Genomic DNA, 72,089 nt, shown 5'->3' with positions numbered 1-72,089 from the left:
AGCTGGATGTAGACTAGGGCTGAGATACAGTGCTTGCCGTGAGGGGTAGGAAAAGAGAGAGCGGACAAGGAAAACTACAAAAGTGTAGTTGTTTCAGACACGCTGCAATTAAAGGAATTTAAGAAAAAGCATTGTAACAGGGTTTACTCACCACCCTGCACGGCCTCATGGCCAGGCATGGCATCACAGTATCCTTGTGGGGTAGCAGCCCTTGTCAACAGTCACTCTGGGGCTGTGGTGGTTTCTTTTAGATAACTCACCCCTCCAGCCAGGGCACAGTCTTTAGTGCGGATGGCTGACCCTGGAAGGAACAGACTAAAGTTCTAAACTCTCTTAATAGAAATCAGAAGCTTCCAGCCTCTCCACAGCTCTTCTTCAGCGAGGTCACATTCAGACTGCAGCCCCCTTCCTGGGCTCAGCTACCCTTGTACACCACTTGCTGAGGGCTAGTAGGGGAATCCAGTCCCAATCTCAATTCTGGGTTACAGCCCAGGGCCCTGGACTGCACAACCAAGTCAAATCCTCTACCCATAGTGCAGTTTTCCCTGCACCATTTCCTTCCTCACCTCTTTCCTTCCCTTCTCGGTCTCCCAATCTGTCCCCTGGGTGCTCACTCAAGCCCCTGCAGGCACCTTTTGACTCTCTGCATTCTCTTTCCTCCAGCCCTTCCTCAGCTGGGCCCACTCAGTAGTTAAACCTGGAATCACCTAATTTCTCTCAGGTGGGGCCCATTCTGTAATCAGGGCTGGCTTAGTCAGAGGCTCTCTATTATTATCTCAGAGCTCTGGATGAGCTCTGAGAGTTGATCTCTCTCTTTCCATATATATATAAAAAAATTATTGTCAGGCTTTGGCTCTGATCCTCTTACACCAATCACTGTAACTGACTTCTACTCTGGGTTATCTGGTTTCTTTTCATGATATTGGTCTCATGTTGGGCCAGATTCTCTCCCCCTTATGTTGACTAGTACAATACCCCACAAGCAAGCCCCATTGAAATCAGTGTTAGTAGAGTGAGGTATTACTCAGTGTGAGTAGGGGTGACAGAATCTTGCCTATTATGTCTAACTAGTCTTTCTACACGTAGCAATACCAATTAAAGGCTGTTTTCTAAAGATTACACTTTTAAAAGTAGATTTTTCTCCCTGCCTAATGCAGCTGCCATCTTGTCCTTAAGATGCAGCATGTTCCAGTCACTCTGTTTTCTCGGTCATGGAAAATTTCTCTTTGTTCAGTCTTTGGGCCCAATTCTGAGAAGTGCTCAGCACCCACTAGTTCAGTGGGAGTTCAGGGTGATCAGGACCTTGCAGGAAGTGGTTAGTGTCTCTTAGGGTTAAGCCCTTTCTTTGATGTTTTTCCTTGACCTGAAATGAAAACAAATCTAGACCGAAGAGTATGTTTTACTCTGTGAGTATGAGCATGAAAAACATCCTTCCTGAGACGTGGAATCACCTTTCCCATAGCTTGGCGGTTCTTCACCTTGTGTAAGATTTTGTGTTTAGGTAACAACTATAGCACCTCTGTCTTGTCTATTTATGTCCTTCTGCTTGTACGTCAGTCTGTGTTGTGATTAGGGTGACCAGCTGTCCCGATTTTGGGGTCTTTTTCTTATATAGGTTCCTATTACCCCCCCACTCCCTGTCCCGATTTTTCACATTTGCTGTCTGGTCACCCTAGTTGTGATCCTGTGTGTCATATCAGTGCACTTGCATTTCCTCATACATTATACAAAGAAGTATCAGACAGATGTTCAAGGAGCAGATTTATACCACACAGATTTATACCTGGGGAGGATTGATGCATTCTGACTTGCATATTTAGTCTATGTTTTTGAAAGTCAGAAAATGTCAACATAAAAGCTAGTTTAACATTTGATTATTTTCCAAATGTCAGTTGCATTGATGCTGCAATTATCTGCGCATTTGACCATCACCAGCGTGAACCCACAGTCAAGTAACCGAAAACAATCACCCCACTAAATATGAAATTGGTCTTTTGTGAAAGGAGTTGTGCTGAAGGGTTGCCACGTTGTCAGAAGTTCAGACGAATATAGGCCGAGATGAGCTTTTCTTTTAGCCAAAAAGTTCCCCGAGGTTGGAAAGCCCCTCAAGAGAAATTAGGATTAAAGGGGTTTAGTTGATGGCCCTTACTGGTTATCTAACACAGTTTTGGTCTAACAGGGAGATGAAGCTATCCATAAAAGGAAAAGTACAGGCAAGCTTGACAGAGACCGAGAGAGAGAGGAAAAGGAGGAGAAATGATGTGGGAAATAGGCCATGACATTTGTTACGGTGCCATAATTGTTAGATGAACAGTAGGAGTAAGGGAAATATAGAAGATAATTATACAGACCTAGTGGGAAGATCTGTTATTTTCTAAAAGGTATTTCTAGACTGGACAGCCCAACAGCGTTTGGCATTTTATAAAACCTCTAGCTTGGTGAAACAGTTTTTATGATGGTGTCAGGACAATAAAGATAACAGTGTCTAGTAGAATGGAGAAAACATCCTCCCCAAAACAGAAATGGTGGAACAGTAAACTGGGTGCCTTGTATAAATATACAGGGATGAACGCGAAGAAAAAAGACACTAAAAATTGTGAAAAGAAACCACCACAGGAAAAATCCGTCTCTCGCTTAGCAAGAAAATGAGGCGAGAAACACAGAACACATGGGACCAAATGGGGCCACCTCTCATCAAAGCTCAAAAATCTGGCTTTGGGTGGACTGTTTTGCCCCTGAGCCTGCTGGGTTGCCAAGGAATAGCTGCAGTGGTGCTCTAGTGGTAGAGACAAATGGGGTTCCTATACACCTCATCCATTGGTTGTCACCTACTACAGCACAGAGCTGTCTAGTGGCTACACCCGCAGCCCTCCATTCTGTTGCAAAGAAAGGCACCACAAGAGTTCAAGGGCATAGAGACTTCCCAGCACACACCCTGCTCTCAGCACAGTACCGCTATTCTGCTTGTATTCTGGTCTGGTATATAAACAGAGGATAGGGCAGCATGTGTGACTTAATATAGTGGTTGACTAGTTTCTAAAATGTTTGGGAGGTTTCCTACTCTAGGAGGTGCCGGCTTTCATTCTTTTCCACAGCAAAACTGAGCAAAACGGAAGGATGTGTAATCTGATTTCATGAGGTCTTGCCCAAGAAAAGCAAGTATGTCTTAGACCACTTCACCTTTTTACATTGTAGAGACAGTCTCCCTTTGTACAGCTTATAGCCGGTCTAGAGTATCTTCTATCCTGAGATGCAGGACTGAAGGGGATAGGCCTGGGAAATACTTCAGTAACCGCAACACATTTTCAGTGTGTATATTTTCCTCACATAATGCGCTTGAACTGTTTTAAGCATTTTGCTCAATTTTACATAAGGTGGTTACATCTTTACAAAAGGAAATATGATTGTATGTATAATGTACACGTACAATGTAGCATGTGCAATATAAAGTGATGCTCCCTGGCCAATGCAATGTTATAACAAATATGTACACGTGGGACTCAGTTATGGCTCTAAGAGTGGGACGGGGGAGCTGCACTGCCTGAGTGGTGGAGGTACAGAACATCACACCATGAAAATGTTACATTTCTATGGGAGGATTAGACCCTCAATAGCTGAACACATCTTTATGAAACTTGCGGCCACCGTCGATACCGCCTCTGGCCTTGCAGCCAAGCAAGTCAGTATGTACAGCTTTCCTCTGGGTGTCTTCTTAGGGAAACGACCCAGACTATCTACACCTACATGCTGAAATGGAACCTCAATTATGGGGAGTGGCTGGAGAGGGGCCTTGACCTGGTCCTATTGCACCTGGGAGCCATACAAACTCTTCCTCAAAGTCTAACTTCTTCATTACGCCTATAGTGCAGAGGAGAACCTCCTGACAATCATTCCATCACACCGTTTTTAAGCTGTGCTATGTGGAAGAATCTTTTCATCTACTTAAGAGCCATTTGAGGTTATCCATCATCTATGACTTTAGGTCTTCCTGTGGGAAAGCCAGCCACAGGTAGATAAAAGGGGAGGAAAACTCCACCTATACATCCCCACTTAAGCTCACCTTTATCATCCCACTAGCAGACTTTCATCATAGAAATAGATGACCCGATGACTTCTGCACGGAACACAAAATCTTTCCACACAAAGCGCCTGAGTGTCCGCATCACTTCTAGGGCTTTGTGAGACCTGCCTTCTGGTCCCGATCAGCGTGGTTCCATTACAGCCACCCTGCCAGGGCTGCCCCAGGCTGGAACAATGGGTGCTGGGGGTGTGAAGTTTTAAGTAATAAGAGCCACCAAACCATGGTCTCATCGTATACTGGGTTTGCAGTTTTGTTCATTTGCTTTCAGTACCCCGCAACATCTTCCCCTGGGATTTCACCCTGGGGTGGAATACAGATGCCCAACACCGCTGGAAAATCATGGGAGAATGGGGAGCATAGCCCAGGACAGTCTGGGGGCTCTGCTAAGTCTGCTTTCTCTGCTTTGCAGTGTGTCTTTCAAAAATTTGAAGCAAAAGTCTCAAATTTCTTATAAAAGTGCAGGAAAACTTGGGAGACTCGAACCAAATTAATGTGCATAAAAATGTTTTCATGGTTTCTTCGTGTGATTTTTCTTTTCTTGTTGAATTAAAACACATTTCTCTGCAATGATGGAAACTCCAGCACAACAGTCTGCGCTAGGGCTTGAGATCCAGAAAATGAAACGTGACCACAGGAAGGGAAGAGAATTAAACAAACCAGAAGAATTCCCCTGCCCAAGCAAAGGGGAAGGCAAATGTTAAAAGAGAAGGAACCAGCAAAAGTGGTGAACACTGAATTTCAATTTTAAAAAAAATATTTGAATTCTTTCATCCCAGGGACACACTTGGTAAAAAAATACCTAATGTGACTTCTCTGCATAACCTCCTTCTGACCACATTGGAAATCATAGTCATCTATGTGGGTACCTCTCTAGCATGTTTTATTATCCTAATTGCTCATCCTGTTTTGTGATTTATTCTCAATTTTTCACTACTGTCTGCTACTTGGAGTGATCAACAGGACATGATATTCACACCTTTCAACTACATCTATTCCTCAGCTCCGGTATGAATATTAAGATCGGGAAATAACAATTAGTTAAGGTTTCATTTTCTCAGAGCACACTCTCTCCTATAGTTTCACAGAAGGAAGAGACCGACGGTTTGTGCTGTCTACATTTTAAATGTGCCGTCTAAATTGGTGGAAATGGTTAAAGTTGAGATTTGACAATATTTTTGAGGGGCCTAAACCTTTCCTCCAGAGACCCCCCCTGTCCCTAATCACCCCTAGGCCTCCCACGGCCTATCCAACGCCCCCATTCCCCATCCCCCGACTGTCCCGCCCCTCAGAGCCTCTGAACCATCCAAACCCCCCACTCCCTGTCCCCTGACCATCCCCCACGAGACCCTCTGCCCCTTATCCAACCCCTCGGCCCCGGCCCAGCACCTTTAACACACCGCTCAGAGGAGCGTGTCGAAGCCAGACACGCTGATGCGCCGATCCCCGCAGCCCCGCCCCCCAGAGCGCTGCTTTACCGTGTTATAGCCGAATTCCTGTTATAACGGGCCGCCTTATAGCGGGGTAGAGGTGTACTTCCCCTCCACCCCTAAAGTACTCTGACTTCTACATATGTAGTGTGTTTCTATTATGATCAGGGTTGCTATTCATTCATCTGTCCTCATGAGAACTATTTCTAGTATTTCAAGGTTTGAGAAGCTTCCTAGAGACTTTTAAAAAAAATATGAACACACTAAATGACTTGCGAGTTTATGTGTGGAAGAGATATTTTCATTTAATTTATTGAGATCAATTCAATGAAAATTATATTTTTTCCCTTTGTATTTCAACCATTCCCTATTTCCTTTCAGCTCCGGCTGCTGCAACTACTGAGGTTAAAACAGAAGGATGCAGTGGAATCCCTCCTCTCTGCCGATTCTTCCCACAGTGACTTCTAACACTCCAGAACGCTTGACGTGTTATGCGATACATTCACTCTGTCCTCATCATATAGCGGAGCTTGAGAAGTTTCCTAGAGACATTTATAAAATATGTGAACTGAGCATAAGACTTGTAAGATGATGAGGTGTAGAAAGATATTTTCATTTCATGTATTGACGTTAATAAAGGGAAACATTTATTTTTCCCTTTGTGTTTCAACCAACTCTCATTTCATTCCAGCTGAGGATGCAGTGACTACAGAGCTTAAAACAGTTGGAGGAAATTGTATCGTGCAGTGGATTCCCTCCTTTCTACTGATTTTTCCCACAGTGATTTCTAAGGCTCCAAAATGCTTGACCTTGTATTATGCAATACACTCACTCCACAATGACAGGTTTCAGAGTAGCAGCCGTGTTAGTCTGTATCCGCAAAAAGAACAGGAGTACTTGTGGCACCTTAGAGACTAACAAATTTATTAGAGCATTCTTAGTCTCTAAGGTGCCACAAGTACTCCTGTTCTTTTCACTCCATAATGAAATTCCAACTGTCCATATTACAATTTATGTGATAATACTCTGTTGATTTACTCAAAGTTTAAATTGCAAAATGAAGGATATCTATGCAAAAAAGTTACAAGAAAATTAAGAAAGGGTTAAACCTTAAACATTGTTGACATAATGCGTTTGCTATATATTTCTGTGGTTCAACTCTTCTCTGATCAAAATCTCATGTCTGAACTGTAACAGGCAGCTTAAGCACAGTATAACAGCATAACAAATATGAACTGGAAAAACTTTGCAAGAAAAAAAGATGTGCATAATTTTCCTCTAATGTCAGAACGAAGGGAGAGATTTCAGGTGGCCCCAAGGGGTTTTCAAGCCTCGAGTGTCTCTGAAGGGGAACGGCAAGGTGGCAATCTGGGAAATCTTCCTGCTGCTTTTGCAAAAATCTCTCTGAAACGACCTGAGGTGAGAGTTCCATTCAGATATTCCAACACAGACTCACCAGCAAGTTGGGCATGTGGAGACATGTTTGGTTGCAGTGATGGAAAATGGGACTCTCTGACCAGGAGGTAAGGACCATAGGCGTGCGCAGCACATTGCATTAGGGTGTGCACCCAGGGATTTTTTTTTTTTAAGGCGAACGTCATAAACGTCTGGGTGTGGGAGGGGGTGCTGTGTGCGGGAAGGGGCTCAGGGCAAGGGATTGGGGGGCTGAGGAGGGGGTGTGGGATGTATGAGGAGGCTCAGGGAAGGGGGTTGAGGTGCAAGAGGGGGCGGAGTGCAGCAGGGGGCTCAGGGCAGGGGTTCAGGGGGGGTGCAGTGTGCAGGAAGGGGCTCAGGGCAAGGGACTGGGACAGAGGAGGGTGTGGGATGTATGAGGGGGCTCAGGGAAGGGGCTTGGGGTACAGGAGGAGTGCGGAGTGCAGGAGGGGGCTCAGGGCAAGGGATTGGGATCCAGGGTGTGGCAGGGGTCTTAGGACAGGGAGTTGGGGTGCAGGAGAGGTGCGGCAGGGGGCTCAGGACAGGGAGTTGGGGTGCAGGAGGGGTACAGGGTGCAGGCAGGGGGCTCAGGGCAGGGGGTTGCGGGGCAAGGTGCAGGCAGGGGGCTCAGGGCAGGGGGTTGGGGACTCAGGGCAGGGGGTTGGGGTGAGAGGTGCAGTCAGGGGGCTCAGGGCAGGGAGTTGGGATGCAGAAGGGGTGCAGGCAGGGGGTTCAGGGCAGGGGGTTGGGGGCAGGAGGGGGCTCAGGGCAGGGGGTTGCGGGGCAAGGTGCAGGTCGGGGGCTCAGGGCAGGGAGTTGTGGGGCAGGGGTTGGGGTGAGAGGTGCAGGCCGGGGGCTCAGGGCAGGGAGTTGTGGGGCAGGGGTTGGGGGACAAGGTGCAGGAAGGGGGCTCAGGACAGGGGGTTGGGGTGAGAGGTGCAGGCAGGGAGCTCAGGGCAGGGAGTTGGGATGCAGGAGGGGTACAGGGTGCAGGCAGGGGGTTCAGGGCAGGGGGCTGGGGTGAGAGGTGCAGGCAGGGGGCTCAGGGTAGGGAGTTGGGATGCAGGAGGGGTACAGGGTGCAGGCAGGGGGTTCAGGGCAGGTAGTTGGGGTGAGAGGTGCAGGCAAGGGGCTCAGGGCAGGGGGTTGGGAGCTCAGGGCAGGGGGTTGGGGTGAGAGGTGCAGTCAGGGGGCTCAGGAAAGAGAGTTGGGATGCAGAAGGGGTACAGGCAGGGGGTTCAGGGCAGGGGGTTGGGGGCAGGAGGGGGCTCAGGGCAGGGGGTTGCGGGGCAAGGTGCAGGTCGGGGGCTCAGGGCAGGGAGTTGTGGGGCAGGGGTTGGGGTGAGAGGTGCAGGCCGGGGGCTCAGGGCAGGGAGTTGTGGGGCAGGGGTTGGGGGACAAGCTGCAGGAAGGGGACTCAGGACAGGGGGTTGGGGTGAGAGGTGCAGGCCGGGGGCTCAGGGCAGGGAGTTGTGGGGCAGGGGTTGGGGGACAAGCTGCAGGAAGGGGACTCAGGACAGGGGGTTGGGGTGAGAGGTGCAGGCCGGGGGCTCAGGGCAGGGAGTTGTGGGGCAGGGGTTGGGGGACAAGGTGCAGGAAGGGGGCTCAGGACAGGGGGTTGGGGTGAGAGGTGCAGGCAGGGGGCTCAGGAGAGGGAGTTGGGGTGCAGGAGGGTAGGCTGTTTGCAGGCAGGCCCGGGGCTGGGGATCTGGGCTCCCCCGCCCTGGCAGGCAGGCTCGGGGGCCGGGCTGGGCGCTTGGGGCCAGGCCGGGAAGAGGCAGCCAGGGTGGATCGCAGGGCGCCGAGCTGCTCCCAGGGCTGGACTCAAGCCCGAGGGTGCCGGGCCGGAGTCCCCGAACAGCGCCGGGGAGCAGAGCTCGCAGCCGGGCTGCGGGAGGGGGCCTGTGGGCCGGGCTCGCCCCCTGCCCCGGGCCTGCTGGGCTCAGGGGCGGCCTGACCCCCCGGGTGGTGCCCGGGCCCCTGGCCAGCGCGGGGAGCCGCAGGCGGGTTTGGGGCGCTGGAGGGGGGCAGCTGCCTTGGGGCGGGGAGCTGGGGCAGCACCCGCGCGGGCCACCTTAAGCGGCTGTGTTGGTGCTGCCGGGTGGGAGGCTGCTAGGGAGCACATGGGGCTGTTAAAGCAGCCAGCCCAGCCCTGGGGAGGGGGAGCCCGGCTGAACGGGGTGCAGGCCGGGGGCTCAGGGCAGGGAGAGGGGGTGCAGGAGAGGTTCAGGCTTACCCGCAGCGGCGCGCTCCCCGCCTGCCAGGGCCCCATGCCGGGCCGCTCCCCGCAGCCCCGGGGGAGGGGCGGGGCAGCACAGGGCTCTGCACGCTGCCCTTGCCACGCCTCCAGGTACCTCCCCTGAAGCTCCCATTGGCCGCAGTTCCCCGTTCCCGGCCAATGGGAGCTTCGGGAGGCGGTGCCTAGAGCAACCCCTTAGCCCCAGAGACCTGCTGCCCTGATGGCTGCTTCGGAAAGCAGCGCGGGGCCTGCGGCACCACGGGGGGCAAATCCCGCGGGCCGGATGCAAAGCCCCGAGGGGCCAGATCCGGATCCGGCCCATGGGCATGAGGGTGTGTGCCCGGGCCCACCCCGTGCGCACGCCCATGGTAAGGACCTATAGTTTCCCAGGGTGAAAGGGAAGAGAGACCAATTTCTTTCATCAGAGACAAGCAGTTCAGCCTCAGTGCTAGCAGGAGAATCCATGTGGAATTATGGGGGTTTCAAATCTAGGACAAACTCACAAAGAAGTTTAGAAATTTAAATACCAACATTTTTAGAAGTACTAATCAAAATCAAGTAATATTTTATACAGGATTTAAAATGAGATGCGGTGGAATTTTAAAAGCTGTTACTATTTAGTCTATCTGTGCACTGTGACAATAGTTTCAGATCATTTTACGCCATTTGTAACAGGATCTTTATGTCAGTCATTTATTTATTGTTCCTATTTATGTAATTATCATAGGCATTTGTTTCTGATCAATAAATAATTATTTTATATAAAATGGCAACCTATAGCAATAATGATTTGAATTAAATACCTATTGAACCAAAACGAAAAAAGGAGAAGAGAAAAGCCCTGTAATTGTTCAGCCTTAAAACCCCAATTCCAGAGAGTACTTATGCACGTGACTAACTTAAAGTACGTGAGCCATCCCACTGCTGTTAGTGCTCCAATCAGGAACATGCTTAAATACATTGATGAATCAGTGTCCCAGTTCACAATAATTCCATATTAAAAATAATAGTTACTGAATGATAATTAGCCTTTCCATTCAAACAGACCCCACACCACACCTGAACTCTGCCACCTTTTCCTATTCTACTTTTTACCAGGTTATTTTTCCCCAGAAAACCTTGGCCATTTGGATGTTTGGTGTAGTAGACGGTTGTATTGGAAGAGGCTAGATTGGTGCCCTTTCCCCCACTAAGCAAGAGTGCATGCATCCCTTAATACATATCAATTGTTAGTTTGTAATTAGCCTGTCCATACCCCATCCATCAGGTTTATGTGCATTCACATACCCTCTCCCCCCACCCAAATCAAATCAGGTTTGTATGTATCCAACACCTACGCACAATACACTTACTAGCACTGCCCCCACTATTAAGTTTGTGCTCGCATGCACTCTTATCAGGTTTGTGCCCCCACCGCCTGATCCCATTACCTTTGTGTGCACCAGATCCAATTCATTCTTGGGCATACACCACAAACAAAATTACATGTGAATAATGAGAGCAGGAAGAGGCCATTTTGTATTAGGATTATCAAAGTTTCTCTTTGTCACCTCTAAAATGCAGCTCCCCATTTGGTGGAATACATCAATCAGTTACTACTGGAATGGGGATGGGAGAGGCGGAGCAAGGGTGGAGTCGGGCCAGGGCTGGGGGTAGAGGGGGCTTGAGCACCCATCAGCGCCACTAGGGTCTGCGCCTCTGGGGGCTACCCCTTTTGCCCTCCCCCTACCGGCCTAAAATCAAGCTTGTGTGCTCATGGACTGCATGTTCCACCAACAGCCAGTTTTATGAGCACAGTGCGTCAAAATTTCAGTTGTAATGTGAATAATGACTAAAAGTTACGCTAAATCCAATAATTTAAAACTATTTGAAAAACAAAACAAAACTAGCCCTTAGACTGGACCTAGTGAGGATCTACCTCTCTACCAAATCTGGGTACGTAGACAGTATTCTGAAGAGTTGCTACTCAACCCTAGCACTGCCTAGGACAAATTTAAGCCAGACACTAAAACTGGAGATTTCTTATTGAAAAGTTTTTAAAAGAAGTCAAACAGCCACTACATTAAATGTTCCAATAGTATAAAAACAACTTGGGTGTGAGTTCTCACAATGATTGTCAATCTCCCTTTAGAGAAAAACCAGGAACATATTCCCCACAGGCAATCCCTTTTATAATGCAACCGAAAATACGGAGTTGCTAATAGGAGCCTCTGTACATTCAAAGTCAACAGATGGCGCCACTGCAGAAGCCTTTGCTTGTCTTTCCTCTGGGGTTCTAAAACAGTTTTGATGTGGGCCTAATCTTATAAAAATTGTTCTATGGACCCTTTCCTCACCTCTTCGAGATCAGGTAACACCTTCGTGGCAGGTACAGCAAATGCTTCCAAAGAAAAGTAGTACTAGGAACATATTGACAGTAATTTCAGTACTAGGAACGTGAGATCTGCCTGCTCACTGAAGACCACCATCAGGTCCTCCATGTGCCACCACCGATACATAAACCTCAACTTGGGACCTGCTGGTTTAGAGGCACGTACAAGGAGTTAACTCTGACAACAAATGCCTATCCTTTCTTATGGTGCAGGTTTTTTTCAGTAGCTGTGCCTATCGGTAGTAGTAGTTCTTTCCTGCTCAAGTCTCTCTGCCTTCTTTCATTCCTTGGTGGAGTGGAAACCTACAGGTTATATTGACAAAACACAATTACATTAAAATGAGAGCAAAAAACAAAAACAATAGACTGTATAAACAAGTCAAGGATTATAAACAGATTGGTTCACAACCTCCAAGATGTATCCCCCTCTCTGGTGGTACATGGCAGTAACAGAGCATGTGGGAGCCATACACATTCTTCTTCAAAGTCTAACTAAATCATTACCCCTATGGTGCAGAGGGGAACCTCCCGCCAATCATTCCATCACACTGTTTTTAAGCTGGGCTACATATAACAAATGAATTCGTTTCCTTAAGAAGCCATTGGGCGATTTCTATCATCTAGGATTTTAGGCCTTCCTGTGAGAAAGCCAACCTTAGGGGGATAAAAAGGGAGGAATACGCTACCACTAGATCCCCACTTAAGCTCGCCTTTATCCTACCATTGGTAGGTAGGAGGAAATAGTGACAGGTTTGTCTCCAGCTTTCATCCTAGAAAGAGATGAGGCTCTGGTTTCTGTACAGAACACAAGGTGTTTCCACACAACGTAATTTTTGTGCCACTGATATTGCAAGCTACGCCCACTAGAGCTGTGCTAGCACTGCCCCAGCCCAATGTGTGCATGCTCGCTAAAGGCCCCCCACGTGGATCATAACTGTACGAAGAACAATCCAAGAGAGAAGTATGTGCAAAAGCATCTTACTCCATGGCACCTCATCTCACTTCCATGTGGCACAAGTAAGAGTCCCGTGCAGATGGCTCTATCCCTGCACGAATCCTCTGCAGCAGGCTCTGAGCAATTTGTAACTAACTTTCCTCAAGCAAGAGACTAGCCGTTTGCATATATGCTGCAGGGGAGCTGGAACTAGGGGCACTGGGGAGCCCAGCATGAAGTGATATTAGCAAGCGAATGCACGGTTTCCATCATACATGGGGTTTACAGTGTTGTTCAATGGCTTTCAGCATCCCCACTATAAAAATTGTTCCAGACCCCTGAATTGCTGTTACCATAGGTGCCAACCCCTTGGGGGCTCCAGGGCTGGAGCGCCCACTGAAAAAAATTAGTGGGTGCTTAGCACCCACCGGCAGCCAGCTCCCTCCCTCCTTCCCTCCCAGAGCCTCCCACCCGCCACAATCAGCTGTTCCACGGCGTGCAGGAGGCGCTGGGAGGCAGAAAGAGGAGCAGGGATGAGGCACACTCGGAGGAGGGGACAGAAGGGGGTCAGACGAGGTGAGGAGGGGGTGGGGTGGGATGGGAAAAGGCAGGGCGGGGGTTGGGGAAGGGGTGAGGGCAGGACCTGGGGAGCAGCAGGGGGGCGGCAAGAGGCGGAGCGGGGGTGGGAGCTTAGGGGATGGGGGCGGGTGGGGCCGTGGGCAGAGTGAGGGGGGTTGAGTAGCCCTGGAACCCAGAGGAATCCGGCACCTGTGGCTGTTACTGTACAGATTTCCTGAAAAAGGTGATTTGGCTCCGCTCCCATTACCCTGTGTTTATTTTGTCACCTTAGCCTGTCCTAGTATTCACACTACTTATTTCCCTCTCTCCTCAACAGCTTCCCCTGAACTTCACCCTGGTGGGGAATACACATCTCCAACACCCCCAGAAAGTAACCGGAGAATGGGAAACATTGCAGCCATGGCTATCTGGGGGGTCTGGTAAGTCGGCCAGAGTGGTGGAGGTACAGAACGTCACAGCATGAAAATGTTATGTTTCTTCGGGCAGAATTAGACCCTCGCTAGCTGAGCACCATCTTTCGGAAACCGGCCATCGGCGGGCGCCCCCCTCTGGCCTGGCGGCCATCGGCGGGCGCCCCCCTCTGGCCTGGCGGAAAGCCGACCAAAAGCCATATGGCTGCAGCTTTTTAAGGCCCAGCCGCCCTGGCCAGGCATTCCTTTTTTATGGCTGGAGAGTTCTGCTTCTGGGGCAGCAGCTTTCTGCTCACATACCCGATGGGATGTCTCTCCCCCTTTCCGTCAATCTGCATTGGCACCACACCCAGCCCTCTTCTGAAGCGTCAGTGAACACCGGAAAGAGCTTGTCAAAGTCCTGCTTTAACAGCACTGAGCCCTTGACCAGAGCCTCTTTCAGAGCACAGAGACCCCTCTGCCACTGCTTGGTCCAGACCACCTTATCTGGATTACCCTTCTTACATACATATCTCATCGCGGCGCTCCAGCCTCTGCTTTGCCCCTCCTGCCAACTCACAATCGGCCACCCGCTCCTCTTTCTCAGGCAGTGCCTGTCGCTGCTTCCCATCCGCCCTCCTCACGGTGCCTGCACCGCTTTTAGCCTCAGCCGCAGTCCCTCTCATGCCGCCATGTGGAAGCCTGGCCCGAGCCCCCCGCCTCTGAGGTGCTTGCTTCATCTGGTCCCAACCATTCTGATGTTCCCGGGGTAGCGGGGTTCTACTGGCTGTGGGCAGCTCCTAGTGCCGCTTCTCCCCATTGAGCCCCCCTTTCCCTGAGGGCCTGGAGCAGTGTCAGAATTTCAAAGACCAGGGCCCCCGCCTGGGCATGTGGCCCTCTGCTCCTAAGCCCCGCCCCCGGATCGTGCCACCTCAGAGGTTCTCTCGGGCCCACCTCACAGTCGGCGCTCGCCGTCCTCTAACCTGAAGTCTCGCCTCAGTCTCGAGCTGACTCAGCCTCTCTCTCACACCGAACGCCCTCCCTCTTGAACCAATTCCCGCCCAGTCTGAGCCCCGCCCCCTGGTGGAGCCCCCTGTGGGCTCCGTCCAGCCCTTGTGTCTGCGACTAAGTTTTGGAGTCCTGGTGCCATGGCGGCAGGGCAGCGATGCACAGAGCTGCCTCCAGAGGTGCGAGGGGCGGATCTCACCTGTCAGGCTTCCCATGGCAGCCCCCGCACTGAGCCTGCCCTGGCCTCTTCCTACGGGGCAGGGGGAACCAAACCATCCCCTGCTGTCCCTCAGCAGTGCACAGAGCCTGCCTGCCCCTGCTTCCCCACTGTGCCAAGCTTGGCCCCATCCCTGCTGCTCAGGCTTTAGCACCAAGCCCACCATGGCTTCCCTCGTCCCCAGCAGCGCGGAGCCATCCCAGACTCTTTGGCAGAGCCCACCACCAGCCCAGGGAGGAGTTGGGCCACTCCCAGCCTTAGGCAGTGACTTCCCATTTGCACAGCCCGACTCCATTGACAGGAAAGAGAAACCAGGAGATAGCGACCCACATCCTCAAAGATGTTTGGGCCCTTCACTCCCATAATGGCTATGTACCTTGGAGGAGCTGGGCCAATATAGCCAAAAGATACAGCAAAAGCTTCTAGTGTAAAGAGACATCCCCTGCACAGGCATCAGAAAGGAAATGACCCGCACACTGAAATGTGCTGAGGTGCTATCTACACATCAGTATATTGAGTCCTGGAGGTTCTTCTTTTTATCCATAGAGGTTTAAATTAATCTTCTAGGCAAAGCACTTTCAACCTTGATTTAATTATAGGGATGTGTTTTATAGTACACAAAAATAAAGAGCTTGTAATTTTACAATTCTATCTACAAGAGACCAAATGTCATAACCCAGTACCTTAAACTTTAAACCATTCTAGAGTTACATGGAAATTCTGTTCTTTATTCCCCCTGAAGAAACCGAATATATAGGGTTTGTATGTGTGTTTGAATCTTTAGCGATAATAATCCCAGTAGACAGGCACCTCTGACCAAGAAAAGGGCCGCTCAGGAATGCAGCAGGGAAAGATCCTTCTACCCCTGGGGCAACTGTTCCAAACCCCCCAGAGTGAACACACACACACACACATCCATATACCGGAAGAATATAGGAAAGGGAAATATTTCTTTCCACGGAGATGAAAGGAGAAAGATAACAGGGGGAAAGATGGGGGAAGCGGTAAAACAGGGTTGCGTTCATTACAAGGCCTCACTAGTACCACAGTCGGAAAGAGCTGGGGGGAGAACGGTAATTCTATTTTATAGAGGATTTTGCTATTTCAAAATCAGATTTCATTCTGATTTGGAATCATATTCAAAAATTTTGAAATTCTGTGTGAAATGGAATTGCTGATCTCCACTGAGCTCTAAAGCAGCCTTGTAGGCTGCCCCAAAGCTGGAGATCCTTGGAGCCTTACAAGACCTAGCTTCACTGTAGCACACCTGGTGGGCTGTGCTGGAGCCATGGACCCTAAGAGCCCTACCTAGCGAGGAGTCACGAGCCTGGCAGCTGGGGCTCCCGCAACTTTCAGGCTCCCAGCTTCCCATCAGCCCACCAGGCAGGCAGCTGAGGAGCTGGGAGCCTGGAAACCCAGGTTCCCCAGCAGCGTGCCACATGGTCTATCAAGGAGCCCGGCAGCTGAGCTGTCAGGAAGCCAAGCAAGTTTCTGATGGAATTCTGCCTGGCCGGCAAAGTTCCATTGGAAACATGCTTGGTTTCTGGTGGATTCTGTCAGAATTGACACAGTCCTGCAGTGTGTTTCAATTTCAACAAAAGAGCAAACTCTGGCAATTGTTTTTTTCTAACAAGCTCCGCTAATTAGCAATGGAGAGCAACACGACACAATAGTTTTAAACAATAAGACCATCATAGACAAATCAAACAGCAGGGAAGATAATTTTTAAATAGGCAGAAGGTATGGTAATTATTCAGTGGAAATGCAACCTGCACCAACGCAGTCTTTGAGAGGTTTAGCCAACTTTACATCAGGTTAACTAGCAGCAATCTATTCTATTGAATAGTCAGTCCTGACAGATCTTTTGTTTAGCTGTGGAAGCCCTTTCTTTTTCCAGGTACGCATGATGACTCTGGCTGAGGTATGCTAGAATGGTACTTTGCTGAATTAAAGCCCTCATCATCATACCATCGGGTTTCAGGTCTCTCATAGCGGGCCATTCATCCTCTAAGAAGGAAGAAGCCAGTGCACCTGCGACTCATCAGCTGCCTCTGAATTGGGTTTAAGTGAAGGGGGAAAGGGGCAAGTCAGAGTACCTGTAAACAGAGAAAAGACGACTATTGAATCTATTGAAGTCATGGAGTTCCCCTAGTGTAACTGCAGCTGCTGCACACTTCTTCACGGGCTTTTTCTACAGCAGGCAAACAATCACCTAATATTGAGTATTTGCTTTCCAAGTTGCCCACTTTTGAATAATAAATCATAGGGCAAGGGTAATAAATAAAAAGCACATCCCCATGCATATTTCAATGGAACAAAAAGCACCTGGTATAGGAGAAATGAATTAACAAATGCAAAGAGAGAGAGGCTGTTTCAATTCATTATGCACAAGAGAGTTTTCTTCACAGCATTAGCAAAATTAATGCCTCCATAGTGAATTATATCTTCATGCACCCTACCAAAGTTAATCTCTAGTTCTCTCCCACCCCTATAGAATCTCATTTTTAGTAAAAATTCTGTTTAGTGCTTGTAGATCTCAAAACACTTTACAAATGAGGTCAGTACAATCATCTCCCCTCCCCCACTTTTTTTTTTTTAAATGGAGGGGGACACTGGCACAGGGAGGCAAAGTGACCACCAAGTGACCCAGCAGCAGAGGCAGGAATAGAAACCAGGTCGCCTGAATCCCTGGCCAGTGCTCTAAACCACTAGACCACACTATCTCACATGTATTAGCATATTGAAAATTTAGTGCACCGTAAAAGTCAATTTCTGAGAAACTTGAGATTGAATTGAATATAAAAATATTACATTAATCTACTTTTTTAAAAATGTCTGAACGGGAAAGGTGCAGAAACCAGGGGACCTTGCTAGTTTTAGTCCAATCTTATCATAGCCACAATCATATATTGTGCTCAGGAAGTGAGCTTTAGGGCCTGCAGATCTCAAGCAATCTATAAGCCTGGGAACAGTGAAGGAACCAAACAAAGGCCTATTCTTGTGCACCTTAGAAGCTTTAGGAGGGCAACCTTATGCACCTAAGTGGCAGTGCGATCTCCATCCTCAAGATCACACTGCAGTCTGCCCAAAACGTGTGATCCAAGAGAAAAATCAAACTTGCACCACTAAAGGGTAGTTACTTCCAACGACCGCATTTAAAGGGTAAAAAGATGTTAATTAAATTAAACGTAACAATACCAAAATTCTTCACAAGTTTATCAGATTCCTTTTTGTTTAGCCAAAGAAAGAACTGAGACTATACTTGAATGTATACATTTTATTCATTGAATTACATAAGTAACAAATACATTCATAAATAAGGAGTTACAGAAAGCAAAGCAATGTGATATGACAATCAAAGTTCAATCCATGCATTTAACATGGGGTCGTTATCACACTTTTATCAAATAGGTATAATCAGAGCTAGATAATTCATTTCACACATCAGAAAGCGTCGATTTTAGCAAAATCATCTTAATACAGAACAGAATTAACTACCCAGTGTAAGTCCTTTAATACAGGTCATTGTTCAACACGGAATTGGCAGAAGTAGAAGTTTCCCACAATTATTACACTTTGAAAAGCTCAATAAGGTTTAAGGAATCCCCTAAAGCTGCAGAAATGCTACCCTCTTGAAAGTCTCTGGAGATATCTTTATTCTGCCTGGTCATCTTCATCCAAGATTTTGGAATTAGGAATGACAGTAAGAACTGAGGTAGCCAGGTGGGTCCTGCATCCTTGTTGAGCTAAAAATTCAAACCTCAGTGCTTTCAAACACCTACCCGAAATTAACTTTCACACCAATTAAATTGCACCAAACAGGCAACCTCAGCTTTGCCCTCTAAATACATCTACTAATGTACGGATACAAAAACATCTAGAATTGCCAACAATTCACACTAAACCAATACCAGAAAAACAGTCATAATCACAAAATACTGCACCTCCACCCAAATACCAAGACTTAACAGAAAAATACCTACCTAAAACATCCACATCATCATCCTTTGAATTCAATAAGCGTAAAGGACTACTAAAACACCACAACTGCCACTTCCACCAATGGACACAACTACTAAAAACACTCTCACTTCTGACACAATAGATGCAAAGTTAATTTTGAATGTGTGGTACACTTTGGTTGGTGTGACCGTTTAAGTAGAGCAGGTGTTTGAAAGTTGTGAAGTGCGGAGAGTAACTGCCAGTTGCCAAAACATTTAGTTTTGTTTGCTTCCTTTGAGAAATGTGTGAGAAATACACAAGTTAGGCGTTACCTGGAGTAAATGTTAATTTTCTGAACCTTAACTTTATTTGAAGAGTTTTGGGGGGAGAATTGGAGGGGAGGGGAGGATTCAAATGTATACCTTCCCTTAAGTGACATCTTTGCACTTCCAGTAGGAAATGATGATTTCTTAATAATAGGAAGTTATAATTCTATACAACTTGAGTGTTTAAGGTCCATGCATTTCAGATTCACAGTTATACCATGGTACTGACACTTCCTTCTTCTCCACTTCTGCTTCATGATGCCTGAATCAGAGAGAGGGAGCACAAGGAGTGTGTAAATGAGAACCGCTTTCGACAACGGTCCAAAACCGCCCCGGACACTCCCTTTCGGATCTTACCACCAATAGCATGTCAGGTCTCCAAGAGTCCAAGAAGTGAGTAGAAAGCAGGAGACTTGGCTGCAGAATTCCAGGCAAGTTGGAAGCGCTGTTGGAAGGGCCGGAACCCTTGACACAGTCTCATGGGGGCGCCAGAAATAGTAGCAGATGAGACCTGTACGCTGTTGACAGGGTGCTCATTCAGAGCAGTGGCTGCATTTGGCCAAGTGCCAAGAGACTAGAGGGCAAAGACCAGATCCCTGATTACAGGGCGGTTGTTGGCAGCAGGCTGTGAAGACAGCACGAGGCCAAGAGACCCAGAGGGCCTCGGAGACGCACACCCTAGTTACAGGGAGGTCAAGCTGCCCATGTTATGGTCATGATTCTAATCCCCCAGATTTCAAAAGCGAGATGCAACCTGTACCCTGACTACAGGGTGGTCGCTGGCATTAGCCAAAGAGGAGAGACCATAACCTGAATTACAGGAAGGTCAAGCTGTCAAAGTACCAAAGAGCTCGATATGTCCCATCCTAGAGAGGCTTGTGACATGGACCCTAATTACAGGGTTGTCACGCTGACTAATGGGGCAGAGCACGGCGTAAAGCCAAATGAGCAAGAGGGCAGAGATCCAGACCCCAGTTACAGGGCGGTCACATTGCTCAGTTTAACAAAGAGCTCAATGCCCCTCCAAAGACACGGGGAGGTGACTTGCACCCTGATTACAGGGCAGTCACATTCACCAACTCTATAACGGAGACCCAAAGGGCCTCGGAGACGCAAACCCTAGTTACAGGGAGGTCAAGCTGCCCATGTTATGGTCATGATTCTAATCCCCCAGATTTCAAAAGCGAGGTGCAACCTGTACCCTGATTACAGGGTGGTCGCTGGCATTAGCCAAATAGGGGAGACCATAACCTGAATTACAGGAAGGTCAAGCTGTCAAAGTACCAAAGAGCTCGATATGTCCCATCCTAGAGAGGCTTGTGACATGGACCCTAATTACAGGGTTGTCACGCTGACTAATGGGGCAGAGCACGGCGTAAAGCCAAATGAGCAAGAGGGCAGAGACCCAGACCCCAGTTACAGGGCGGTCACATTGCTCAGTTTAACAAAGAGCTCAATGCCCCTCCAAAGACACGGGGAGTTGACTTGCACCCTGATTACAGGGCAGTCACATTCACCAACTCTATAACGGAGACGCAAACCCTAGTTACAGGGAGGTCAAGCTGCCCATGTTATGGTCATGATTCTAATCCCCCAGATTTCAAAAGCGAGGTGCAACCTGTACCCTGATTACAGGGTGGTCGCTGGCATTAGCCAAATAGGGGAGACCATAACCTGAATTACAGGAAGGTCAAGCTGTCAAAGTACCAAAGAGCTCAATATGTCCCATCCTAGAGAGGCTTGTGACATAGACCCTAATTACAGGGTTGTCACGCTGACTAATGGGGCAGAGCACGGCGTAAAGCCAAATGAGCAAGAGGGCAGAGACCCGGACCCCAGATACAGGGCGGTCACATTGCTCAGTTTAACAAAGAGCTCAATGCCCCTCCAAAGACAGAGGGAAGTGACTTACACCCTGATTACAGGGCAGTCACCCTCAATAGCCAGATATCGGAGCAGAATGTCAAAACGACACAATAGCACAGACCGGGACCCAGCTTACAGGGCGGTCACGCTGCTCAAGGTATTAAGAGGCTCGAGATTCCCCTACAGTCTAATTACATGACCTGAGGCCTGATTTGAGGTTGGTTACTGTGCCCAGAGTTCCTTTCCTTTTCCTCCATCTTCTTTTCTCCTCTGTGTGTGGCATTCCTGACACTTCCTTCTTCTCCACTTGTGCTTCATGATGTCTGAAACGGAGAGAGAGAGCACAAGGCGTGTGTAAGTGAGAACCGACAATGCCATGTCCCGCACGCAAACTCAGTGTAATCTACTGATACACTGTTCCTTTCCGCATCTGCAGACAGTCTGGATATTTAGGTCCAAGACAGTTCTTTGTGGTCCTCAGACACTTCCACAAGCATTTCCCGCTCCTCCCAAGCTGCACTGGGTGAGAAAACTACTGGGCCCATTCCCCTCTAAAGCCACAATCTCCAGATTTCCCCTTGACAATTATTTCACCAGGCAGCCTCCATACAAAATCAGGAGGAATAAAATGATGAAGGGGGGTAAGGAATTAATTGACAAGTATTCTTAAATCAATATGACAAGGTATACTGCCTGGAATGACTTAGTCCAAAACAGCCCCGACACTCCCTTTCGGATCTTACCACCAGTAGCATGTCAGATCTCCGAGAGTCCAAAAAGTGAGTAGAAAGCAGGAGACTTGGTTGCAGAATTCCAGGCAAGTTGGAAGCGCTGTTTGAAGGGCCGGAACTCTGGACACAGTGTCATGGGGGTGCCATAAATAGTAGCAGATGAGACCTGTACCCTGTTTACAGGGTGCTCATTCAGGGCAGTGGCTGCATTTGGCCAAGTGCCAAGAGACTAGAGGGCAAAGACCAGATCCCTGATTACAGGGCGGTCGTTGGCAGCAGGCTGTGAAGACAGCACGAGGCCAAGAGACCCAGAGGGCCTCGGAGACGCACACCCTAGTTACAGGGAGGTCAAGCTGCCCATGTTATGGTCATGATTCTAATCCCCCAGATTTCAAAAGCGAGGTGCAACCTGTACCCTGATTACAGGGTGGTCGCTGGCATTAGCCAAATAGGGGAGACCATAACCTGAATTACAGGAAGGTCAAGCTGTCAAAGTACCAAAGAGCTCAATATGTCCCATCCTAGAGAGGCTTGTGACATAGACCCTAATTACAGGGTTGTCACGCTGACTAATGGGGCAGAGCACGGCGTAAAGCCAAATGAGCAAGAGGGCAGAGACCCGGACCCCAGATACAGGGCGGTCACATTGCTCAGTTTAACAAAGAGCTCAATGCCCCTCCAAAGACAGAGGGAAGTGACTTACACCCTGATTACAGGGCAGTCACCCTCAATAGCCAGATATCGGAGCAGAATGTCAAAACGACACAATAGCACAGACCGGGACCCAGCTTACAGGGCGGTCACGCTGCTCAAGGTATTAAGAGGCTCGAGATTCCCCTACAGTCTAATTACATGACCTGAGGCCTGATTTGAGGTTGGTTACTGTGCCCAGAGTTCCTTTCCTTTTCCTCCATCTTCTTTTCTCCTCTGTGTGTGGCATTCCTGACACTTCCTTCTTCTCCACTTGTGCTTCATGATGTCTGAAACGGAGAGAGAGAGCACAAGGCGTGTGTAAGTGAGAACCGACAATGCCATGTCCCGCACGCAAACTCAGTGTAATCTACTGATACACTGTTCCTTTCCGCATCTGCAGACAGTCTGGATATTTAGGTCCAAGACAGTTCTTTGTGGTCCTCAGACACTTCCACAAGCATTTCCCGCTCCTCCCAAGCTGCACTGGGTGAGAAAACTACTGGGCCCATTCCCCTCTAAAGCCACAATCTCCAGATTTCCCCTTGACAATTATTTCACCAGGCAGCCTCCATACAAAATCAGGAGGAATAAAATGATGAAGGGGGGTAAGGAATTAATTGACAAGTATTCTTAAATCAATATGACAAGGTATACTGCCTGGAATGACTTAGTCCAAAACAGCCCCGACACTCCCTTTCGGATCTTACCACCAGTAGCATGTCAGATCTCCGAGAGTCCAAAAAGTGAGTAGAAAGCAGGAGACTTGGTTGCAGAATTCCAGGCAAGTTGGAAGCGCTGTTTGAAGGGCCGGAACTCTGGACACAGTGTCATGGGGGTGCCATAAATAGTAGCAGATGAGACCTGTACCCTGTTTACAGGGTGCTCATTCAGGGCAGTGGCTGCATTTGGCCAAGTGCCAAGAGACTAGAGGGCAAAGACCAGATCCCTGATTACAGGGCGGTCGTTGGCAGCAGGCTGTGAAGACAGCACGAGGCCAAGAGACCCAGAGGGCCTCGGAGACGCACACCCTAGTTACAGAGAGGTCAAGCTGCCCATGTTATGGTCATGATTCTAATCCCCCAGATTTCAAAAGCGAGATGCAACCTGTACCCTGATTACAGGGTGGTCGCTGGCATTAGCCAAGGAGGAGAGACCATAACCTGAATTACAGGAAGGTCAAGCTGTCAAAGTACCAAAGAGCTCAATATGTCCCATGCTAGAGAGGCTTGTGACATGGACCCTAATTACAGGGTTGTCACGCTGACTAATGGGGCAGAGCACGGCGTAAAGCCAAATGAGCAAGAGGGCAGAGACCCAGACCCCAGTTACAGGGCGGTCACATTGCTCAGTTGAACAAAGAGCTCAATGCCCCTCCAAAGACAGGGGGAGGTGACTTGCACCCTGATTACAGGGCAGTCACATTCACCAACTCTATAACGGAGACCCAAAGGGCCTTGGAGACGCAAACCCTAGTTACAGGGAGGTCAAGCTGCCCATGTTATGGTCATGATTCTAATCCCCCAGATTTCAAAAGCGAGGTGCAACCTGTACCCTGATTACAGGGTGGTCGCTGGCATTAGCCAAATAGGGGAGACCATAACCTGAATTACAGGAAGGTCAAGCTGTCAAAGTACCAAAGAGCTCAATATGTCCCATCCTAGAGAGGCTTGTGACATAGACCCTAATTACAGGGTTGTCACGCTGACTAATGGGGCAGAGCACGGCGTAAAGCCAAATGAGCAAGAGGGCAGAGACCCGGACCCCAGATACAGGGCGGTCACATTGCTCAGTTTAACAAAGAGCTCAATGCCCCTCCAAAGACAGAGGGAAGTGACTTACACCCTGATTACAGGGCAGTCACCCTCAATAGCCAGATATCGGAGCAGAATGTCAAAACGACACAATAGCACAGACCGGGACCCAGCTTACAGGGCGGTCACGCTGCTCAAGGTATTAAGAGGCTCGAGATTCCCCTACAGTCTAATTACATGACCTGAGGCCTGATTTGAGGTTGGTTACTGTGCCCAGAGTTCCTTTCCTTTTCCTCCATCTTCTTTTCTCCTCTGTGTGTGGCATTCCTGACACTTCCTTCTTCTCCACTTGTGCTTCATGATGTCTGAAACGGAGAGAGAGAGCACAAGGCGTGTGTAAGTGAGAACCGACAATGCCATGTCCCGCACACAAACTCAGTGTAATCTACTGATACACTGTTCCTTTCCGCATCTGCAGACAGTCTGGATATTTAGGTCCAAGACAGTTCTTTGTGGTCCTCAGACACTTCCACAAGCATTTCTCGCTCCTCCCAAGCTGCACTGGGTGAGAAAACTACTGGGCCCATTCCCCTCTAAAGCCACAATCTCCAGATTTCCCCTTGACAATTATTTCACCAGGCAGCCTCCATACAAAATCAGGAGGAATAAAATGATGAAGGGGGGTAAGGAATTAATTGACAAGTATTCTTAAGTCAATGTGACAAGGTATACTGCCTGGAATGACGTAGTCCAAAACAGCCCCAGAAAACTCCCTTTCGGATCTTACCACCAGTAGCATGTCAGATCTCCAAGAGTCCAAAAAGTGAGTAGAAAGCAGGAGACTTGGCTGCAGAATTCCAGGCAAGTTGGAAGCGCTGTTTGAAGGGCCGGAACTCTGGACACAGTGTCATGGGGGTGCCATAAATAGTAGCAGATGAGACCTGTACCCTGTTTACAGGGTGCTCATTCAGGGCAGTGGCTGCATTTGGCCAAGTGCCAAGAGACTAGAGGGCAAAGACCAGATCCCTGATTACAGGGCGGTCGTTGGCAGCAGGCTGTGAAGACAGCACGAGGCCAAGAGACCCAGAGGGCCTCGGAGACGCACACCCTAGTTACAGGGAGGTCAAGCTGCCCATGTTATGGTCATGATTCTAATCCCCCAGATTTCAAAAGCGAGGTGCAACCTGTACCCTGATTACAGGGTGGTCGCTGGCATTAGCCAAATAGGGGAGACCATAACCTGAATTACAGGAAGGTCAAGCTGTCAAAGTACCAAAGAGCTCAATATGTCCCATCCTAGAGAGGCTTGTGACATAGACCCTAATTACAGGGTTGTCACGCTGACTAATGGGGCAGAGCACGGCGTAAAGCCAAATGAGCAAGAGGGCAGAGACCCGGACCCCAGATACAGGGCGGTCACATTGCTCAGTTTAACAAAGAGCTCAATGCCCCTCCAAAGACAGAGGGAAGTGACTTACACCCTGATTACAGGGCAGTCACCCTCAATAGCCAGATATCGGAGCAGAATGTCAAAACGACACAATAGCACAGACCGGGACCCAGCTTACAGGGCGGTCACGCTGCTCAAGGTATTAAGAGGCTCGAGATTCCCCTACAGTCTAATTACATGACCTGAGGCCTGATTTGAGGTTGGTTACTGTGCCCAGAGTTCCTTTCCTTTTCCTCCATCTTCTTTTCTCCTCTGTGTGTGGCATTCCTGACACTTCCTTCTTCTCCACTTGTGCTTCATGATGTCTGAAACGGAGAGAGAGAGCACAAGGCGTGTGTAAGTGAGAACCGACAATGCCATGTCCCGCACGCAAACTCAGTGTAATCTACTGATACACTGTTCCTTTCCGCATCTGCAGACAGTCTGGATATTTAGGTCCAAGACAGTTCTTTGTGGTCCTCAGACACTTCCACAAGCATTTCCCGCTCCTCCCAAGCTGCACTGGGTGAGAAAACTACTGGGCCCATTCCCCTCTAAAGCCACAATCTCCAGATTTCCCCTTGACAATTATTTCACCAGGCAGCCTCCATACAAAATCAGGAGGAATAAAATGATGAAGGGGGGTAAGGAATTAATTGACAAGTATTCTTAAATCAATATGACAAGGTATACTGCCTGGAATGACTTAGTCCAAAACAGCCCCGACACTCCCTTTCGGATCTTACCACCAGTAGCATGTCAGATCTCCGAGAGTCCAAAAAGTGAGTAGAAAGCAGGAGACTTGGTTGCAGAATTCCAGGCAAGTTGGAAGCGCTGTTTGAAGGGCCGGAACTCTGGACACAGTGTCATGGGGGTGCCATAAATAGTAGCAGATGAGACCTGTACCCTGTTTACAGGGTGCTCATTCAGGGCAGTGGCTGCATTTGGCCAAGTGCCAAGAGACTAGAGGGCAAAGACCAGATCCCTGATTACAGGGCGGTCGTTGGCAGCAGGCTGTGAAGACAGCACGAGGCCAAGAGACCCAGAGGGCCTCGGAGACGCACACCCTAGTTACAGGGAGGTCAAGCTGCCCATGTTATGGTCATGATTCTAATCCCCCAGATTTCAAAAGCGAGATGCAACCTGTACCCTGATTACAGGGTGGTCACTGGCATTAGCCAAAGAGGAGAGACCATAACCTGAATTACAGGAAGGTCAAGCTGTCAAAGTACCAAAGAGCTCAATATGTCCCATGGTAGAGAGGCTTGTGACATGGACCCTAATTACAGGGTTGTCACACTGACTAATGGGGCAGAGCACGGCGTAAAGCCAAATGAGCAAGAGGGCAGAGACCCAGACCCCAGTTACAGGGCGGTCACATTGCTCAGTTGAACAAAGAGCTCAATGCCCCTCCAAAGACAGGGGGAGGTGACTTGCACCCTGATTACAGGGCAGTCACATTCACCAACTCTATAACGGAGACCCAAAGGGCCTCGGAGACGCAAACCCTAGTTACAGGGAGGTCAAGCTGCCCATGTTATGGTCATGATTCTAATCCCCCAGATTTCAAAAGCGAGGTGCAACCTGTACCCTGATTACAGGGTGGTCGCTGGCATTAGCCAAATAGGGGAGACCATAACCTGAATTACAGGAAGGTCAAGCTGTCAAAGTACCAAAGAGCTCAATATGTCCCATCCTAGAGAGGCTTGTGACATAGACCCTAATTACAGGGTTGTCACGCTGACTAATGGGGCAGAGCACGGCGTAAAGCCAAATGAGCAAGTGGGCAGAGACCCGGACCCCAGATACAGGGCGGTCACATTGCTCAGTTTAACAAAAAGCTCAATGCCCCTCCAAAGACAGAGGGAAGTGACTTACACCCTGATTACAGGGCAGTCACCCTCAATAGCCAGATATCGGAGCAGAATGTCAAAACGACACAATAGCACAGACCGGGACCCAGCTTACAGGGCGGTCACGCTGCTCAAGGTATTAAGAGGCTCGAGATTCCCCTACAGTCTAATTACATGACCTGAGGCCTGATTTGAGGTTGGTTACTGTGCCCAGAGTTCCTTTCCTTTTCCTCCATCTTCTTTTCTCCTCTGTGTGTGGCATTCCTGACACTTCCTTCTTCTCCACTTGTGCTTCATGATGTCTGAAACGGAGAGAGAGAGCACAAGGCGTGTGTAAGTGAGAACCGACAATGCCATGTCCCGCACGCAAACTCAGTGTAATCTACTGATACACTGTTCCTTTCCGCATCTGCAGACAGTCTGGATATTTAGGTCCAAGACAGTTCTTTGTGGTCCTCAGACACTTCCACAAGCATTTCCCGCTCCTCCCAAGCTGCACTGGGTGAGAAAACTACTGGGCCCATTCCCCTCTAAAGCCACAATCTCCAGATTTCCCCTTGACAATTATTTCACCAGGCAGCCTCCATACAAAATCAGGAGGAATAAAATGATGAAGGGGGGTAAGGAATTAATTGACAAGTATTCTTAAATCAATATGACAAGGTATACTGCCTGGAATGACTTAGTCCAAAACAGCCCCGACACTCCCTTTCGGATCTTACCACCAGTAGCATGTCAGATCTCCGAGAGTCCAAAAAGTGAGTAGAAAGCAGGAGACTTGGCTGCAGAATTCCAGGCAAGTTGGAAGCGCTGTTTGAAGGGCCGGAACTCTGGACACAGTGTCATGGGGGTGCCATAAATAGTAGCAGATGAGACCTGTACCCTGTTTACAGGGTGCTCATTCAGGGCAGTGGCTGCATTTGGCCAAGTGCCAAGAGACTAGAGGGCAAAGACCAGATCCCTGATTACAGGGCGGTCGTTGGCAGCAGGCTGTGAAGACAGCACGAGGCCAAGAGACCCAGAGGGCCTCGGAGACGCACACCCTAGTTACAGGGAGGTCAAGCTGCCCATGTTATGGTCATGATTCTAATCCCCCAGATTTCAAAAGCGAGATGCAACCTGTACCCTGATTACAGGGTGGTCACTGGCATTAGCCAAAGAGGAGAGACCATAACCTGAATTACAGGAAGGTCAAGCTGTCAAAGTACCAAAGAGCTCAATATGTCCCATGGTAGAGAGGCTTGTGACATGGACCCTAATTACAGGGTTGTCACACTGACTAATGGGGCAGAGCACGGCGTAAAGCCAAATGAGCAAGAGGGCAGAGACCCAGACCCCAGTTACAGGGCGGTCACATTGCTCAGTTGAACAAAGAGCTCAATGCCCCTCCAAAGACAGGGGGAGGTGACTTGCACCCTGATTACAGGGCAGTCACATTCACCAACTCTATAACGGAGACCCAAAGGGCCTCGGAGACGCAAACCCTAGTTACAGGGAGGTCAAGCTGCCCATGTTATGGTCATGATTCTAATCCCCCAGATTTCAAAAGCGAGGTGCAACCTGTACCCTGATTACAGGGTGGTCGCTGGCATTAGCCAAATAGGGGAGACCATAACCTGAATTACAGGAAGGTCAAGCTGTCAAAGTACCAAAGAGCTCAATATGTCCCATCCTAGAGAGGCTTGTGACATAGACCCTAATTACAGGGTTGTCACGCTGACTAATGGGGCAGAGCACGGCGTAAAGCCAAATGAGCAAGAGGGCAGAGACCCGGACCCCAGATACAGGGCGGTCACATTGCTCAGTTTAACAAAAAGCTCAATGCCCCTCCAAAGACAGAGGGAAGTGACTTACACCCTGATTACAGGGCAGTCACCCTCAATAGCCAGATATCGGAGCAGAATGTCAAAACGACACAATAGCACAGACCGGGACCCAGCTTACAGGGCGGTCACTCTGCTCAAGGTATTAAGAGGCTCGAGATTCCCCTACAGTCTAATTACATGACCTGAGGTCTGATTTGAGGTTGGTTACTGTGCCCAGAGTTCCTTTCCTTTTCCTCCATCTTCTTTTCTCCTCTGTGTGTGGCATTCCTGACACTTCCTTCTTCTCCACTTGTGCTTCATGATGTCTGAAACGGAGAGAGAGAGCACAAGGCGTGTGTAAGTGAGAACCGACAATGCCATGTCCCGCACGCAAACTCAGTGTAATCTACTGATACACTGTTCCTTTCCGCATCTGCAGACAGTCTGGATATTTAGGTCCAAGACAGTTCTTTGTGGTCCTCAGACACTTCCACAAGCATTTCCCGCTCCTCCCAAGCTGCACTGGGTGAGAAAACTACTGGGCCCATTCCCCTCTAAAGCCACAATCTCCAGATTTCCCCTTGACAATTATTTCACCAGGCAGCCTCCATACAAAATCAGGAGGAATAAAATGATGAAGGGGGGTAAGGAATTAATTGACAAGTATTCTTAAATCAATGTGACAAGGTATACTGCCTGGAATGACGTAGTCCAAAACAGCCCCAGACACTCCCTTTCGGATCTTACCACCAGTAGCATGTCAGATCTCCAAGAGTCCAAAAAGTGAGTAGAAAGCAGGAGACTTGGCTGCAGAATTCCAGGCAAGTTGGAAGCGCTGTTTGAAGGGCCGGAACTCTGGACACAGTGTCATGGGGGTGCCATAAATAGTAGCAGATGAGACCTGTACCCTGTTTACAGGGTGCTCATTCAGGGCAGTGGCTGCATTTGGCCAAGTGCCAAGAGACTAGAGGGCAAAGACCAGATCCCTGATTACAGGGCGGTCGTTGGCAGCAGGCTGTGAAGACAGCACGAGGCCAAGAGACCCAGAGGGCCTCGGAGACGCACACCCTAGTTACAGGGAGGTCAAGCTGCCCACATAACGGAAATGATTCTAATTACCCAGATTTCAAAAGCAAGATGCAACCTGTACCCTGATTACAGGGTGGTCGCTGGCATTAGCCAAAGAGGAGAGACCGGAACCTGAATTACAGAAAGATCAAGCTGTCAAAGTACCAAAGAGCTCGATATGTCCCATCCTAGAGAGGCTTGTGACATGGACCCTAATTACAGGGTTGTCACGCTGACTAATGGGGCAGAGCACAGCGTAAAGCCAAATGAGCAAGAGGGCAGAGACCCGGACCCCAGTTACAGGGCGGTCACATTGCTCAGTTTAACAAAGAGCTCAATGCCCCTCCAAAGACACGGGGAGGTGACTTGCACCCTGATTACAGGGCAGTCACATTCACCAACTCTATAACGGAGACCCAAAGGGCCTCGGAGACGCAAACCCTAGTTACAGGGAGGTCAAGCTGCCCATGTTATGGTCATGATTCTAATCCCCCAGATTTCAAAAGCGAGGTGCAACCTGTACCCTGACTACAGGGTGGTCGCTGGCATTATCCAAATAGGGGAGACCATAACCTGAATTACAGGAAGGTCAAGCTGTCAAAGTACCAAAGAGCTCAATATGTCCCATCCTAGAGAGGCTTGTGACATGGACCCTAATTACAGGGTTGTCACGCTGACTAATGGGGCAGAGCACGGCGTAAAGCCAAATGAGCAAGAGGGTAGAGACCCAGACCCCAGTTACAGGGCGGTCACATTGCTCAGTTTAACAAAGAGCTCAATGCCCCTCCAAAGACACGGGGAGGTGACTTGCACCCTGATTGATGAATGAAGGGCAGGTACCAAAATCCTTGATACAGAGTGGTCATGTTGTCCAGGTTCTAGCACATGCTTTACTTCCTTTGACCTAAATCACGCTCATTAAAGGCCATTCATTGCCATCAACCCACTAATAGAAATTCAACCTAAAGAAAGCAGAAGTGGAGAGAGATTCTCCTATGCACTAAAAGATGATATCTGAGCTTTTACTGTTCCCTTTTGTGGGGAGGAGGAGGATAAATATATTAATACACATTCAGCTCTTTTTCCAATTCTGAGGAGAGTAAAGAAAAAGCACTGCAGTGATTTAACTGAAAGAACTCAAAATAAATAAATAAATACAGATGTTCACACCCATTTGTATCACATGCACTCACATACACATACATACAAAAGAAAGGGGGACTTCCCAGAACAGAAGGAGAGCTCACTGCAATAGGTCACTTGACCCACAGTGTTAAACTTGACCAATCTTCCTCCCCTCCAAAAAAAAAGGGAAAAGGCATAAGACCTGGATCCTGCTTACAGGGGGGTCATACTATTCAAGGGATTAAAAGGTTTGAGATCCCCATACAGTGTAATAAGATGACTGGAGGCCTGATTACAGGCAGTTTACTGTGCCCAGAGTCCCTTTCCTTTGCCTCCAGCTTCAGTGACTTCTCTTCTTTCTTCCCCTTGGCTTGACATTCCTCAACCTTTCTTCTTGTCCACTTGTGTTTGAAGATGCCTGAAACAGAGAGAGGGAGCACAGAAGCATGTGTTAGTCAGACACCCTTACAACAACTCCACAACTCTCAGATAAAATTTTCCCCTCCTGAGTCAGAAAAGTACCAAATCTTTCGCGCTGAGCTCCTCTCCTGCATCACCTCAGCCATTCCGGCCCACCCCTTCAGAGACACCTCAGCCTTTCCTGCCCAGGCTCTGACACCCCCCGCAATTCAGAGTCTCCACAGCATTTCCCGCCCAGGCTCCGAACGCTCCCCCCGTTAGGGTCACCTCAGTGTTTCCCGCCCAGGCTCTGACCCACCCCATTCAGAGTCACCACAGACTTTCGCGCCCAGGCTCTGACTCCCCTTCCCCAACCACTTCAGATTCACCTCAGTGTTTCCCATCCAGGTTCTCACCCCGCCCCCACCCGCAGTTCAGAGTCACCTCAGTGTTTTCTTGCCCAGGCTCTGACACCTCCCACTCTTCAGAATCACCACAACATTTCCCGCCCAGGCTCCAACCTCCCCACCCCCTTAGGGTCACCTCAGCTTTTCCCACCCAAGTGCCGGACTCCTCCTCCCCAGCCACCTCAGACTTTCCTGCCCAGACTCCAGGTTCCTCCTCTGGTGTTACCCAGGCTCCGAACCCACCCCCGTTCAGAGTCACCAGAGATTTTCCCATCCAGGCTCTGCAACCCCCCGCAATTCAGAGTCACCACAGCCTTTCCCACCCTGGCTCTGACCCACCCACTTCAGAGTCACCTGAGCCTTTCCCGCTCAGGCTCTGACCCAGCCCGTTCAGAGTCACCTCAGCCTTTCCAGCCCACGCTCTGACACCTCCCCCTCTTCAGAATCACCACAGCATTTCCCGCCCAGGCCCCCACCTCCCCACCCCCTTAGGGTCACCTCAGCGTTTCCCGCCCAAGTGCTGGACTCCTCCTCCTGTGCCACCTCAGACTTTCCTGCCCAGGCTCCGATCCCCGACTCTTTCGGAGTTACCTCAGCCTTTACTGCCAATGCTCCGACCTCACCCCCCTTCAGAGTCACCACAGACTTTCCCGCCCAGGCTCTGACTCCCCCTCCCCAACCACTTCATTTTCACCTCAGTTTTTCGCATCCAGGCTCTCACCGCCCCCGGTCCCCCCCCGCCGTTCAGAGTCACCTCAGTGTTTTCTTGCCCAGGCTCTGACACCTCCACCCTCTTAGGGTCACCTCAGCTTTTCCCACCCAGGCTCTGACCCAGCCCCTTCAGAGTCACCTCAGCCTTTCCCGCCAATGCTCTGACCTCACCCCCCTTCAGAGTCACCACAGACTTTCCCGCCCAGGCTGTGACCCCCGCTCCCCAACCACTTCAGATTCACCTCAGTGTTTCCCATCCAGCTCTCACCTCCCCATCCCCAGTTCAGAGTCACCTCAGCGTTTCCCGCCCAGGCTCCCACCTCCCCTCAGCGTTTCCCGCCCAAATGCTGGACTCCTCCTCCTCTGCCACCTCAGACTTTCCTGCCCAGGCTCCGACCTCCGACTCTTTCCGAGTTACCTCAGCCTTTCCCGCCAATGCTCTGACCTCACCCCCCTTCAGAGTCACCACAGACTTTCCCGCCCAGGCTGTGACCTCCACTCCCCAACCACTTCAAATTCACCTTAGTGTGCTGGTCTCCTCCTCCTCAGCCACCTCAGACTTTCCTGCCCAGACTCCAGGTTCCTCCTCTGGTGTTACCCAGGCTCTGGCCTCCCGCCTTCAGAGACACCTCAGACTTTCCCGCCCAGGCTCCGACCCAGCCCCTTCAGAGTCACCTCAGCCTTTCCAGCCCACACTCTGACACCTCCCCCTCTTCAGAATGACCACAGCATTTCCCGCCCAGGCTCCCACCTCCCCATCCCCTTAGGGTCACCTCAGCGTTTCCCGCCCAAATGCTGGACTCCTCCTCCTCTGCCACCTCAGACTTTCCTGCCCAGGCTCCGACCTCCGACTCTTTCCGAGTTACCTCAGCCTTTCCCGCCAATGCTCCGACCTCACCCACCTTCAGAGTCACCACAGACTTACCCACCCAGGCTCTGACTCCCGAACCCCAACCACTTCAGTTTCACCTCAGTTTTTCCCATCCAGGCTCTCACCGCCCCCGCCCCGCTGTTCAGAGTCACCTCAGTGTTTTCTTGCCGAGGCTCTGACACCTCCCCCTCTTCAGAATCACCACAGCATTTCCCGCCCAAGCTCCAACCTCTCCACCCTCTGAGGGTCACCTCAGCTTTTCCCATCCAGGCTCTCACCGCCCCGCCCCTCCCCCCCCCCCCCCCGCCGTTCAGAGTCACCTCAGCCTTTCCAGCCCACGCTCTGACACCTCCCCCTCTTCAGAATCACCACAGCAATTGCCGCCCAGGCTCCCACCTCCCCACCCCCTTAGGGTCACCTCAGCGTTTCCCGCCCAAGTGCTGGACTCCTCCTCCTCTGCCACCTCAGACTTTCCTGCCCAGGCTCCGATCCCCGACTCTTTCCGAGTTACCTCAGCCTTTACTGCCAATTCTCCGACCTTACCCCCTTTCAGCGTCACCACAGACTTTCCCGCCCAGGTTGTGACCCCCGCTCCCCAACCACTTAAGATTCACCTCAGTGTTTCCCATCCAGCTCTCACCTCCCCATCCCCAGTTCAGAGTCACCTCAGCGTTTCCCGCCCAGGCTCTGACCCACCCCCTTCAGAGTCACCACAGCCATTATGTTTATGTTTATGTATCTTTAGCATCCTCATAGCCAAGATGGAGTCTGCTCTGCAGGCAGCTCTGACCAAGAAAAGGGCCACGTGGGAACGCAGCAGGGAAAGATCCTTCTACCCCAGGGGCATCTGTTCCAACCCCGCCAGAGTGAACACACACACACACACACACCGGAAGAATATAGGAAAGGGAAATATTTGTTTCCACAGGGATGAAAGGAGAAAAATAACAGGGGGAAAGATGTGGGAAGCAGTAAGACAGGATTTCATTCATTACAAGGCCCCACTAGTATCACAGTCGGAAAGAACTGGGGGGAGAACGGTAATTCTATTTTGTAGAGGAGTTTGCTATTTCAAAATCAGATTTCATTCTGATTTGGAATCATATTCAAAAATTTTGAAATTCTGTGTGAAATGGAATTGCTGATCTCCACTGAGCTCTAAAGCAGCCTTGTAGGCTGCCCCAAAGCTGGAGATCCTTGGAGCCTTACAAGACCTAGCTCCACGGTAGCACACCTGGTGGGCTGTCCTGGAGCCATAGACCCTAAGAGCCCTATCTGGGGCTCCCGCAACTTTCAGGCTCCCAGCTTCCCATCAGCCCACCAGGCAGGCAGCTGAGGAGCTGGGAGCCTGGAAACCCAGGTTCCCCAGCAGCGTGCCACATGGTCTATCAAGGAGCCCGGCAGCTGAGCTGTCAGGAAGCCAAGCAAGTTCTGCCTGGCCGGCAAAATTCCATTGGAAACATGCTTGGTTTCTGGTGGATTCTGTCAGAATTGACACAGTCCTGCAGTGTGTTTCAATTTCAACAAAAGAGCAAACTCTGGCAATTGTTTCTTTCTAACAAGCTCCGCTAATTAGCAGTGGAGAGCAACACGACACAATAGTTTTAAACAATAAGGTCATCATAGACAAATCAAACAGCAGGGAAGATAATTTTTAAATAGGCAGAAGGTATGGTAATTATTCAGTGGAAATGCAACCTGCACCAATGCAGTCTTTGAGAGGTTTAGCCAACTTTACACCAGGTTAACTAGCAGCAACCTATTCTATTGAATAGTCAGTCCTGACAGATCTTTTGTTTAGCTGTGGAAGCCCTTTCTTTTTCTAGGTACGCATGATGACTCTGGCTGAGGTATGCTAGAATGGTACTTTGCTGAATTAGAGCCCTCATCATCATACCATCGGGTTTCAGGTCTCTCATAGCGGGCCATTCATCCTCTAAGAAGGAAGAAGCCAGTGCACCTGCGACTCATCAGCTGCCTCTGAACTGGGTTTAAGTGAAGGGGGAAAGGGGCAAGTCAGAGTACCAGTAAACAGAGAAAAGATGACTATTGAATCTATTGAAGTCATGGAGTTCCCCTAGTGTAACTGCAGCTGCTGCACACTTCTTCACGGGCTTTTTCTACAGCAGGCGAACAATCACCTAATATTGAGTATTTGCTTTCCAAGTTGCCCACTTTTGAATAATAAATCATAGGGCAAGGGTAATAAATAAAAAGCACATCCCCATGCATATTTCAATGGAACAAAAAGCACCTGGTATAGGAGAAATGAATTAACAAATGCAAAGAGAGAGAGGCTGTTTCAATTCATTATGCACAAGAGAGTTTTCTTCACAGCATTAGGAAAATTAATGCCTCCATAGTGAATTATATCTTCATGCACCCTACCAAAGTTAATCTCTAGTTCTCTCCCACCCCTATAGAATCTCATTTTTAGTAAAAATTCTGTTTAGTGCTTGTAGATCTCAAAACACTTTACAAATGAGGTCAGTACAATCATCTCCCCTCCCCCACTTTTTTTTTTAAATGGAGGGGGACACTGGCACAGGGAGGCAAAGTGACCACCAAGTGACCCAAGGACAGCCAGTGACCCAGCAGCAGAGGCAGGAATAGAAACCAGGTCGCCTGAATCCCAGGCCAGTGCTCTAAACCACTAGACCACACTACCTCACATGTATTAGCATATTGAAAATTGAGTGCACCGTAAAAGTCAATTTCTGAGAAACTTGGGATTGAATTAAATATAAAAATATTACATTAATCTACTTTTTAAAAAATGTCTGAACGGGAAAGGTGCAGAAACCAGGGGACCTTGCTAGTTTTAGTCCAATCTTATCATAGCCACAATCATATATTGTGCTCAGGAAGTGAGCTCTAGGGCCTGCAGATCTCAAGCAATCTATAAGCCTGGGAACAGTGAAGGAACCAAACAAAGGCCTATTCTTGTGCACCTTAGAAGCTTTAGGAGGGCAACCTTATGCACCTAAGTGGCAGTGCGATCTCCATTCTCAAGATCACACTGCAGTCTGCCCCAAACGTGTGATCCAAGAGAAAAATCAAACTTGCACCACTACAGGGTAGTTACTTCCAACGACCGCATGAAAAGGGTAAAAAGATGTTAATTAAATTAAACGTAACAATACCAAAATTCTTCACAAGTTTATCAGATTCCTTTTTGTTTAGCCAAAGAAAGAACTGAGACTATACTTGAATGTATACATTTTATTCATTGAATTACATAAATAGTAACAAATACATTCATAAATAAGGAGTTACAGAAAGCAAAGCAATGTGATATGACAATCAAAGTTCAATCCATGCATTTAACATGGGGTCGTTATCACACTTTTATCAAATAGGTATAATCAGACCTAGATAATTCATTTCACACATCAGAAAGCGGCGATTTTAGCAAAATCATCTTAATACAGAACAGAATTAACTACCAGTGTAAGTCCTTTAATACAGGTCATTGTTCAACATGGAATTGGCAGAAGTGGAAGTTTTCCACAATTATTACACTTTGAAAAGCTCAATAAGGTTTAAGGGATCCCCTAAAGCTGCAGAAATGCTACCCTCTTGAAAGTCTCTGGAGATATCTTTATTCTGCCTGGTCATCTTCATCCAAGATTTTGGAATTAGGAATGACAGTAAGAACTGAGGTAGCCAGGTGGATCCTGCATCCCTGTTGAGCTAAAAATTCAAACCTCAGTGCTTTCAAACACCTACCCGAAATTAACTTTCACACCAATCAAATTGCACCAAACAGGCAACCTCAGCTTTCCCCTCTAAAGACATCTACTAATGTACGGATACAAAAACATCTAAAATTGCCAACAATTCACACTAAACCAATACCAGAAAAATAGTCATAATCACAAAATACTGCACCTCTACCCAAATACCAAGACTTAACAGAAAAATACCTACCTAAAACATCCACATCATCATCCTTTGAATTCAAGAAGCGTAAAAGACTACTAAAACACCACGACTGCCACTTCCACCAATGGACACAACTACTAAAAACACTCTCACTTCTGACACAATAGGTGCAAAGTTAATATTGAATGTGTGGTACACTTTGGTTGGTGTGACCATTTAAGTAGAGTAGGTGTTTGAAAGTTGTGAAGTGCGGAGAGTAACTGCCAGTTGCCAGAACATTTAGTTTTGTTTGCTTCCTTTTAGAAATGTGTGAGAAATACACAAGTTAGGCCTTCTTCTCCACTTCTGCTTCATGATGCCTGAATCAGAGAGAGGGAGCACAAGGCGTGTGTAAATGAGAACCGCTTTCGACAACGGTCCAAAACCGCCCCGGACACTCACTTTCGGATCGTACCACCAATAGCATGTCAGGTCTCCAAGAGTCCAAGAAGTGAGTAGAAAGCAGGAGACTTGGCTGCAGAATTCCAGGCATGTTGGAAGCGCTGTTGGATGGGCCGGAACTCTGGACACAGTGTCATGGGGGTGCCAGAAATAGTAGTAGATAAGACCTGTACCCTGTTTACAGGGTGCTCATTCAGGGCAGTGGCTGCATTTGGCCAAGTGCCAAGAGACTAGAGGGCAAAGACCAGATCCCTGATTACAGGGCGGTCGTTGGCAGCAGGCTGTGAAGACAGCACGAGGCCAAGAGACCCAGAGGGCCTCGGAGACGCACACCCTAGTTACAGGGAGGTCAAGCTGCCCATGTTATGGTCATGATTCTAATCCCCCAGATTTCAAAAGCGAGGTGCAACCTGTACCCTGATTACAGGGTGGTCGCTGGCATTAGCCAAATAGGGGAGACCATAACCTGAATTACAGGAAGGTCAAGCTGTCAAAGTACCAAAGAGCTCAATATGTCCCATCCTAGAGAGGCTTGTGACATAGACCCTAATTACAGGGTTGTCACGCTGACTAATGGGGCAGAGCACGGCGTAAAGCCAAATGAGCAAGAGGGCAGAGACCCGGACCCCAGATACAGGGCGGTCACATTGCTCAGTTTAACAAAGAGCTCAATGCCCCTCCAAAGACAGAGGGAAGTGACTTACACCCTGATTACAGGGCAGTCACCCTCAATAGCCAGATATCGGAGCAGAATGTCAAAACGACACAATAGCACAGACCGGGACCCAGCTTACAGGGCGGTCACGCTGCTCAAGGTATTAAGAGGCTCGAGATTCCCCTACAGTCTAATTACATGACCTGAGGCCTGATTTGAGGTTGGTTACTGTGCCCAGAGTTCCTTTCCTTTTCCTCCATCTTCTTTTCTCCTCTGTGTGTGGCATTCCTGACACTTCCTTCTTCTCCACTTGTGCTTCATGATGTCTGAAACGGAGAGAGAGAGCACAAGGCGTGTGTAAGTGAGAACCGACAATGCCATGTCCCGCACGCAAACTCAGTGTAATCTACTGATACACTGTTCCTTTCCGCATCTGCAGACAGTCTGGATATTTAGGTCCAAGACAGTTCTTTGTGGTCCTCAGACACTTCCACAAGCATTTCCCGCTCCTCCCAAGCTGCACTGGGTGAGAAAACTACTGGGCCCATTCCCCTCTAAAGCCACAATCTCCAGATTTCCCCTTGACAATTATTTCACCAGGCAGCCTCCATACAAAATCAGGAGGAATAAAATGATGAAGGGGGGTAAGGAATTAATTGACAAGTATTCTTAAATCAATATGACAAGGTATACTGCCTGGAATGACTTAGTCCAAAACAGCCCCGACACTCCCTTTCGGATCTTACCACCAGTAGCATGTCAGATCTCCAAGAGTCCAAAAAGTGAGTAGAAAGCAGGAGACTTGGCTGCAGAATTCCAGGCAAGTTGGAAGCGCTGTTTGAAGGGCCGGAACTCTGGACACAGTGTCATGGGGGTGCCATAAATAGTAGCAGATGAGACCTGTACCCTGTTTACAGGGTGCTCATTCAGGGCAGTGGCTGCATTTGGCCAAGTGCCAAGAGACTAGAGGGCAAAGACCAGATCCCTGATTACAGGGCGGTCGTTGGCAGCAGGCTGTGAAGACAGCACGAGGCCAAGAGACCCAGAGGGCCTCGGAGACGCACACCCTAGTTACAGGGAGGTCAAGCTGCCCATGTTATGGTCATGATTCTAATCCCCCAGATTTCAAAAGCGAGATGCAACCTGTACCCTGATTACAGGGTGGTCACTGGCATTAGCCAAAGAGGAGAGACCATAACCTGAATTACAGGAAGGTCAAGCTGTCAAAGTACCAAAGAGCTCAATATGTCCCATGGTAGAGAGGCTTGTGACATGGACCCTAATTACAGGGTTGTCACACTGACTAATGGGGCAGAGCACGGCGTAAAGCCAAATGAGCAAGAGGGCAGAGACCCAGACCCCAGTTACAGGGCGGTCACATTGCTCAGTTGAACAAAGAGCTCAATGCCCCTCCAAAGACAGGGGGAGGTGACTTGCACCCTGATTACAGGGCAGTCACATTCACCAACTCTATAACGGAGACCCAAAGGGCCTCGGAGACGCAAACCCTAGTTACAGGGAGGTCAAGCTGCCCATGTTATGGTCATGATTCTAATCCCCCAGATTTCAAAAGCGAGGTGCAACCTGTACCCTGATTACAGGGTGGTCGCTGGCATTAGCCAAATAGGGGAGACCATAACCTGAATTACAGGAAGGTCAAGCTGTCAAAGTACCAAAGAGCTCAATATGTCCCATCCTAGAGAGGCTTGTGACATAGACCCTAATTACAGGGTTGTCACGCTGACTAATGGGGCAGAGCACGGCGTAAAGCCAAATGAGCAAGAGGGCAGAGACCCGGACCCCAGATACAGGGCGGTCACATTGCTCAGTTTAACAAAGAGCTCAATGCCCCTCCAAAGACAGAGGGAGGTGACTTGCACCCTGATTACAGGGCAGTCACCCTCAATAGCCAGATATCGGAGCAGAATGTCAAAACGACACAATAGCACAGACCGGGACCCAGCTTACAGGGCGGTCACGCTGCTCAAGGTATTAAGAGGCTCGAGATTCCCCTACAGTCTAATTACATGACCTGAGGCCTGATTTGAGGTTGGTTACTGTGCCCAGAGTTCCTTTCCTTTTCCTCCATCTTCTTTTCTCCTCTGTGTGTGGCATTCCTGACACTTCCTTCTTCTCCACTTGTGCTTCATGATGTCTGAAACGGAGAGAGAGAGCACAAGGCGTGTGTAAGTGAGAACCGACAATGCCATGTCCCGCACACAAACTCAGTGTAATCTACTGATACACTGTTCCTTTCCGCATCTGCAGACAGTCTGGATATTTAGGTCCAAGACAGTTCTTTGTGGTCCTCAGACACTTCCACAAGCATTTCCCGCTCCTCCCAAGCTGCACTGGGTGAGAAAACTACTGGGCCCATTCCCCTCTAAAGCCACAATCTCCAGATTTCCCCTTGACAATTATTTCACCAGGCAGCCTCCATACAAAATCAGGAGGAATAAAATGATGAAGGGGGGTAAGGAATTAATTGACAAGTATTCTTAAGTCAATGTGACAAGGTATACTGCCTGGAATGACGTAGTCCAAAACAGCCCCAGACACTCCCTTTCGGATCTTACCACCAGTAGCATGTCAGATCTCCAAGAGTCCAAAAAGTGAGTAGAAAGCAGGAGACTTGGCTGCAGAATTCCAGGCAAGTTGCAAGCGCTGTTTGAAGGGCCGGAACTCTGGACACAGTGTCATGGGGGTGCCATAAATAGTAGCAGATGAGACCTGTACCCTGTTTACAGGGTGCTCATTCAGGGCAGTGGCTGCATTTGGCCAAGTGCCAAGAGACTAGAGGGCAAAGACCAGATCCCTGATTACAGGGCGGTCGTTGGCAGCAGGCTGTGAAGACAGCACGAGGCCAAGAGACCCAGAGGGCCTCGGAGACGCACACCCTAGTTACAGGGAGGTCAAGCTGCCCATGTTATGGTCATGATTCTAATCCCCCAGATTTCAAAAGCGAGGTGCAACCTGTACCCTGATTACAGGGTGGTCGCTGGCATTAGCCAAATAGGGGAGACCATAACCTGAATTACAGGAAGGTCAAGCTGTCAAAGTACCAAAGAGCTCAATATGTCCCATCCTAGAGAGGCTTGTGACATAGACCCTAATTACAGGGTTGTCACGCTGACTAATGGGGCAGAGCACGGCGTAAAGCCAAATGAGCAAGAGGGCAGAGACCCGGACCCCAGATACAGGGCGGTCACATTGCTCAGTTTAACAAAGAGCTCAATGCCCCTCCAAAGACAGAGGGAAGTGACTTACACCCTGATTACAGGGCAGTCACCCTCAATAGCCAGATATCGGAGCAGAATGTCAAAACGACACAATAGCACAGACCGGGACCCAGCTTACAGGGCGGTCACGCTGCTCAAGGTATTAAGAGGCTCGAGATTCCCCTACAGTCTAATTACATGACCTGAGGCCTGATTTGAGGTTGGTTACTGTGCCCAGAGTTCCTTTCCTTTTCCTCCATCTTCTTTTCTCCTCTGTGTGTGGCATTCCTGACACTTCCTTCTTCTCCACTTGTGCTTCATGATGTCTGAAACGGAGAGAGAGAGCACAAGGCGTGTGTAAGTGAGAACCGACAATGCCATGTCCCGCACGCAAACTCAGTGTAATCTACTGATACACTGTTCCTTTCCGCATCTGCAGACAGTCTGGATATTTAGGTCCAAGACAGTTCTTTGTGGTCCTCAGACACTTCCACAAGCATTTCCCGCTCCTCCCAAGCTGCACTGGGTGAGAAAACTACTGGGCCCATTCCCCTCTAAAGCCACAATCTCCAGATTTCCCCTTGACAATTATTTCACCAGGCAGCCTCCATACAAAATCAGGAGGAATAAAATGATGAAGGGGGGTAAGGAATTAATTGACAAGTATTCTTAAATCAATATGACAAGGTATACTGCCTGGAATGACTTAGTCCAAAACAGCCCCGACACTCCCTTTCGGATCTTACCACCAGTAGCATGTCAGATCTCCGAGAGTCCAAAAAGTGAGTAGAAAGCAGGAGACTTGGTTGCAGAATTCCAGGCAAGTTGGAAGCGCTGTTTGAAGGGCCGGAACTCTGGACACAGTGTCATGGGGGTGCCATAAATAGTAGCAGATGAGACCTGTACCCTGTTTACAGGGTGCTCATTCAGGGCAGTGGCTGCATTTGGCCAAGTGCCAAGAGACTAGAGGGCAAAGACCAGATCCCTGATTACAGGGCGGTCGTTGGCAGCAGGCTGTGAAGACAGCACGAGGCCAAGAGACCCAGAGGGCCTCGGAGACGCACACCCTAGTTACAGAGAGGTCAAGCTGCCCATGTTATGGTCATGATTCTAATCCCCCAGATTTCAAAAGCGAGATGCAACCTGTACCCTGATTACAGGGTGGTCGCTGGCATTAGCCAAAGAGGAGAGACCATAACCTGAATTACAGGAAGGTCAAGCTGTCAAAGTACCAAAGAGCTCAATATGTCCCATGCTAGAGAGGCTTGTGACATGGACCCTAATTACAGGGTTGTCACGCTGACTAATGGGGCAGAGCACGGCGTAAAGCCAAATGAGCAAGAGGGCAGAGACCCAGACCCCAGTTACAGGGCGGTCACATTGCTCAGTTGAACAAAGAGCTCAATGCCCCTCCAAAGACAGGGGGAGGTGACTTGCACCCTGATTACAGGGCAGTCACATTCACCAACTCTATAACGGAGACCCAAAGGGCCTCGGAGACGCAAACCCTAGTTACAGGGAGGTCAAGCTGCCCATGTTATGGTCATGATTCTAATCCCCCAGATTTCAAAAGCGAGGTGCAACCTGTACCCTGATTACAGGGTGGTCGCTGGCATTAGCCAAATAGGGGAGACCATAACCTGAATTACAGGAAGGTCAAGCTGTCAAAGTACCAAAGAGCTCAATATGTCCCATCCTAGAGAGGCTTGTGACATAGACCCTAATTACAGGGTTGTCACGCTGACTAATGGGGCAGAGCACGGCGTAAAGCCAAATGAGCAAGAGGGCAGAGACCCGGACCCCAGATACAGGGCGGTCACATTGCTCAGTTTAACAAAGAGCTCAATGCCCCTCCAAAGACAGAGGGAAGTGACTTACACCCTGATTACAGGGCAGTCACCCTCAATAGCCAGATATCGGAGCAGAATGTCAAAACGACACAATAGCACAGACCGGGACCCAGCTTACAGGGCGGTCACGCTGCTCAAGGTATTAAGAGGCTCGAGATTCCCCTACAGTCTAATTACATGACCTGAGGCCTGATTTGAGGTTGGTTACTGTGCCCAGAGTTCCTTTCCTTTTCCTCCATCTTCTTTTCTCCTCTGTGTGTGGCATTCCTGACACTTCCTTCTTCTCCACTTGTGCTTCATGATGTCTGAAACGGAGAGAGAGAGCACAAGGCGTGTGTAAGTGAGAACCGACAATGCCATGTCCCGCACGCAAACTCAGTGTAATCTACTGATACACTGTTCCTTTCCGCATCTGCAGACAGTCTGGATATTTAGGTCCAAGACAGTTCTTTGTGGTCCTCAGACACTTCCACAAGCATTTCCCGCTCCTCCCAAGCTGCACTGGGTGAGAAAACTACTGGGCCCATTCCCCTCTAAAGCCACAATCTCCAGATTTCCCCTTGACAATTATTTCACCAGGCAGCCTCCATACAAAATCAGGAGGAATAAAATGATGAAGGGGGGTAAGGAATTAATTGACAAGTATTCTTAAATCAATATGACAAGGTATACTGCCTGGAATGACTTAGTCCAAAACAGCCCCGACACTCCCTTTCGGATCTTACCACCAGTAGCATGTCAGATCTCCAAGAGTCCAAAAAGTGAGTAGAAAGCAGGAGACTTGGCTGCAGAATTCCAGGCAAGTTGGAAGCGCTGTTTGAAGGGCCGGAACTCTGGACACAGTGTCATGGGGGTGCCATAAATAGTAGCAGATGAGACCTGTACCCTGTTTACAGGGTGCTCATTCAGGGCAGTGGCTGCATTTGGCCAAGTGCCAAGAGACTAGAGGGCAAAGACCAGATCCCTGATTACAGGGCGGTCGTTGGCAGCAGGCTGTGAAGACAGCACGAGGCCAAGAGACCCAGAGGGCCTCGGAGACGCACACCCTAGTTACAGGGAGGTCAAGCTGCCCATGTTATGGTCATGATTCTAATCCCCCAGATTTCAAAAGCGAGATGCAACCTGTACCCTGATTACAGGGTGGTCACTGGCATTAGCCAAAGAGGAGAGACCATAACCTGAATTACAGGAAGGTCAAGCTGTCAAAGTACCAAAGAGCTCAATATGTCCCATGGTAGAGAGGCTTGTGACATGGACCCTAATTACAGGGTTGTCACACTGACTAATGGGGCAGAGCACGGCGTAAAGCCAAATGAGCAAGAGGGCAGAGACCCAGACCCCAGTTACAGGGCGGTCACATTGCTCAGTTGAACAAAGAGCTCAATGCCCCTCCAAAGACAGGGGGAGGTGACTTGCACCCTGATTACAGGGCAGTCACATTCACCAACTCTATAACGGAGACCCAAAGGGCCTCGGAGACGCAAACCCTAGTTACAGGGAGGTCAAGCTGCCCATGTTATGGTCATGATTCTAATCCCCCAGATTTCAAAAGCGAGGTGCAACCTGTACCCTGATTACAGGGTGGTCGCTGGCATTAGCCAAATAGGGGAGACCATAACCTGAATTACAGGAAGGTCAAGCTGTCAAAGTACCAAAGAGCTCAATATGTCCCATCCTAGAGAGGCTTGTGACATAGACCCTAATTACAGGGTTGTCACGCTGACTAATGGGGCAGAGCACGGCGTAAAGCCAAATGAGCAAGAGGGCAGAGACCCGGACCCCAGATACAGGGCGGTCACATTGCTCAGTTTAACAAAAAGCTCAATGCCCCTCCAAAGACAGAGGGAAGTGACTTACACCCTGATTACAGGGCAGTCACCCTCAATAGCCAGATATCGGAGCAGAATGTCAAAACGACACAATAGCACAGACCGGGACCCAGCTTACAGGGCGGTCACGCTGCTCAAGGTATTAAGAGGCTCGAGATTCCCCTACAGTCTAATTACATGACCTGAGGCCTGATTTGAGGTTGGTTACTGTGCCCAGAGTTCCTTTCCTTTTCCTCCATCTTCTTTTCTCCTCTGTGTGTGGCATTCCTGACACTTCCTTCTTCTCCACTTGTGCTTCATGATGTCTGAAACGGAGAGAGAGAGCACAAGGCGTGTGTAAGTGAGAACCGACAATGCCATGTCCCGCACGCAAACTCAGTGTAATCTACTGATACACTGTTCCTTTCCGCATCTGCAGACAGTCTGGATATTTAGGTCCAAGACAGTTCTTTGTGGTCCTCAGACACTTCCACAAGCATTTCCCGCTCCTCCCAAGCTGCACTGGGTGAGAAAACTACTGGGCCCATTCCCCTCTAAAGCCACAATCTCCAGATTTCCCCTTGACAATTATTTCACCAGGCAGCCTCCATACAAAATCAGGAGGAATAAAATGATGAAGGGGGGTAAGGAATTAATTGACAAGTATTCTTAAATCAATGTGACAAGGTATACTGCCTGGAATGACGTAGTCCAAAACAGCCCCAGACACTCCCTTTCGGATCTTACCACCAGTAGCATGTCAGATCTCCAAGAGTCCAAAAAGTGAGTAGAAAGCAGGAGACTTGGCTGCAGAATTCCAGGCAAGTTGGAAGCGCTGTTTGAAGGGCCGGAACTCTGGACACAGTGTCATGGGGGTGCCATAAATAGTAGCAGATGAGACCTGTACCCTGTTTACAGGGTGCTCATTCAGGGCAGTGGCTGCATTTGGCCAAGTGCCAAGAGACTAGAGGGCAAAGACCAGATCCCTGATTACAGGGCGGTCGTTGGCAGCAGGCTGTGAAGACAGCACGAGGCCAAGAGACCCAGAGGGCCTCGGAGACGCACACCCTAGTTACAGGGAGGTCAAGCTGCCCACATAACGGAAATGATTCTAATTACCCAGATTTCAAAAGCAAGATGCAACCTGTACCCTGATTACAGGGTGGTCGCTGGCATTAGCCAAAGAGGAGAGACCGGAACCTGAATTACAGAAAGATCAAGCTGTCAAAGTACCAAAGAGCTCGATATGTCCCATCCTAGAGAGGCTTGTGACATGGACCCTAATTACAGGGTTGTCACGCTGACTAGTGGGGCAGAGCACAGCGTAAAGCCAAATGAGCAAGAGGGCAGAGACCCGGACCCCAGTTACAGGGCGGTCACATTGCTCAGTTTAACAAAGAGCTCAATGCCCCTCCAAAGACACGGGGAGGTGACTTGCACCCTGATTACAGGGCAGTCACATTCACCAACTCTATAACGGAGACCCAAAGGGCCTCGGAGACGCAAACCCTAGTTACAGGGAGGTCAAGCTGCCCATGTTATGGTCATGATTCTAATCCCCCAGATTTCAAAAGCGAGGTGCAACCTGTACCCTGACTACAGGGTGGTCGCTGGCATTATCCAAATAGGGGAGACCATAACCTGAATTACAGGAAGGTCAAGCTGTCAAAGTACCAAAGAGCTCAATATGTCCCATCCTAGAGAGGCTTGTGACATGGACCCTAATTACAGGGTTGTCACGCTGACTAATGGGGCAGAGCACGGCGTAAAGCCAAATGAGCAAGAGGGTAGAGACCCAGACCCCAGTTACAGGGCGGTCACATTGCTCAGTTTAACAAAGAGCTCAATGCCCCTCCAAAGACACGGGGAGGTGACTTGCACCCTGATTGATGAATGAAGGGCAGGTACCAAAATCCTTGATACAGAGTGGTCATGTTGTCCAGGTTCTAGCACATGCTTTACTTCCTTTGACCTAAATCACGCTCATTAAAGGCCATTCATTGCCATCAACCCACTAATAGAAATTCAACCTAAAGAAAGCAGAAGTGGAGAGAGATTCTCCTATGCACTAAAAGATGATATCTGAGCTTTTACTGTTCCCTTTTGTGGGGAGGAGGAGGATAAATATATTAATACACATTCAGCTCTTTTTCCAATTCTGAGGAGAGTAAAGAAAAAGCACTGCAGTGATTTAACTGAAAGAACTCAAAATAAATAAATAAATACAGATGTTCACACCCATTTGTATCACATGCACTCACATACACATACATACAAAAGAAAGGGGGACTTCCCAGAACAGAAGGAGAGCTCACTGCAATAGGTCACTTGACCCACAGTGTTAAACTTGACCAATCTTCCTCCCCTCCAAAAAAAAAGGGAAAAGGCATAAGACCTGGATCCTGCTTACAGGGGGGTCATACTATTCAAGGGATTAAAAGGTTTGAGATCCCCATACAGTGTAATAAGATGACTGGAGGCCTGATTACAGGCAGTTTACTGTGCCCAGAGTCCCTTTCCTTTGCCTCCAGCTTCAGTGACTTCTCTTCTTTCTTCCCCTTGGCTTGACATTCCTCAACCTTTCTTCTTGTCCACTTGTGTTTGAAGATGCCTGAAACAGAGAGAGGGAGCACAGAAGCATGTGTTAGTCAGACACCCTTACAACAACTCCACAACTCTCAGATAAAATTTTCCCCTCCTGAGTCAGAAAAGTACCAAATCTTTCGCGCTGAGCTCCTCTCCTGCATCACCTCAGCCATTCCGGCCCACCCCTTCAGAGACACCTCAGCCTTTCCTGCCCAGGCTCTGACACCCCCCGCAATTCAGAGTCTCCACAGCATTTCCCGCCCAGGCTCCGAACGCTCCCCCCGTTAGGGTCACCTCAGTGTTTCCCGCCCAGGCTCTGACCCACCCCATTCAGAGTCACCACAGACTTTCGCGCCCAGGCTCTGACTCCCCTTCCCCAACCACTTCAGATTCACCTCAGTGTTTCCCATCCAGGTTCTCACCCCGCCCCCACCCGCAGTTCAGAGTCACCTCAGTGTTTTCTTGCCCAGGCTCTGACACCTCCCACTCTTCAGAATCACCACAACATTTCCCGCCCAGGCTCCAACCTCCCCACCCCCTTAGGGTCACCTCAGCTTTTCCCACCCAAGTGCCGGACTCCTCCTCCCCAGCCACCTCAGACTTTCCTGCCCAGACTCCAGGTTCCTCCTCTGGTGTTACCCAGGCTCCGAACCCACCCCCGTTCAGAGTCACCAGAGATTTTCCCATCCAGGCTCTGCAACCCCCCGCAATTCAGAGTCACCACAGCCTTTCCCACCCTGGCTCTGACCCACCCACTTCAGAGTCACCTGAGCCTTTCCCGCTCAGGCTCTGACCCAGCCCGTTCAGAGTCACCTCAGCCTTTCCAGCCCACGCTCTGACACCTCCCCCTCTTCAGAATCACCACAGCATTTCCCGCCCAGGCCCCCACCTCCCCACCCCCTTAGGGTCACCTCAGCGTTTCCCGCCCAAGTGCTGGACTCCTCCTCCTGTGCCACCTCAGACTTTCCTGCCCAGGCTCCGATCCCCGACTCTTTCGGAGTTACCTCAGCCTTTACTGCCAATGCTCCGACCTCACCCCCCTTCAGAGTCACCACAGACTTTCCCGCCCAGGCTCTGACTCCCCCTCCCCAACCACTTCATTTTCACCTCAGTTTTTCGCATCCAGGCTCTCACCGCCCCCGGTCCCCCCCCGCCGTTCAGAGTCACCTCAGTGTTTTCTTGCCCAGGCTCTGACACCTCCACCCTCTTAGGGTCACCTCAGCTTTTCCCACCCAGGCTCTGACCCAGCCCCTTCAGAGTCACCTCAGCCTTTCCCGCCAATGCTCTGACCTCACCCCCCTTCAGAGTCACCACAGACTTTCCCGCCCAGGCTGTGACCCCCGCTCCCCAACCACTTCAGATTCACCTCAGTGTTTCCCATCCAGCTCTCACCTCCCCATCCCCAGTTCAGAGTCACCTCAGCGTTTCCCGCCCAGGCTCCCACCTCCCCTCAGCGTTTCCCGCCCAAATGCTGGACTCCTCCTCCTCTGCCACCTCAGACTTTCCTGCCCAGGCTCCGACCTCCGACTCTTTCCGAGTTACCTCAGCCTTTCCCGCCAATGCTCTGACCTCACCCCCCTTCAGAGTCACCACAGACTTTCCCGCCCAGGCTGTGACCTCCACTCCCCAACCACTTCAAATTCACCTTAGTGTGCTGGTCTCCTCCTCCTCAGCCACCTCAGACTTTCCTGCCCAGACTCCAGGTTCCTCCTCTGGTGTTACCCAGGCTCTGGCCTCCCGCCTTCAGAGACACCTCAGACTTTCCCGCCCAGGCTCCGACCCAGCCCCTTCAGAGTCACCTCAGCCTTTCCAGCCCACACTCTGACACCTCCCCCTCTTCAGAATGACCACAGCATTTCCCGCCCAGGCTCCCACCTCCCCATCCCCTTAGGGTCACCTCAGCGTTTCCCGCCCAAATGCTGGACTCCTCCTCCTCTGCCACCTCAGACTTTCCTGCCCAGGCTCCGACCTCCGACTCTTTCCGAGTTACCTCAGCCTTTCCCGCCAATGCTCCGACCTCACCCACCTTCAGAGTCACCACAGACTTACCCACCCAGGCTCTGACTCCCGAACCCCAACCACTTCAGTTTCACCTCAGTTTTTCCCATCCAGGCTCTCACCGCACCCGCCCCCGCCCCGCTGTTCAGAGTCACCTCAGTGTTTTCTTGCCGAGGCTCTGACACCTCCCCCTCTTCAGAATCACCACAGCATTTCCCGCCCAAGCTCCAACCTCTCCACCCTCTGAGGGTCACCTCAGCTTTTCCCATCCAGGCTCTCACCGCCCCGCCCCTCCCCCCCCCCCCCCGCCGTTCAGAGTCACCTCAGCCTTTCCAGCCCACGCTCTGACACCTCCCCCTCTTCAGAATCACCACAGCAATTGCCGCCCAGGCTCCCACCTCCCCACCCCCTTAGGGTCACCTCAGCGTTTCCCGCCCAAGTGCTGGACTCCTCCTCCTCTGCCACCTCAGACTTTCCTGCCCAGGCTCCGATCCCCGACTCTTTCGGAGTTACCTCAGCCTTTACTGCCAATTCTCCGACCTTACCCCCTTTCAGCGTCACCACAGACTTTCCCGCCCAGGTTGTGACCCCCGCTCCCCAACCACTTAAGATTCACCTCAGTGTTTCCCATCCAGCTCTCACCTCCCCATCCCCAGTTCAGAGTCACCTCAGCGTTTCCCGCCCAGGCTCTGACCCACCCCCTTCAGAGTCACCACAGCCATTATGTTTATGTTTATGTATCTTTAGCATCCTCATAGCCAAGATGGAGTCTGCTCTGCAGGCAGCTCTGACCAAGAAAAGGGCCACGTGGGAACGCAGCAGGGAAAGATCCTTCTACCCCAGGGGCATCTGTTCCAACCCCGCCAGAGTGAACACACACACACACACACACCGGAAGAATATAGGAAAGGGAAATATTTGTTTCCACAGGGATGAAAGGAGAAAAATAACAGGGGGAAAGATGTGGGAAGCAGTAAGACAGGATTTCATTCATTACAAGGCCCCACTAGTATCACAGTCGGAAAGAACTGGGGGGAGAACGGTAATTCTATTTTGTAGAGGAGTTTGCTATTTCAAAATCAGATTTCATTCTGATTTGGAATCATATTCAAAAATTTTGAAATTCTGTGTGAAATGGAATTGCTGATCTCCACTGAGCTCTAAAGCAGCCTTGTAGGCTGCCCCAAAGCTGGAGATCCTTGGAGCCTTACAAGACCTAGCTCCACGGTAGCACACCTGGTGGGCTGTCCTGGAGCCATAGACCCTAAGAGCCCTATCTGGGGCTCCCGCAACTTTCAGGCTCCCAGCTTCCCATCAGCCCACCAGGCAGGCAGCTGAGGAGCTGGGAGCCTGGAAACCCAGGTTCCCCAGCAGCGTGCCACATGGTCTATCAAGGAGCCCGGCAGCTGAGCTGTCAGGAAGCCAAGCAAGTTCTGCCTGGCCGGCAAAATTCCATTGGAAACATGCTTGGTTTCTGGTGGATTCTGTCAGAATTGACACAGTCCTGCAGTGTGTTTCAATTTCAACAAAAGAGCAAACTCTGGCAATTGTTTCTTTCTAACAAGCTCCGCTAATTAGCAGTGGAGAGCAACACGACACAATAGTTTTAAACAATAAGGTCATCATAGACAAATCAAACAGCAGGGAAGATAATTTTTAAATAGGCAGAAGGTATGGTAATTATTCAGTGGAAATGCAACCTGCACCAATGCAGTCTTTGAGAGGTTTAGCCAACTTTACACCAGGTTAACTAGCAGCAACCTATTCTATTGAATAGTCAGTCCTGACAGATCTTTTGTTTAGCTGTGGAAGCCCTTTCTTTTTCTAGGTACGCATGATGACTCTGGCTGAGGTATGCTAGAATGGTACTTTGCTGAATTAGAGCCCTCATCATCATACCATCGGGTTTCAGGTCTCTCATAGCGGGCCATTCATCCTCTAAGAAGGAAGAAGCCAGTGCACCTGCGACTCATCAGCTGCCTCTGAACTGGGTTTAAGTGAAGGGGGAAAGGGGCAAGTCAGAGTACCAGTAAACAGAGAAAAGATGACTATTGAATCTATTGAAGTCATGGAGTTCCCCTAGTGTAACTGCAGCTGCTGCACACTTCTTCACGGGCTTTTTCTACAGCAGGCGAACAATCACCTAATATTGAGTATTTGCTTTCCAAGTTGCCCACTTTTGAATAATAAATCATAGGGCAAGGGTAATAAATAAAAAGCACATCCCCATGCATATTTCAATGGAACAAAAAGCACCTGGTATAGGAGAAATGAATTAACAAATGCAAAGAGAGAGAGGCTGTTTCAATTCATTATGCACAAGAGAGTTTTCTTCACAGCATTAGGAAAATTAATGCCTCCATAGTGAATTATATCTTCATGCACCCTACCAAAGTTAATCTCTAGTTCTCTCCCACCCCTATAGAATCTCATTTTTAGTAAAAATTCTGTTTAGTGCTTGTAGATCTCAAAACACTTTACAAATGAGGTCAGTACAATCATCTCCCCTCCCCCACTTTTTTTTTTAAATGGAGGGGGACACTGGCACAGGGAGGCAAAGTGACCACCAAGTGACCCAAGGACAGCCAGTGACCCAGCAGCAGAGGCAGGAATAGAAACCAGGTCGCCTGAATCCCAGGCCAGTGCTCTAAACCACTAGACCACACTACCTCACATGTATTAGCATATTGAAAATTGAGTGCACCGTAAAAGTCAATTTCTGAGAAACTTGGGATTGAATTAAATATAAAAATATTACATTAATCTACTTTTTAAAAAATGTCTGAACGGGAAAGGTGCAGAAACCAGGGGACCTTGCTAGTTTTAGTCCAATCTTATCATAGCCACAATCATATATTGTGCTCAGGAAGTGAGCTCTAGGGCCTGCAGATCTCAAGCAATCTATAAGCCTGGGAACAGTGAAGGAACCAAACAAAGGCCTATTCTTGTGCACCTTAGAAGCTTTAGGAGGGCAACCTTATGCACCTAAGTGGCAGTGCGATCTCCATTCTCAAGATCACACTGCAGTCTGCCCCAAACGTGTGATCCAAGAGAAAAATCAAACTTGCACCACTACAGGGTAGTTACTTCCAACGACCGCATGAAAAGGGTAAAAAGATGTTAATTAAATTAAACGTAACAATACCAAAATTCTTCACAAGTTTATCAGATTCCTTTTTGTTTAGCCAAAGAAAGAACTGAGACTATACTTGAATGTATACATTTTATTCATTGAATTACATAAATAGTAACAAATACATTCATAAATAAGGAGTTACAGAAAGCAAAGCAATGTGATATGACAATCAAAGTTCAATCCATGCATTTAACATGGGGTCGTTATCACACTTTTATCAAATAGGTATAATCAGACCTAGATAATTCATTTCACACATCAGAAAGCGGCGATTTTAGCAAAATCATCTTAATACAGAACAGAATTAACTACCAGTGTAAGTCCTTTAATACAGGTCATTGTTCAACATGGAATTGGCAGAAGTGGAAGTTTTCCACAATTATTACACTTTGAAAAGCTCAATAAGGTTTAAGGGATCCCCTAAAGCTGCAGAAATGCTACCCTCTTGAAAGTCTCTGGAGATATCTTTATTCTGCCTGGTCATCTTCATCCAAGATTTTGGAATTAGGAATGACAGTAAGAACTGAGGTAGCCAGGTGGATCCTGCATCCCTGTTGAGCTAAAAATTCAAACCTCAGTGCTTTCAAACACCTACCCGAAATTAACTTTCACACCAATCAAATTGCACCAAACAGGCAACCTCAGCTTTCCCCTCTAAAGACATCTACTAATGTACGGATACAAAAACATCTAAAATTGCCAACAATTCACACTAAACCAATACCAGAAAAATAGTCATAATCACAAAATACTGCACCTCTACCCAAATACCAAGACTTAACAGAAAAATACCTACCTAAAACATCCACATCATCATCCTTTGAATTCAAGAAGCGTAAAAGACTACTAAAACACCACGACTGCCACTTCCACCAATGGACACAACTACTAAAAACACTCTCACTTCTGACACAATAGGTGCAAAGTTAATATTGAATGTGTGGTACACTTTGGTTGGTGTGACCATTTAAGTAGAGTAGGTGTTTGAAAGTTGTGAAGTGCGGAGAGTAACTGCCAGTTGCCAGAACATTTAGTTTTGTTTGCTTCCTTTTAGAAATGTGTGAGAAATACACAAGTTAGGCCTTCTTCTCCACTTCTGCTTCATGATGCCTGAATCAGAGAGAGGGAGCACAAGGCGTGTGTAAATGAGAACCGCTTTCGACAACGGTCCAAAACCGCCCCGGACACTCACTTTCGGATCGTACCACCAATAGCATGTCAGGTCTCCAAGAGTCCAAGAAGTGAGTAGAAAGCAGGAGACTTGGCTGCAGAATTCCAGGCATGTTGGAAGCGCTGTTGGATGGGCCGGAACTCTGGACACAGTCTCATGGGGGTGCCAGAAATAGTAGTAGATAAGACCTGTACCCTGTTTACAGGGTGCTCATTCAGGGCAGTGGCTGCATTTGGCCAAGTGCCAAGAGACTAGAGGGCACAGACCCGATCCCTGATTACAGGGAAGTCGTTCGCAACAGGTTGTGAAGACAGCACGAGGCCAAGAGACCCAGAGGGCCTCGGAGACGCACACCCTAGTTACAGGGAGGCCAAGCTGCCCACATAACGGAAATGATTCTAATTACCCAGATTTCAAAAGCGAGATGCAACCTGTACCCTGATTACAGCGTGGTCGCTGGCATTAGCCAAAGAGGAGAGACCATAACCTGAATGACAGGAAGGTCAAGCTCTCAAAGTACCAAAGAGCTCAATATGTCCTATCCTAGAGAGGCTTGTGACATAGACCCTAATTACAGGGTTGTCACGCTGACTAATGGGGCAGAGCACGGCGTAAAGCCAAATGAGCAAGAGGGCAGAGACCCAGACCCCAGATACAGAGCGGTCACATTGCTCAGATTAACAAAGAGCTCAATGCCCCTCCAAAGACAGGGGGAGGAGACGTGCACCCCGATGACAGGGCAGTCACCCTCAATAGCCAGATAACGGAGCAGAATGTCAAAACGACACAATAGCACAGACCGGGACCCAGCTTACAGGGCGGTCACGCTGCTCAAGGTATTAAGAGGCTCGAGATTCCCCTACAGTCTAATTACATGACCTGAGGCCTGATTTGAGGTTGGTTACTGTGCCCAGAGTTCCTTTCCTTTTCCTCCATCTTCTTTTCTCCTCTGTGTGTGGCATTCCTGACACTTCCTTCTTCTCCACTTGTGCTTCATGATGTCTGAAACAGAGAGAGAGAGAGTGTGACAATGCAGTTCTGGCGGAACCCAACTGAGAGTGCCAACTCAGGACAAATTGCTAAAACAGGGCAGTTACAGCCCAAGGCTGGGGTTTTTCCACCTCTAAGGCCAACCAAACCAGCCAGACAAAGACTTCGGTCTCATCCCACTGGCTAACCGCAAGTCTCACAAGCAACCTCCTTAGACACTCCAGTTTCCCATTATTACCACCAGTGCCACTCGTTATGGGGACAAATGGTTATGAAAACCAATACCCCAGTAAAAGAAAAAGGTTCTCCTGATCCTAAAGGACCAAGCCCCAGACCCAGGTCAATATACAAATCAGATCTTACCCACAAATCACGCTGCTGCCAATCCTTTAGAATCTAAAATCTAAAGGTTTATTCTTAAAAGGAAAAGATAGAGATGAGAGTTAGGATTGGTTAAATGGAATCAATTACATACAGTAATGGCAAAGTTCTTGGTTCAGGCTTGCAGCGGCGATGGAATAAACTGCAGGTTCAAATCAAGTCTCTGGAATACATCCCCAGCCGGGATGGGTCCTCAGTCCTTTGTTCAGAGCTTCCGTTTGTAGCAAAGTTCCTCCAGAGGTAAGAAGCAGGATTGAAGACCAGATGGAGATGAGGCATCAGCCTTATATAGTCTTTTCCAGGTGTAAGAACACCTCTTTGTTCTTACTGTGGAAAATTACAGCAAGATGGAGCCTGGAGTCACATGGGCCAGTCCCTGCATACTTTGCTGAGTTACAAGGCGTATCTGCCTTCTCTCAATGGGTCCATTGTATAGCTGATGGTCCTTAATGGGCCATCAAGCAGGCTAGGCAGAGCTAATCTCAGCTTGTCTGGGATGTCACCCAGAAGCATAGCATAAGTTTGCCATACAGACAGTATAGAGCCAATATTCATAACTTCGACTACAAAACGGATACACACATATAGACAGCATAATCATAACCAGTAAACCATACCCTTGTCCTAGACACCCCATTTGACCCCCTTTATACAAGATTTGGGTGCCACTACAGGACTTTGGTTGCAACAATGATCTATACGGTCCCAGTTTCTGTCAATAACATCACAGAGAGCACAAGGCGTGGGTAAGTGAGAACCGACAATGCCACGTGCCGCACGCAAACTCAGTGTAATCTACTGATACACTGTTCCTTTCCGCATCTGCGGACAGTCTGGATATTTCTTCGGGCAGAATTAGACCCTCGCTAGCTGAGCACCATCTTTCGGAAACCGGCCATCGGCGGGCGCCCCCCTCTGGCCTGGCGGCCATCGGCGGGCGCCCCCCTCTGGCCTGGCGGCCATCGGCGGGCGCCCCCCTCTGGCCTGGCGGCCATCGGCGGGCGCCCCCCTCTGGCCTGGCGGCCATCGGCGGGCGCCCCCCTCTGGCCTGGCGGCCATCGGCGGGCGCCCCCCTCTGGCCTGGCGGCCATCGGCGGGCGCCCCCCTCTGGCCTGGCGGCCATCGGCGGGCGCCCCCCTCTGGCCTGGCGGCCATCGGCGGGCGCCCCCCTCTGGCCTGGCGGCCATCGGCGGGCGCCCCCCTCTGGCCTGGCGGCCATCGGCGGGCGCCCCCCTCTGGCCTGGCGGCCATCGGCGGGCGCCCCCCTCTGGCCTGGCGGCCATCGGCGGGCGCCCCCCTCTGGCCTGGCGGCCATCGGCGGGCGCCCCCCTCTGGCCTGGCGGCCATCGGCGGGCGCCCCCCTCTGGCCTGGCGGCCATCGGCGGGCGCCCCCCTCTGGCCTGGCGGCCATCGGCGGGCGCCCCCCTCTGGCCTGGCGGCCATCGGCGGGCGCCCCCCTCTGGCCTGGCGGCCATCGGCGGGCGCCCCCCTCTGGCCTGGCGGCCATCGGCGGGCGCCCCCCTCTGGCCTGGCGGCCATCGGCGGGCGCCCCCCTCTGGCCTGGCGGCCATCGGCGGGCGCCCCCCTCTGGCCTGGCGGCCATCGGCGGGCGCCCCCCTCTGGCCTGGCGGCCATCGGCGGGCGCCCCCCTCTGGCCTGGCGGCCATCGGCGGGCGCCCCCCTCTGGCCTGGCGGCCATCGGCGGGCGCCCCCCTCTGGCCTGGCGGCCATCGGCGGGCGCCCCCCTCTGGCCTGGCGGCCATCGGCGGGCGCCCCCCTCTGGCCTGGCGGCCATCGGCGGGCGCCCCCCTCTGGCCTGGCGGCCATCGGCGGGCGCCCCCCTCTGGCCTGGCGGCCATCGGCGGGCGCCCCCCTCTGGCCTGGCGGCCATCGGCGGGCGCCCCCCTCTGGCCTGGCGGCCATCGGCGGGCGCCCCCCTCTGGCCTGGCGGCCATCGGCGGGCGCCCCCCTCTGGCCTGGCGGCCATCGGCGGGCGCCCCCCTCTGGCCTGGCGGCCATCGGCGGGCGCCCCCCTCTGGCCTGGCGGCCATCGGCGGGCGCCCCCCTCTGGCCTGGCGGCCATCGGCGGGCGCCCCCCTCTGGCCTGGCGGCCATCGGCGGGCGCCCCCCTCTGGCCTGGCGGCCATCGGCGGGCGCCCCCCTCTGGCCTGGCGGCCATCGGCGGGCGCCCCCCTCTGGCCTGGCGGCCATCGGCGGGCGCCCCCCTCTGGCCTGGCGGCCATCGGCGGGCGCCCCCCTCTGGCCTGGCGGCCATCGGCGGGCGCCCCCCTCTGGCCTGGCGGCCATCGGCGGGCGCCCCCCTCTGGCCTGGCGGCCATCGGCGGGCGCCCCCCTCTGGCCTGGCGGCCATCGGCGGGCGCCCCCCTCTGGCCTGGCGGCCATCGGCGGGCGCCCCCCTCTGGCCTGGCGGCCATCGGCGGGCGCCCCCCTCTGGCCTGGCGGCCATCGGCGGGCGCCCCCCTCTGGCCTGGCGGCCATCGGCGGGCGCCCCCCTCTGGCCTGGCGGCCATCGGCGGGCGCCCCCCTCTGGCCTGGCGGCCATCGGCGGGCGCCCCCCTCTGGCCTGGCGGCCATCGGCGGGCGCCCCCCTCTGGCCTGGCGGCCATCGGCGGGCGCCCCCCTCTGGCCTGGCGGCCATCGGCGGGCGCCCCCCTCTGGCCTGGCGGCCATCGGCGGGCGCCCCCCTCTGGCCTGGCGGCCATCGGCGGGCGCCCCCCTCTGGCCTGGCGGCCATCGGCGGGCGCCCCCCTCTGGCCTGGCGGCCATCGGCGGGCGCCCCCCTCTGGCCTGGCGGCCATCGGCGGGCGCCCCCCTCTGGCCTGGCGGCCATCGGCGGGCGCCCCCCTCTGGCCTGGCGGCCATCGGCGGGCGCCCCCCTCTGGCCTGGCGGCCATCGGCGGGCGCCCCCCTCTGGCCTGGCGGCCATCGGCGGGCGCCCCCCTCTGGCCTGGCGGCCATCGGCGGGCGCCCCCCTCTGGCCTGGCGGCCATCGGCGGGCGCCCCCCTCTGGCCTGGCGGCCATCGGCGGGCGCCCCCCTCTGGCCTGGCGGCCATCGGCGGGCGCCCCCCTCTGGCCTGGCGGCCATCGGCGGGCGCCCCCCTCTGGCCTGGCGGCCATCGGCGGGCGCCCCCCTCTGGCCTGGCGGCCATCGGCGGGCGCCCCCCTCTGGCCTGGCGGCCATCGGCGGGCGCCCCCCTCTGGCCTGGCGGCCATCGGCGGGCGCCCCCCTCTGGCCTGGCGGCCATCGGCGGGCGCCCCCCTCTGGCCTGGCGGCCATCGGCGGGCGCCCCCCTCTGGCCTGGCGGCCATCGGCGGGCGCCCCCCTCTGGCCTGGCGGCCATCGGCGGGCGCCCCCCTCTGGCCTGGCGGCCATCGGCGGGCGCCCCCCTCTGGCCTGGCGGCCATCGGCGGGCGCCCCCCTCTGGCCTGGCGGCCATCGGCGGGCGCCCCCCTCTGGCCTGGCGGCCATCGGCGGGCGCCCCCCTCTGGCCTGGCGGCCATCGGCGGGCGCCCCCCTCTGGCCTGGCGGCCATCGGCGGGCGCCCCCCTCTGGCCTGGCGGCCATCGGCGGGCGCCCCCCTCTGGCCTGGCGGCCATCGGCGGGCGCCCCCCTCTGGCCTGGCGGCCATCGGCGGGCGCCCCCCTCTGGCCTGGCGGCCATCGGCGGGCGCCCCCCTCTGGCCTGGCGGCCATCGGCGGGCGCCCCCCTCTGGCCTGGCGGCCATCGGCGGGCGCCCCCCTCTGGCCTGGCGGCCATCGGCGGGCGCCCCCCTCTGGCCTGGCGGCCATCGGCGGGCGCCCCCCTCTGGCCTGGCGGCCATCGGCGGGCGCCCCCCTCTGGCCTGGCGGCCATCGGCGGGCGCCCCCCTCTGGCCTGGCGGCCATCGGCGGGCGCCCCCCTCTGGCCTGGCGGCCATCGGCGGGCGCCCCCCTCTGGCCTGGCGGCCATCGGCGGGCGCCCCCCTCTGGCCTGGCGGCCATCGGCGGGCGCCCCCCTCTGGCCTGGCGGCCATCGGCGGGCGCCCCCCTCTGGCCTGGCGGCCATCGGCGGGCGCCCCCCTCTGGCCTGGCGGCCATCGGCGGGCGCCCCCCTCTGGCCTGGCGGCCATCGGCGGGCGCCCCCCTCTGGCCTGGCGGCCATCGGCGGGCGCCCCCCTCTGGCCTGGCGGCCATCGGCGGGCGCCCCCCTCTGGCCTGGCGGCCATCGGCGGGCGCCCCCCTCTGGCCTGGCGGCCATCGGCGGGCGCCCCCCTCTGGCCTGGCGGCCATCGGCGGGCGCCCCCCTCTGGCCTGGCGGCCATCGGCGGGCGCCCCCCTCTGGCCTGGCGGCCATCGGCGGGCGCCCCCCTCTGGCCTGGCGGCCATCGGCGGGCGCCCCCCTCTGGCCTGGCGGCCATCGGCGGGCGCCCCCCTCTGGCCTGGCGGCCATCGGCGGGCGCCCCCCTCTGGCCTGGCGGCCATCGGCGGGCGCCCCCCTCTGGCCTGGCGGCCATCGGCGGGCGCCCCCCTCTGGCCTGGCGGCCATCGGCGGGCGCCCCCCTCTGGCCTGGCGGCCATCGGCGGGCGCCCCCCTCTGGCCTGGCGGCCATCGGCGGGCGCCCCCCTCTGGCCTGGCGGCCATCGGCGGGCGCCCCCCTCTGGCCTGGCGGCCATCGGCGGGCGCCCCCCTCTGGCCTGGCGGCCATCGGCGGGCGCCCCCCTCTGGCCTGGCGGCCATCGGCGGGCGCCCCCCTCTGGCCTGGCGGCCATCGGCGGGCGCCCCCCTCTGGCCTGGCGGCCATCGGCGGGCGCCCCCCTCTGGCCTGGCGGCCATCGGCGGGCGCCCCCCTCTGGCCTGGCGGCCATCGGCGGGCGCCCCCCTCTGGCCTGGCGGCCATCGGCGGGCGCCCCCCTCTGGCCTGGCGGCCATCGGCGGGCGCCCCCCTCTGGCCTGGCGGCCATCGGCGGGCGCCCCCCTCTGGCCTGGCGGCCATCGGCGGGCGCCCCCCTCTGGCCTGGCGGCCATCGGCGGGCGCCCCCCTCTGGCCTGGCGGCCATCGGCGGGCGCCCCCCTCTGGCCTGGCGGCCATCGGCGGGCGCCCCCCTCTGGCCTGGCGGCCATCGGCGGGCGCCCCCCTCTGGCCTGGCGGCCATCGGCGGGCGCCCCCCTCTGGCCTGGCGGCCATCGGCGGGCGCCCCCCTCTGGCCTGGCGGCCATCGGCGGGCGCCCCCCTCTGGCCTGGCGGCCATCGGCGGGCGCCCCCCTCTGGCCTGGCGGCCATCGGCGGGCGCCCCCCTCTGGCCTGGCGGCCATCGGCGGGCGCCCCCCTCTGGCCTGGCGGCCATCGGCGGGCGCCCCCCTCTGGCCTGGCGGCCATCGGCGGGCGCCCCCCTCTGGCCTGGCGGCCATCGGCGGGCGCCCCCCTCTGGCCTGGCGGCCATCGGCGGGCGCCCCCCTCTGGCCTGGCGGCCATCGGCGGGCGCCCCCCTCTGGCCTGGCGGCCATCGGCGGGCGCCCCCCTCTGGCCTGGCGGCCATCGGCGGGCGCCCCCCTCTGGCCTGGCGGCCATCGGCGGGCGCCCCCCTCTGGCCTGGCGGCCATCGGCGGGCGCCCCCCTCTGGCCTGGCGGCCATCGGCGGGCGCCCCCCTCTGGCCTGGCGGCCATCGGCGGGCGCCCCCCTCTGGCCTGGCGGCCATCGGCGGGCGCCCCCCTCTGGCCTGGCGGCCATCGGCGGGCGCCCCCCTCTGGCCTGGCGGCCATCGGCGGGCGCCCCCCTCTGGCCTGGCGGCCATCGGCGGGCGCCCCCCTCTGGCCTGGCGGCCATCGGCGGGCGCCCCCCTCTGGCCTGGCGGCCATCGGCGGGCGCCCCCCTCTGGCCTGGCGGCCATCGGCGGGCGCCCCCCTCTGGCCTGGCGGCCATCGGCGGGCGCCCCCCTCTGGCCTGGCGGCCATCGGCGGGCGCCCCCCTCTGGCCTGGCGGCCATCGGCGGGCGCCCCCCTCTGGCCTGGCGGCCATCGGCGGGCGCCCCCCTCTGGCCTGGCGGCCATCGGCGGGCGCCCCCCTCTGGCCTGGCGGCCATCGGCGGGCGCCCCCCTCTGGCCTGGCGGCCATCGGCGGGCGCCCCCCTCTGGCCTGGCGGCCATCGGCGGGCGCCCCCCTCTGGCCTGGCGGCCATCGGCGGGCGCCCCCCTCTGGCCTGGCGGCCATCGGCGGGCGCCCCCCTCTGGCCTGGCGGCCATCGGCGGGCGCCCCCCTCTGGCCTGGCGGCCATCGGCGGGCGCCCCCCTCTGGCCTGGCGGCCATCGGCGGGCGCCCCCCTCTGGCCTGGCGGCCATCGGCGGGCGCCCCCCTCTGGCCTGGCGGCCATCGGCGGGCGCCCCCCTCTGGCCTGGCGGCCATCGGCGGGCGCCCCCCTCTGGCCTGGCGGCCATCGGCGGGCGCCCCCCTCTGGCCTGGCGGCCATCGGCGGGCGCCCCCCTCTGGCCTGGCGGCCATCGGCGGGCGCCCCCCTCTGGCCTGGCGGCCATCGGCGGGCGCCCCCCTCTGGCCTGGCGGCCATCGGCGGGCGCCCCCCTCTGGCCTGGCGGCCATCGGCGGGCGCCCCCCTCTGGCCTGGCGGCCATCGGCGGGCGCCCCCCTCTGGCCTGGCGGAAAGCCGACCAAAAGCCATATGGCCGCAGCTTTTTAAGGCCCAGCCGCCCTGGCCAGGCATTCCTTTTCTATGGCTGGAGAGTTCTGCTTCTGGGACAGCAGCTTTCTGCTCACATACCCGATGGGATGTCTCTCCCCCTTCCCGTCAATCTGCGTTGGCACCACACCCAGCCCTCTTCTGAAGCGTCAGTGAACACCGGAAAGAGCTTGTCAAAGTCCTGCTTTAACAGCACCGAGCCCTTGACCAGAGCCTCTTTCAGAGCACAGAGACGCCTCTGCCACTGCTTGGGCCAGACCACCTCATCTGGATTACCCTTCATACATACCTTAGTGATTCGGGTGGCTATGAAGCTAAAGTGGGGAACGAATCTCCGCTAGTAGCCCGCCATCCCAATGAACGCCTGGACTTGCTTTTTAATCTGGGGAACGGGCCCATCTCTGATCACCTCCACCTGAGCCGGCTCTGGCTTTAGGCAGCAGCCCCCCATTTTGTGGCAGTAAGTGACTGGGGAGCAATAAAACAAAGTGGGATTAGCGAGAGATGGGCATGCTGGAGGCTCTGAGAGGTGCAATTCCAGGAGGCGGAGGAGCCTCCGGCTTAACCCCCAAGAAAGAGTAGACCCCTGAGAATGGCTGTCGCACTGAAGGGGTTCCTCCCAGGGATTGTGGGGAGCTGAGAGAGTACAGGCCTGTGAGTCCATGACCCCTTGGGAACAGCATGGAGATGGCCTATACCCATGTCCTTAAGAAGGACATTGTAGAGCTGTGCAGAGAGAGAGAGGGCCGCGCCTTGGAAAATTCACCAAGGCACAGCTGATTGCCCAGTTGGAAGAGAATGATCACTCTAAGGAGCCAGTTCCTGAGCCAGCTGGGGCTGCGAGAGAGGCTGGGAGCAGCCAGGCAGCCCATCTCTCCGACCAGCAGGGGATCTTCCCGACCGAGTTCCCCGTTGGTGGAGCTGAGACAGTTGGAGTTGGAAAAGGGACAGAAACTGAAAGAGCTGGAGGACCATGAGAAGGAATGGGAGGACCGTCAGAGACAGAATGAACTGGCGATGGCAGAGCTGAGAAGCGGAGAGACCCCTACCGTGGTGAGTGCGGACGGGCCCAGGCTAGCTAAGCCCATAGGGAACGCAGATATAAAAGTGCTGCCTCAGTTTAAGGAAGAAGGGGATGATAGAGGTGCCTTCTTCACTGCCCTTGAGAAGGTCTGCAATGTGCACCAGGTTGACCCTGCAGACATCTTTGGCATCTCACCCCCTTACTGGGTCCCAAACCCATAGAGATGTTCAGCCAGATGGATGAGGTGGAAGCAAGGGACTATGAACTGTTCAAACAAGTCCTGCTGCGCAAGTTTGAGCTGACCCCCCGAGGCGTACAGGAAAAAGGTTCCTGAGTGTGCAGAAGACCCAGGGGGTGACCTATCTGGAACTGGTCACACTGATTGGGGAAATACACCCGCAAGTGGGTGAATGGGGCGGGGCCCAGACCAAGGAGGACGTGATTGAATTATAGAGCTGGAGCAACTGTATGAACTCTGCCCCCCTGACCTGAGGATGTAGTTTGCAGACAAGAGGCCGAAGGACCTGTGCCGCGCAGGGCTGCTGGCGGATGAGTTTGTAGTTAGCAAACTCGGGCAATGGAAGGGAATCCCAGGGGGACAGGCCCACGTCAGTGCAGAAGGGGGGGGGGGGGGGTCACCCAGGGGCTTCCCTGAAGGAAGTCTTGGAGAAATCCCTCCTGAGAGGCACAGCCAATACCAAAGCTGACCCACCAGCCCCTGGAGACCAATGGGACCTGAGGTGTAATTACTGTGGGCAGGGGGGCCACAGATGGGCCCGGAGCCAAAAGCTCAGGGACAGAATGAGCAGACCGAGCCCTCAAAGGGGTTGGATCCCCAGGCAGGTGGGACTGGCAGTTTAGCAATGGCCCAAGAGGGAGAAGTCTCCCAGGCCAGCTCCTTGGGGAGGCTTGATGCTCAGTGTACAGGGTGGGTGTGGGGTGGCCCCTGAGGAGCGAGTGCCTCATTCCCCTGGAGGTGGATGGGAAGCAGGTCACTGGGACGTGAGGTGACACTGGCCCGGCCCGAGGTGGTGGCCCCAAACCGGCTGGTGTCCAACACCTACCTAACCCTGACGGGTGTCTGCGAGCCCCCATTTAAGGTACCCATGACCAGGGTACATCTGAAATAGGGGGCCAAGAAGGGCCCCAAAGATGTGGGGGTGCATTATCAGTTGCCTACCGAGGTGCTGATGGGGGGGAGTGACCTGGCAGATTGGCCGGGCAGCTCCCAGAGTGCCCTAGTCATCACTTGTAGCCAGAGCCAGCGAAGGGCATTCTGCCCTGACATGGGGGGCGGTGGCCTGCCGCGGGTGCAGGTTCCTACCCCAGCGGGAAAAGAGTCATTGGGGACAGGACTTGGCGGGGCTGCGGCCTGGGACCCAGCCACTGAGAGGGAGCAGGTCCTCATCCCTTCCCCAGCCGCTGAATTCCAGGCCGAGCTGCGGAAAGATCCCTCTTTAGAGAAGCTAAGGGAACTTGCTGGCCACAGCCCGGCAAAACCCCTGGGGGTAGGCTGCCTGGAAACATTCCTGTGGGAGAAGGGATTCCTGTCTTGGGAATGGGCTCCCCAAGGGGAAGTGGAACTGGGGGAGAGCGGGGGGGGGGGGAAGGGAGGAGATCAGGAGACAGCCAGTGGTCCCCCAGAAGTACTACCGCAGGCTACTGTACCTGGCCCATGATGTCCCTCTCTCGGGATACCAGGAAATCCAGCGCACCAGGCAGAAGCTGCTACAGAACTTACACTGGCCTGGGATCTTTGATGCCATCCAGCAGTACTGCAGGTCCTGCAATCCCTGCCAGAGGGTGGGGAAGGCCCAGGACAAGGAGAAAGCAGCTTTGAGGCCCCCGCTCATCATAGAGGAGCCTTTCCAGAAGGTGGCCGTGGACATAGTGGGACCCCTCAGCAAGGCAATTCGGACAGGGGAAAAAAATACATTCTGGGGGTGGTAGATTTCGCTACTCCCTATCTTGAGGAGGTGGCCTTGTCTGTTTTCAGCAGAGTGGGGGGTTCCCCAAGGAGCTCCTTACAGACCAGGGCTCCAATTTCATGTCAACTCTGCTCCGGTGCTTGTGGGAGAAGTGTGGGGTCCGACGCACCTGGGCCTCAGCGTATCACCTTCAGTCCAACGGGCTGGTGAAGAGGTTCAATGGGACCCTAAAGATGCTGCTGAAAACCTTCATGAACCAGCACTCACAGGACAGGGACAAGTTGTGATGTTATTGATATAATCTGGGACCATATAGGTCATTGTTGCAACCAAGGTCCTGTAGTGACACCAAATCTGGTATAAAGGAGGTCAAATAAGGTCTCTAAGACAAGGTTCTGGTTTGCTGGTTATGTTTATGCTATCTGGATGCATCGATCATTGTTGTATTTAAAGTTAGAAGTATTGGCTCTATACGGTCTGTATTTCATAATTATGCTGTGCTTCTGGGTGACACCCCAGACAGGTTAGTGTCAGCTCTGCCTAGCCTGCTTGATGGCCCCTTAAGGACCATCGGCTATACAATTGACCCATTGAGAGAAGGCAAATATGCCTTGCAACTCAGCAATGTAGGCAGGGACTTGCCCATGTGACTCCAGACTCCATTTTGCTGTAATTTTCCATAGTAAGGACAAAGAGGTGTTCTTACACCTGGAAAAGACTATAAAAGGCTGATGCCTCATCTCCATCTCGTCTTCAATCCTGCTTCTTACCTCTGGAGGGACTTTGTGTAGAGCTGCCGTTTGTAGCAAAGGACTGATGACCCATCCCAGCTGGGGATGTACGCCAGAGACTTGATTTGAACCTGCAGCTTAGTCTATCACGGCTACAAGCCTGAACCAAGAACTTTGCCATTACTGTATGTCATTGATTCCATTTAACCAATTCTCTCTCTCCTCTATATCTTTTTCCTTTTATGAATAAACCTTTAGCTTTTAGATTCTGGCAACAGCGTGATTTGTGGGTACGATCTCATTTGTATATTGACATGAGTCTGGGGCTTGGTCCTTTGGGATCCAGAGAACCTTTTTTTCTTTTACTGGGGTATTGGTTTTCATAACGAGTGGCACTGTTGGTGATACTGGGAAACTGGAGTGTTTAAAGGGAACTGCTTGTGTGACTTGTGGTTAGCCAGTGGGGTGAGACCAAAGTCCTCTTTGTGGGGCAGGTTTGGTTTGCCTTAGAGGCAGAAAAACCCCAGCCTTTGGCTATAACTGCCCTGTTTTAAGCAATTTGTCCTAAATTGGCACTCTCAGTTGTGTCCTGCCAGAACCACCATCGTTACAGTGGCGTAGTCGTGCTAGGATCCACAGAACCAGGTCAATTAAGCTCTGGGTCAGAACCCCACGCCATCCAAATTTGAATTTTGGGATTGAGAGTTTGGTTGGTTAAAGAGCAGTTGCAATGGGTAAGCAAAGAGCATATGAGGGCCTTGGCAAAGAAGCCCTGGAAGATTTGTGTTCAGAAAAGGGGATAAGCTTTAGAAAGAAAGCTACAAATCAAGAACTGAGTGAGCTGTTAATGGCCAGTGATCCGGGGGCAAGAGCGCAGCCCTTACCGGAGGCTACAGAAGATGCAGAAAAAATGAGAGTACAGAAGGTAACAAATAAACTGTAACTTGAGCATGAAAGGAATCTAGCAGATCTTCGATTGCTGGAAAAAAAACAAAAAACAGCTGAATTAGAAAGAGAAGCTGATAAGAGAGAAGAAAGAGCTCGTAAGGGGCGTCTGGAGCTGCTGGCTGCGGAGGAGAAAGCTCCACAGATGGAACAGGAGACGGCCAAACTTCAGCTCCAAGTAATGGAAGAGTGGAGAAAGTCATCACCACCTGGTGCTCCACTTCCCCACCGCCACAAGAAAAACTGGGAAAGGATGCGTCCCATTGACAATGATACTGAGGATAGAGAGGAGTTTTTGTCTACCTTTGAATGCCTCTGCAATCTGTACCAGATCCCTGATGATCAGCGAATGCCTGTCCTGCTGGCCAGACTGACTGGAAAAGCCAGGGAGGTATTTAATGAACTGGGGGAACAAGAAGCCTTGGATTATGAGCGGTTTAAAGATTCTGTGTTAAGGCCGTTCAAGGTTACTCCTGAATCTTACAGAGTTAAGTTTAGAAAGTTTAAAGTGTCTAATGATGGCACTTCTGTAGAATGTGCTCATAAGCCCATGGGCTTTGTTAAAAAGTGGGTTGTGGGAAGCAAAGGCGCATGGGAGTTTTGAAAAACTGCTGGATTTAATAATTTTGGAACAACAGTTCTTGGACATTGTGCCTGACCACGTGAGAGCAGCTGTGTGTGATAGGAACCCTGAGTCAGTCCTACGGGCTGCAGAGATTGCGGGTGCCCATACCCAAAACAGGGCTCGAGAAGGGTATAAACCCCCAGGGAAAACTAATCACCATTCTCCCCAGTTCAAGGGGGGGGGGGTGGGGAGGGGAGGAAAAGGATTTAAAAGTAAACCTGGCGCTGACTATTCTAAAGGATCTCACGGGGGCCCAGAGGATAGGAACTCTCACCACGAGAATAAACAGGTTAAATGCCATCACTGTGGTGTGCTTGGCCACATGAGACCAGATTGCCCGACCCTGAAGGGCAGCCCAAAACCAGCAACCCCAAATGCCACGGTAAATGCTAATCCTGTTATAAACTCACAGGCAGGCCACACACAGCCCACCGTTGGTGCCCTGTGTGCAAATGCTGTTTCTGTGGTCTCTGAAGAATTTGACCTTAAAACTCATATTAAAGCTAAATATGGGAAAAATAATGCAGAGTTTATTACCAGTGCAGAAGTGAATGGAGTAAGGTGTATGGCATGGAGGGACACCGCAGCCGATATTACTTTGGTTAAAGCAAGTCTTGTCAGGGAGGAAGATTATTGGCCAGATGAAAGTGTAACTGTTGTAGCCTCAGCTGAGTATTTTGTCAGGGCGTCTTTGGCTCAAATCCACCTGAAATGGAAGGGATTTGAGGGCACCATGGTTGTGGGAGTAAAAAACACAATCCCTAAGGATCTTATGATTGGAAAGGATATTAGAGCTATGTTCAGTCAAGTTAACACAAACCAGGCACAGGAGAGGTTGTGTCTAAAGTTGTGTCTTTGGAAGGTTTTTCCAAAGGTTTGTCTTTGGAAAGTAGTAGTTTGGCTGTGAACGAAGTTTCTGAATGTCTGCCTGCCTAATGTTTCAGAAGTGAATCTGGAATTAGATCAAGCACAGAAAGATCTCATTGGTCAGGAAAATGTTTCTCAGGAGCAGCTTAAAGTGGATGGACAGATGGAAGCCCCAGCTGAGGGAGGAAAGGGTAGATTTTTAAGGGGTAATGAATTGGTGGCTAGTACAGCTTATACAAGTGAACCTGAAAAGGGTAACTCTCATTTGCAGACAGTAGCTCAGGGTAGTGAATAGAGCAGCAGTTTATCTGTTGGGAGTGGAAACGTGTCTGGTAAAGAAAGTTTGGATGAGCCTAGACAACCTTGTGAGCTGATGGCTTTATCTAGTCAGCAGTTTGGGAAGGCAAGGATAGCGGAAAATGAGGGCCCCTACACCTTACTTGTTTCCTGTGGGGAGAATTGTGACAGTGAAGGAAATGTGCCTGTGTCCGTCAGGGGTATTTTAACTTGCCTACGGAGGAATCTACCTCGGTCTCCAAGCAGTTGTCTGTGAACAGCCCTGCGTGCCGGGACAAGGGAAATGAGATCCCAAGCTGCGTGTTTGGAAAAGGAGAATGCGGCTCCGGCTCTTCTTTGTGAAGCAGACAGAAGGTGCCTTTCAGCCTGTGATGGTTGAGGATAGTGCAGTGGTCTCAGAGTTGGTTCTGGATTCAACTAAAGCCCAGGAAGGGAATGGTCCTAAGTTTGTGTCTGCTAGGGAGAATGGCACTGTAACTAGGTTGCATCCAGTTAGCGTCTTAGCAAAATCCCAGAGACCGGACAGTTCTGGTGCTTGTATTTTACCTGTTGCTAATGGGTGGTTGGAAAAGGATGTAGCAATTCTGTCTGATCAGGGGGATATCCTAGCCAGGACACCAGGAGAGCAGAAAGGTGATTTGACTGATGGTGTGGAAACTTGTGGCAAGAAGGAAAAACTTCCTGAACTTGTGTGTGGCTAGCTTGTTGGAAAGACACTGGTGTTGGGACAGGAATGTCTCCATGCTAATTCCTTAAATGAGCAGTCTGTGCTTCAGGGTGTGACAGATTTGGTTACTGGTGTTTCAGAGCAGAACAGTTTTATGGCTGAATGCTTGAGGCCGGCCACAGGGGAGAGCAAGCAAACTCTCAGCCTCAGCCTCTTGGGATTTGTGTGGTCTCTCTTTAGGACAGGAGTCCAGTCTTCAAATTGGTAGCAGCTAAGAATTTAAAAGCTAGTGTTTGCGTTGATGCAAATTACCTGACTGACTGGGAGAAGACAGACTTGCTAATAGCTGTTAGCACAGACAGCCCACCCAATCAGCCAGGGAATTCTGTTAAGCAAGAGAAATCAGGATTTAAACCTTCAGGACATGGAGGAAAGAGAACTTACTTTGGCAAAGGGAAGCCCCACGTTAACCCTAAAATGCCCAAACCCCAATGGTATGGAGCCAAAGGTGTGGCATAACAAACAGGATTGTAAATGGACACTTGCAATGAATTTGTTCTTATTGCCAACGATAATTTTTGTAACTAATGTGTTGCTATTACCAAGAACTGTAAAAATGTGCAATGTGCCTAATCTGGCGGGGGCGAGGGCGAGAAAAAACAACAAACAAACAAACCACACCACCTTGAACATGTTAAAAGAATTACATGAGAACATACTTTATGTTAAGGGCCTTGTTAAACTGATAATTCACAGTTGATGCCTGTGAACAGTATGGGAATTTTCAACAGGGGAAAAGACATTCCAAACCTAATGTGCTGTATGAAAAGGGAAACCGAGGCATACTACCACATTGCTGTCACGGCTAAATGCCAGGATTCCTATACTATAGACAACATTAATCTCTACATTGACTTGATGTTAACCGGGTTCCAAACATTTGCCAGAGCTTGTATGGATAAAGTAGCTATGTTCTTTAGCATTTGGCAAAAGAAAATGAAACATACAGAAACCATGCTGCAAGAGCAGATCCAATCCATTATTGTTCTAACCAAGTTTTACCTGGAGTTTGTAACGAGATTAAAGCAGGTTATTGAACGGGACTTGGATAAACCATTTCTGTTTTACACGAATACGGCTTCTAACCCAATACTAGCTGTAGTGAGACGGAACCAAGGATGGGGGGCTCTTGGGATGTAGTCAGTGATGTTGGAGTCATCCCTTCCTGCATCAGTTTTGCATTGGGGGTGTGACATTATTGATATAATCTAGGACCATACAGATCATTGTTGCAACCACGGTCCTGTAGTGGCACCAAAGCCGGTAGAAAGGAGGTCAAATAAGGGCTCTAAGACAAGGTTCTGGTTAGGATTATGCTAGCTGGATGCATATATCATTGTTGTATTTAAAGTATTGGCTCTATACTGTCTGTATTTCAAAATCATGCTGTGCTTCTAGGTGACACCCCAGACAAGTCAGTGTCAGCTCTGCCTAGCCTGCTTGACGGCCCATTAAGGACCATCGGCTATACAACTGACCCATTGAGAGAATGCAAATACGCCTTGTAACTCAGCAAAGTAGGCAGGGACTTGCCCATGTGACTCCAGACTCCATTTTGCTGTAGTTTTCCATAGTAAGGACAAAGAGGTGTTCTTACACCTGGAAAAGACTAGAAAAGGCTGATGCCTCATCTCCATCTTGTCTTCAATCCTGCTTCTTACCTCTGGAGGGACTTTGTGTAGAGCTGCCGTTTGTAGCAAAGGACTGATGACCCATCCCAGCTGGGGATGTACTCCAGAGACTTGATTTGAACCTGCAGTTTAGTCTATCACTGCTGAAAGCCTGAACCAATAACCTTGCCCTTACTCCAGTATCAGAGGGGGAGCCGTGGTTGTTGCTTTTTACAGATTCAGACCGAGGCTCCTGGGGCACCTTTAAGACTAACAGAAGGATTGGGAGCGTAAGCTTTCGTGGGTAAGAACCTCACTTCTTCAGATGCGAGATGACTTGCATCTGAAGAAGTGAGGTTCTTACCCACGAAGGCTTACACTCCCAATCCTTCTGTTAGTCTTAAAGGTGCCCCAGGAGCCTCTGTTGCCATTACCGTATGTCATGGATCCCATTTAACCAATTCTCTCTCTCTCATCTATATCTTTTTCCTTTTATGAAGAAACCTTTAGATTCTAAAGGATTGGCAACAGTGTGATTTGTGGGTAAGATCTGATTTGTATATTGACCTGGGGCTTGGTCCTTTGGGATCAAGAGAACCTTTTTTCTTTTGCTGAGGTATTGGTTTTCATAACCATTTGTCCCCATACCAAGTGGCACGGTTGGTGATACTGGGAAACTGGAGTGTCTAAGGGAACTGCTTGTGTGACTTGTGGTTAGCCCGTGGGGTAGGACCAAAGTCTTCTTTGTCTGACCGCTTTGGTTTGCGCAGCGGTAGAAAAACCCAGCCTTGGTCTAACTGCCCTGTTTTAAGCCATTTGTCCTGAATTGGCACTCTCACTTGGGTCCCACCAGAACCAGTATTTACCC

Source organism: Malaclemys terrapin, chromosome 5 (assembly GCF_027887155.1).
Source record: "Malaclemys terrapin pileata isolate rMalTer1 chromosome 5, rMalTer1.hap1, whole genome shotgun sequence".
In the NCBI taxonomy this organism is placed as follows: Eukaryota; Metazoa; Chordata; order Testudines; family Emydidae; genus Malaclemys; species Malaclemys terrapin.
This window is presented reverse-complemented; position numbering follows the sequence as displayed.